A 72089-nucleotide genomic window follows, 5' to 3' on the forward strand; every position below is an offset into this window, starting at 1 on the left:
CCACTGTGCATGCAACAATTGAGCAACAATGAGCTGCAAGAGAGGTATCAAGGGAGGGGATATAAAAATCCCGAGCCAAGGGCTGAGTGGGGCACTTAATCTCTCAAACTGCCTGCTTGGTCCTCTTCCAAGTGTCCTTTGCTTCTTTCAATATACCTTTGTCTCTGCTTTAAAACTTGCCTCAATCTCTCAGGTAAAACATTTCCTCTGAGAAAACAAGGGCTGGGATCACTGCAGTCTCAACACCTTTTTGTGGACGCACCATTTGTAACAGGTGGAGCAGGGATTGTGGAGCTGAAATTTCCATTTATACTTCCATGCAGGAAACCAATAAATTAATGATAAAATAGGTGTTTAGTAGCTCTGTGGCACTGCTTGAAAGAGTTGATGTATACAGATTACATGTTCCTAGGCTGTGTGTGACCAGGGACCCATTATGTTTGTTTTCATTGTTTTGTTTTTAAGTCTTTATATGCTTTATTTACTTGCTCTTTCTGACAATAAGGAGATCAATGGATACTAGGAGTTGAAGCTGGGAAGAAGGAATGAATAGGTGGAACCCAGTACATTTTTAGGGCAATGAAACTATTCTGCATGACACTTTAATGGTGATTATGTCATTATAAATTTATCAAAACCTTTGGAACTGTACAAAACAAAGAGTGAACCCTAATGTAAACAATGGACTTACTTAATCATAATTCAAAGAATAAATTCTATATGTTGCAAATCTCAATAGATACCATGGTATTGGCCCATCCTTTGGGATTGTTGAAAACAAGAGGAGGTGGTATAAGAAGACAGTGTAATATAAGATAAGGAAAAATTATTTGGGGCTCAACTTAACTCTTCCTAATACTAGTTAAGTTATATAACTGTTGACAGCTATATAACTATCATAACTACATGAGCCCTCATTTAATGTTCTTAAGTAAAAGTTTGGTTCCAAATAGCCAATAGAAATGTATATTTACTATATATTGAAATCTAACAGAGTGATTTCATCAACATCACATAGTAGAAACAATGCATATTTAATAATGTATTTAAGATACTATATTTGGAGGTTGGCTAGGAAAAAAAAGATACTATATTTACTATGTAATTTTTTCTACTTTTAAGTAAATACTCAGTAATTTGAAAGGAGATGCTAACAATTTCATTCAGTGGATTTTGATGGAGGCGAGAGAAGAAAAAAACAAAACAAAACTCAAGCCACATCCACTGATGTTTTTAGCCTAACATGTACTACGTTGGATTTTGAAAGAGCCTTATTTATAACACATTCATGAGAGATGCTGCTGAACACTGGAAATCCCAGAAATGTGTCTTAAAAGTGTTCCTGACTCAAACCTAAGTTCCCTATGTTTGAAATAGCTAATTTTAACCCAGAAATGACAACATATCTCACTTTTAAAATCATAGTATTTTATCTCATAAAGTCTAATTGATAGATAATAATTTAATATTTCCTTAACTGTTCCATTTTTTAAAACTTTTAAGTTCATAGATACATGTGCAGGTTCGTTGTATAGTTTTACTTGTTTTATGGGAGTTTCAATGGAAGTAAAAGAAAGAAAAAGGCTCTTTTTTCTTAACCTAGCAACAAGACATACAATCGAAAATGAAGAAATCCAGTATCTCTATCTCAAGGACAATAATAAAAAAAAACCTGCTGTAGAAAATGTCCCCCACAGATTCATCATTCTAAAGTTGAATTGTGAAACTTGTTAAAGCATAGATATGAAAAGCATTGCCAATATGTCAACCACCTTAGTATCATCCAAACTTCTTGCAGTCACTGCATTTTCTTCTGTAAGGGATGTCAAGATTTCATCAAAATGTCTTTTTATTTGGATAGTCTCCATACAGTTGTCTGCCTATTTTCACTCTCTGGTTTGCAACTTCTCGTGTACCAGTTGTCATTTCTGTAACCTTTCCAACAGCAACTGTGCAGTCTTGGGACCAAGATGCAGAATATCTCACTCAACAACCCTCCCACAAACCATCTGTTCTTAGAGACATCAACAACTGTTGGCATTGGGAGATTCGGCATAATGGGGAAGAAATTGTTCAAAATGATAAAGTGAAACTTTCTCAGAAATCTTAAATCCCAAGCACAATAGGAAAATAATTGCCTGACATATATAACCTGCATTATGTGAATTAAATAATTTTTGTATAAAAAACATAAAAAATAAAAACACCAAAACCCTTCCACTCTTCCATCAGATTTATACAAATTATACATGAAAATGTTTAAATTATGGCACCAAATCTGTAAAATCATGCAGTTTGCAAAATAAAATCTCTACCAAAATGAAAACATTCATAATATTGACTCTTCCAAACAAGGCACTATATATTTATATATGTGTATATATTTATCTGTAAATATGTACTATATATATACGTGTATGCATGTGTGTATAAACATATACATGTGTATGTGTGTGTTGTTCTTTGTTTCTCTACTCTCCACTTTCAATCCACAAATCAACTTATTTCCCGTCAAAAATTTCTAAAGTAATTATACTTAAACACAGAGAACAAAATGAAATATTGCTTTCTAATTATAACAGTAATAGTAGTTTTTTTTTTTTTTTTTTTTTTTTTGCCGTATTCTATCCTTTTTGGTATTAAACAGAAAAAAAAAAAATACCTAAATACCTTTCAGAATAAGTACTAGTAGAAAAACTATGCACCAGTCCCAAATGTGTACTATTTCTCCCTGAAAATATTTATAGTCTTTCATTTAAAATGATCCACAGCAATGCTTGAGTAAAAGCATGAATGGGATTTTAATATCTTCCTGCATTTTGAATTGGAAATTCTACCGCTCTTGAATAGTAAATGATCACCAATAACCCTGCACTATTCAACTCACTTTCATGGGGTAACTAAGTTATTTTAGAGAGATTCTATTTTTTAAAATAAAAATGGTTTTATAGTTGATGTGACTTTTAACATTTAATATGATATCAAGAATTTTTAAAATATGTAGGACAATGTTATTATCCCCAATTTACAGAAAAGTATTAGATGAGTTAAAGTCACATACCTTAGAAGTAGCAGAGACAAAACTCAGAAAGCATGTTTTACCACTTCAAAAAGCAGTTCAAATTTTTTACAGAAATTGTCTGAGTTGACTTTTTAAACATAAAATGTCTTTTTCTTTCTTAATTATGTAAGATTACCTATCAACATATTCTTGAATGCACAGGTGATAAATGATTTGAATATGATATAAATTAAAACCACAAATATTTTTATGTATCTATAAAATATAGGTCAGAAACCACATCTAGATTAGTCTCATTCGTTTTATAGAAAATATGACACCAGAATGATACTATAAAGTTTACATCTGATTTTAAAGACTATTTCTAAAGATATAAGTTGCCACACAACATATATTAATTCTGGAAAATAACTCATAGCCAAAATACCTTTCATATCCACTTCCTTCTTTTCTAATGAATTCTTTTGTGTTACTTCATCTTGGCTCCTAGTCTGTTAAATCTCATGCCATTAATGCCTAATAGTTAATGTTCTGGTCATTTAAGGCCTAAAGCTTAAATAATTTCAGTGTGATGATTAGAAAATCTGTAATAGTTCTGTGCCTCTCTTTGAATCTCGGGTCTGTGAACCAGAGTCAGAGCATGTTTTATCTTGTATGTATTATTCATCACTCTCATACTCAGAGAGAATTTTCACGGACATGAAAGTATTTCAATTTTTCTTTTTCTGAGGAAACATTCATGTCCAATTGGACTAATTACCACAGCCAGTTAACTCTCAATTACATGGGCAAAACAAATCATGTCATTTAAAAAGTTACGATTGTCACTACAAGTAGTCTTTTTGTAAATGGATGATTATGTCAGACTGAGGGTTTATTTCAAAAGGCTGAGTAAGTAATTAGAAATCTCCTGCATAACTTCTTCAAAGTGATGACAAACACGAGCATTTTAGACCATTGATTCGCAACTAAAGATGGTTTTGCCTCCCCCACCCTTGCTCCCATGTGATAATTGGCAGTATTTGAGGATATTTTGGGTGTCACACTGGAGAGGGGTACTATTGGCATCTACTGGATACAGGCCAGGGATGCTGCTAAACATCCTACAATGCACAAGATAGCCCTCACACAAATAATTATTTGGCTCAAAATGCTAATAATGGCAAAGTTGAGAACCCCTGGCCTAGACAGTATCATACATAGAGTGACTGCTAAAAACAAAATCTAGCTAATCATAATCCTGGTCACTTTGCTTTAATTTTAAAAGCTGAAGGAATAAGCTCAAAAATTATATATTTTTAATTTTACTTTTTCTATTTATTTTCATATTATATGCAGTTATACATTTCAGGTTGAGCTTCTGCTTTGGTAGTTTTCAATGCATAACAAATTAGAGAAATGTAAACTATCATTTCTCTTATCAGATTGAGAGAGGAGATCCAGAAAGGCATAGTTTAGATTCAGATCTTGTGAATTTCAGTCAACTGTTCTCCCATTCTTCTCTATTCAAGCTGGTTTACAAAGAAACAGAGAAATAAGTAGAAGGATCATAAATACATAATAGATGGATAGAAGACAGATGATAGACAGATGAGAGAGAGAGAGAGAGATATTGAGAGAGAGAGAGAAAGAGAGAGAGAGAGAAAGGATAGGTAAAAAGAGCTTGGACCCTAGAGTCAGACTCCCTAAGTGTGCATTCCGGTTTCGTGAGTTACTAGTTGTGCAGCATTTGACAAACACTTAACAATTTAGAAACCTATGTTTTTAAAAACATATAATTGGGATAATATAATAAACCTACTTCATTAGGGTTGTCCTTAAGATTAAACTCACAGAATCCTTAGAGCCACACCTTACATATAATGTATTCTAAAATATCAACCCTCTATATAGCTACTTATACATTTTTACCTCAAATAATAGTGCTTTAAAAGATAAAGAATCTTATTACCTAAAATTATTTTATCTTTTCTGAAAGTGTAGATATTCTGAAAATTACACAATTATTTTGAAGAGCTTCAAATGATGGACATATATATATAAAACACTGCTTCTCTGTAAAGCTAGTCCAATTGTCATTGCATTACTGATCACCACTGGAAACGAGGAATAAAACGAAATTAGTGTTTTACCAGAAAATAACAAGATTTGCCAATCCTGCTTTTTCATATAAATATATGGTTCATATACATATATCTATGGTTCATATATCTATGGTTCATATATATCTATGGTTCATATATATCTATGGTTCATATATATATGGTTCATATATATCTATGGTTCATATATATATGGTTCATATATATCTATGGTTCATATATCTATGGTTCATCTATATCTATGGTTCATATATCTATGGTTCATATATATGGTTGATATATATATGGTTGATATATATATATGGTTCATATATATATATGGTTCATATATATATATATATGGTTCATATATATATATATATATGGTTCATATATATATATATGGTTCATATATATATATATATATGGTTCATATATATATATATATATGGTTCATATATATATATATATGGTTCATATATATATATATGGTTCATATATATATATATATATATATGGTTCATATATATATATATATATATGTATATATGGTTTTTTAACCATCATTTGAAATGTAGAGTGAAAATGAAATGTCTGCATCATCAGAAAATAGCTGGATTGACCAATGATGCTTTTTCATTTATATGTACATATTGGTGTTTTCATGCTTCTGATCTAAATTGCCTAGGCTTCAATAATTTATTTGCCAGGCTTCTAAACTGCTTTGGGTGGTTTTGATTGAAGTTAACTCATTTTTTCATCACTGTCATTGATCTAAGTCTTCCTACACTTTTCTTCTTCAGTAACTTGTTTCTTAACTTCAGTTTCTTAACAGTAACTTAAAAAAAATGTATCCTTGTCTTCGACTTTCTACTTTAATCTTTCTTATCTTAAAATGTCTCATCTCACCGTCTGTGCTGGCTTGTTCCAAATGACTGTCACCTGAGGATTGACCTCTGTTATTCACTATTAAGTGATTAAATTCAGCAGGCACAGGAGAGCTTATTTTTAGACAGACTAAAGAATTTGACATCATGAATTATTATATGCTCAACCTTTGGCTCTTTAAGGACCACTAAGAACATTTATACCAACATCCTTAATTTATATAATAATAAAGCTACTCATAAACTTTACTATATGGTTGTATAAACATAAATTGTTGCATTTTAAACACGTAGTTATATAAATAATAGTAGAAATGGTTGAGTAAATCTTTAGGTTTTTCATTTATCAATTTTGATGTTTAACACAAAGGATACTAGCATTCTACAGTGGAGGCTTATATGGAGAGAGATTTGGAATTTTCCTCTTTTAAACAAAATATCCTCTAAATCTTTCTCATAAAATTAGTTCACTGTAAAAATCACAATTATCTGGAGATTCACCTTCTAATATTAACTTTGAATGAAAGAGTTGGAGGTAAAGAAATCTGGTGATTTGGGCATTTCAGTAGTATTGGCAGCTCTAACCCATGAAAATGGAAAAATCTCACTATTAAGTTTGCTGGACCACATTATTGATTTTTCAACATAATATCAATAAGAAAATAATACTTTTTTTTGAATGCTCAGATTTGCAGAGAAATAACCAATGACAAGAGAGATAATAAAATCAGATAAAGGAAAGTAAGTCAAATTGCTATTTTCATATATCAATACCAAAACCATACACTTTTCAGAAAGATTTCTTATATAGAACTTTCTATACCATATGCTGAGTAACTGAGGAAGTTTCACAATCTTTTCTTGAAATACCAGATGCTAGGTTTGATGAATTAAGAAAGCTGGGCTTGAAATGTCTAATAATATATCTAGTTCTAAAACAGTATAATGTTATATTAATATGAAATATAAATTCAGGGCTACAAAAGGTAAAAGGGAATTTTGCTTTCTTAGTTTAAACTCTTCCTTATTATCATTTTTATTTTAATCACCATGGTTTAGGAATATATTGTCTGCCATTTATTTCCTGGGTTAATATCTCTCTGATATCTTTTATATACTCCATGCAACCATTTCTCCCAGTATCTTAGGCTAAACTTCAATGGTTTAACTGCATGTCTAAAGAAGATCAGCCTGGTGCCTTGCACAAGTGTCATTGGAACTTGACATGAAAACTCATGTTTGTTTGTTTGTTTTTCATCTTCCTGTCCTCTGCTTCCATATAATCAGCTCAAGTGAACATAGCACAGGAAACAGATCAAGATGTTCTTTCCTTCTCAACACTAACACACTAGTTGGCCTTTGGTAAATAAATCATTTGTCTGGGAGCTGCTTCTTTCCCCTCCAAATTGGTATTTATTTGGAAAATAAACACTTTTTCTTAGACTTACATTTTTGAGATTCCACAAATTAAATGCCTGTAAAAATTTTTTGGGTTTTCTTAGAGAGTAAATAAACCACAACATTATAAATTAGAATTCAATGTGACCTAGCCTATGTTTGATTCATGAAGTTTTGCAGTGGAGCATTTAATACATTCTGGTAATGCTTTGATTTGCATATCTTATATGTGGAACAGCCACTCAAATTTGTGACAGCTTCCTTAAGATTCACCTTGGTCAAGAATTCCTAGAAGATGCAGCAGAGGTTCATAAAATATCTTTGGGAATACCAGAAAGATCAGTCAAAGTGTAGGACAGATTTTGGGAAATACAAGTTTGTTATGACTCTTTTTTTTTAGTTGTTTGTGAGATTAAAATATTATAAAAGAGAAGAATCTTGGACTTAAAGGCATATTAAAAATTAGGACTCTGTAATGTGCCAACCAAGGACTGCTTTTTTCTCCATTTTCAACAGGAACAACAACAACAAATGTCCAGTGACTCTTATAGAACATGATTTCTACTACATTCTTGAGTCAATAATATGAAAGCTATGAGAAGTGTGGTTTGAAAATCCAATTAAAATTAAAAGCTAAATATTCTAAGTCAACTTTTATACATAGAATTAACCTTATATAGACAGTATATTTTTAAAAATTAGCATGGAAAGCTATCATATGACAGGTATTTTAGATTGTGATGTTTAGTTAAAAGTGTGTACAACTGATTCTACCGTGCACTACTCTTAACCTGTCACTGAGATTCCAGGAACCTTGTTCTTCACAGTGGGCTAACTGTTCCATCTTGCCCATTTCCGTTTATATTTTTTCTCCCCCTTTTTCTTTAGCTCATTCTATGTGATTCCCATTCCCATTTTTAAATATTTGAGGGCCCTTAAAATGACACAGCTATTCTCTGAATAATTCTGAATTCATTGAGAGCTGTCTACGGCCATACCACCCTGAATATGCCCAATCTCGTCTGAATTCATTGAGAGATAATTTTTTAAATCTGTTAGAGGAATTTTGGTTTCTGGTAACAGTAAAGTCACCTTGTGCAAACCATCTCTTTCATAAACAGACAAGCAACAACGAAATCTGGACAAAATACAATCAGACAAACAAATAAGCAAATTTTTGTTTGAATGCATCAAAGAATACCGAAGAAACCAGGACTTTTAAGGGTAGAATCCTGAAAAAAAAAAAAAAATGAAGAAAATGCGATACATATACACTATGGAATAGTATGCAGCCATAAAAAGAATGAGATCATATCCTTTGCAGGGAGACCATTATCTTTAACAAACTAACACAGGAACAGAAAACCAATTACCACATGTTCTCACTTATAATTGGAAGCTAAATGATGAGAACACATGGACACATAGAGGGGAAAAATACATACTGGGGCCCGTTGGAAGGTGGAAGGAGGAAGGATGTGGAGAATCAGGAAAGATAACTAATGGGTACTATGTTTAATACCTGGGTGATAATATAATCTGTACAACAAACCCCCATGAGACAAGTTTACCTATGTAACAAACCTGCACTTGTAACCCTGAACTTACAATAAAAGTTTAAAAAAAAAAAAAAGAAAGAAGCTCTTTGAGGTCAGCCTAACCCTACTTCTCCCTAAGGGCAAGATTCTTAAGTGACAACAGTTGAGAAGTTAAGAAGTTGGAGCAGAGAGTGATAGCTAGAAGAGAGGTATTGAGTTCAGCATCAGTCAGTCTCCTGCGGCTTGGTCTCAGTAATTATGACTCAGATTATAGAAAATCATTCCCTTGTTTATAAATATTAGCTGCCTTCAATATTTATAAGACTTTTAGATCTTCACCTTTAGCTTAAATATTTTTGGCCATCCATGAACCAATTCTCTTAACTTCTACCTTCTAACCCAAATACATCTGGGAAGCCCAACTGAAACCCCAGAAGTAGTCATGACATCAGGTAAATATCAAAACTTAAGTTTTTTTGCTTACCTTTCTAATTTATGTCATGTAAGTAAGAGCTATTTTGCCAAATTCCTCTACACTTGATTCAGATTATAATGAACTGAAAGCAAGAAGACAATTCTATTTGAATGTTTTTAGTTTCTATTAATATATTTTTATTTAATCCATGAGAATTTACTTTTAGGTAGTATAAAGCTCTTTCTTTTTTTTACAAGTTATCTAAATATAAATCATTTTATATGCTAAAACTTTATTTTGTATTTTATACATCATTTCTTTTATGCATTATCATGTCCAACTCCAGAATTTAGGTAATTTAATATTTGTTCAGAGTGACTAATTTGTCAATGTGCTGATATTGTTGTCAAAATAGCTGAAAAATAGCAAAACTATGTTTCTACAATCAAAAACTATTTATTAAAAAGTATAGGCTCCTATAGGCATGTCAACATACATATGGGCTTGGCACAGTTTCTGGTACTAATCAATTTAATGGTAAATATGAGTTTTTAATGGATGACATCCATTACAGTTATTTTTATTATTACAGTTTCATTTTATGCAAATAATATAGTTTCCTTTTCTTAAGTCACTGCTGTCTGTTGTGCGGTTCTTGAGTCCTTGGTAACAAAATCAATAGAGGAATAATTAGAATAAAAAAACATAAACTTCTATTTATTTTTGTCAAAAACAAATAAAGGAATTAAGCTTTACTAATATTTAATATACGTCATCAGGACCCTTCGGTCAGATGTCATATCAAATGGAGTAGAGTTAAAATATTTAAAAAGGCCATAATTGTTCAGAATTCATGTGGCCACAGACAGTAAGCACACTTGGGATTAATCAAAGTTGAAAGACACCAGGTATTTAAAATAAATCCAGTTGTAACATTCAGAAATTTGAGGTTTTGTTTTTCTTCTTCTCCCCCCCACACTGGATCAGCTGCTACAGAGATTAGGTTTCTCATTTCTGTATCCATACATAAAAATCTGCATTAAAACTTCTGTTCCTGGAAATAAGGTAGAAACCAGAAAAATCTGCAGAACATCTGATTAGTTTAAAACACAATTAAATGGATGACTAGTGATTGGAATTTAGTCATTTTGGGAATTAAATCCTGTGGAGCACAGCTGCCAAAAGCATCCTATATTTCACAGATTAGACAATGTTTAATTAATAGATTAAAAGTAAGCCAACCAAAACATAAGCGGTATTCACACTTGTATTTTGACTAGCCAAATATAATGTGTGGCAGGAAATTTAGGCTTATTTAATAGGGAGTCACTCAATTTCAAGCTAAAAAGCATTTCCTGGTCTGGCCATACATCACTGCACTTGAGTCATGATCAATTTGATATATATTCACTATTTATTTCGCTCATCATATAATACTATTCATGACACATAATAGAGGACATTATTTTCTACAAAAATTTTCTGCCATGATATTTTTAGAATGTTTATTCAAAAATGATCTTTTCTTTTTTTTTCTTTTTTTTAAATTATACTTAAGTTCTGGGACACTCGTGCAGAACATGCAGGTTTGTTACATAGGTACACCCATCAACCCATCATCTACATTAGGTATTTCTCCTAATATCCCTCCCTTTGCCTGCCACCCCTAGACAGGACCCAGTGTGTGATGTTTTCCTCCCTGTGCCCATATGTTCTCATTATTCAACTCTCACTTATGAGTGAAAACATGCAGTGTTTGATTTTCTGTTCCCGTGTTAGTTTGCTGAGAATGATGGTTTCTAGCTTCATCCATGTCCTTGCAGAGGACATGAACTCATTCTTTTTTATGGTTGTATAGTATTCCATGAGGATGTGGAGAAATAGGAATGCTTTTACACTATTGGTTGGAATGTAAATTAGTTCAACCATTGTGGAAGACCGTGTGGCAATTCCTCAAGGATCTAGAACCAGAAATACCATTTGACCCAGCAATCCCACTACTAGGTATATATCCAAAGGATTATAAATCATTCAACTATAAAGACACATGCACACATGTTTATTGCAGCACTATTCACAATAGCAAAGACTTGGAACCAACCCAAATGTCCATCAATAATAGACTGGATAAAGAAAATGTGACACATATACATCAAAAATATTTCCTCTTTTTTTCTTTTTTTTTTTTTGAGGCAGGGTCTCGCTCAGTCACCCAGGCTGGAGTTCAGTGGCGCGATCTCGGCTCACGGCAAGCTCTGCCTCCTGGGGTCATGCCAATCTCCTGCCTCAGCCTCCCGAGTAGTTGGGACTACAGGCGCCCGCCACCACACCTGGCTAATTTTTTGTATTTTTAGTAGAGATGGGGTTTCACCCTGTTAGCCAGGATGGTCTTGATCTCCTGACCTCGTGATCCGCCCATCTCGGCCCCCCAAAGTGTTGGGATTACAGGCGTGAGCCACCGCGCCCAGCCATCAAAAATATTTTCTAAATTAAAATTACAGAGGATATATTTATGGGTATTTGACAAATATATTTGTCAAAATATGTATTGTGCAGGCATGCACAATATTATGCCTCTTTCTTGTCTCAGCCAGTAGATGATTCCTTTTTTACAAGTGGGTTCTATAGTTCCATATGCTTGCATCCTATTTATTGGAAAATATTGAGAAGTCTTGAGTCCTGAGAACTACATCTCTACATATATTTATGTACACCCAAACAGATGACTGGTAAATGTGTTGCTGTCAGCTCTTTTTCCTGGTCAGAACTTTCTGTCCTCCACAGAGAGTCAGCTCTATTACTGGAGCTTCAGGGTGGTAACCCAGCACAATCTAAAAAAAAAGCCTTAAAATGTGAGCTTTAATATTAAAAGCAACAGTCTCAAAACCATAGTTAATATTCACCATCTTTCTTCTGCTTACCTTCAGCTAACGCTTCAATAGATCTACCTTTCTTTCTGAAAGTTGTCATCAAACCTTCATGAGATGTGAGTCCCGATTACCTTGCCCTTACCAGGACATGGCTAAAGTCATAATCAGCTTATCTTTTTTTTTATTATCTCACATAGAAACGCCAAGAGGTTCCTCTAGGAATCTTCTGAGTTTCAGACATCTTCACTGAGTCTTTTATGTTGCAAAAACCTTCATTTCTCATCATGTTAATGGCCAGTTATCCCCACCCTACTACAGTAACTTCTTTCATGCTTGCTTTTCTATTGGTATGAGGAACTCAAAAATGACAGGATAAGAGTTGTAGCTATAAATTGATTGTAATTTTACTGAGAACCTGATGGAAGCCTGAAGACAAAGAATTCTAATCCTATAAGCCTCGGGTTCTGATAAGAATTACATGGAGATAAGAATTACATAGTCACCTCAGGTGCGGTGGCTCATTCCTGTAATCCCAGCATTTTGGGAGGCCAAGGAGGGCAGATTGCCTGAGGTCAGGAGCTGAGACCACTCTGGCCAAAATGGTGAAACCCTGTCTCTACTAAAAATACAAAAAAATTAGATGGGTGTGGTGGCAGGTGCCTGTAAGCCCAGCTACTCGGGAGGCTGAGGCAGGGGGATTGCTTGAACCAGGAAAGTGGGGGTTGCAGTGAGCTGGGATCGTGCCACTGAACTTCCACTCTTACTTCTATTCCTTGATTCCTGCGCCCATGCCCTCTATCTGTTGGAAACACAGTACGATATAAGTCATTGGTTCAAAGAATACAGCTTTTAAAAATATGTTCTCATGTTTGCTCAGGACAGTAGCTACTCAGTAATGCAGTATCTGACTGGGCTCACGAATCTTATGGTCATGTACTCATTGTCAAATTCTCTTTGATTTAAATGCATCCCTTGGCCATAGACAACGCCAGCTGAAACCTGTGACAGTAAGTCACAGTTCTAAAAGTCTTTATATAGTTTCTTTTGCGTGGAGTAGCTCTTTAGCTTAATTAGATCTCATCTGTCAATTTTGGCTTTTGTTGCAATTGCTTTTAGTGTTTTAGTCATGAAGTATTTTCCTATACCTATGTCCTGAGTGGTATTGCCTAGGTTTTCTTCTAGGGTTTTTATGGTACTAGGTCTTATGTTTTAGTCTTTAATCCATCTGGGTTAATTTTTGTATAAGGTGTAAGGAAGGGGTCCAGTTTCACTTTTCTGCATATGGCTAGCCAGTTTTCCCAAGACCGTTTATTAAACAGGGAATCCTTTCCCCATTGCTTGTTTGTGTCAGGTTTGTCAAAGATCAGATGGTTGTGGATGTGAGGCATTATTTCTGAGGCCTCTGTTCTGTTCCATTGCTCTATATATCTGTTTTGGTACCAGTACCATGCTGTTTTGGTTACTGTAGCCTTGTAGTATAGTTTGAAATCAGGTAGCGTGGTGCCTCCAGCTTTGTTGTTTTTGCTTAGGATTTTCATGGCTATATGAGCTCTTTTTTGGTTCCATATGAAATTTAAAGTAGTTTTTTCTAATTCTGTGAAGAAAGTCAATGGTAGCTTGATGTGGATAGCATTGAATCTATAAATTACTTTGCACTGTTCACAATAGAAAAGACTTGGAACGAACCCAAATGCCCATCAGTGATAGTCTGGATAAAGAAAATGTCGCTCATATACACCATGGAATACTATGAAGCCATAAAAAAGGAGTTCATGTCCTTTGCAGGGACATGGATGAATCTGGAAGCCATCATTCTCAGCAAAGTAACATAGGAACATAAAACCAAACACTGCATGTTTTTACTTGTAAGTGGGAGTTGAACAATGAGAACACATGGACACAGGGAGGAGAAAATCACACACCAGGGCAGTTGGGGGTTGAGGGACTAGGGGAGGGATAACATTGGAAGAAATACCTAATGTAGATGATGGGTTGATGGGTGCAGCAAACCACCATGATATGTGTATACCTATGTAAGTAACCTGCACGTTCTGCACATGTATCCCAGAATTCAAGTTATAATTTTTTAAAAAAAGTATTTATATAGAGGTGAAAAAAAGGCACTGAGGGCGGAGATAACAAACTCATATCCAGAATACAATTTAAATCTCAGGGATGATAAGCAACCCTCCCCTCCATGTAGTAAAGATGTAGACAATCAATCTAAGTAGTACCATATCAAGAGCTTAGTTAGCATCAGTCATACATTCAGCAATGACAGCAGATAAATTAGTCTTGTTGAGAAAAGCCCTATGTTATTGTGCTCATTAATAGGCACTGCATGTATCACCATGTCTATTTCATTCATAGGCCCACTGTACAAGTACTGAAATGGCTGATGACAGAGGATGTTTGACCCAGATGAGTTGTCTTGTTCACTTAGTTTTGAAGTACCTCTTTTGAATGAGGCTTTAACATGACACAAAAACAAACCTGCGTTTGTGTCCACTCCTATACCTCCATCAGCATGCCACTTCTCCTGATCTGTTACTTAGCCGCTGGACCTTCTCTCTTCCTCCTTTCAGACCTCTCACCAACAAACCAAATCATTGCCACTTCTCAAGTTTGCAAGCATACCTTTACCTCTGATGACTTCTTCCATGAAACTAAGGTGATAACAATGTGTATTGTTCACAGTTCAGCTTGTTGGGAAGATTTTCCTCTCATCACTGTCCTCATAGCTATATCTAAATGTGGATGTGGAGCAGTGGTAGTCCATTTTTAGCTTGTAGTAACATATGGAGTGAGTCATCAACAACTGCTGTTCTAGTATGTATCTATGCATGTATTGATTTATTGTGTAAACATTTCTTCTTTATAAATAAAATAAAATATAATTTGAATTAAATGTAGAACTTCGGGTAAAAGAAAAAATAGTAAAAAGAGAAGGCCAGGAATAAAATGTTGCTCATAAAATCAGACTGTGAAGTTTGGCACACTGAAAAGATACAGAAATTGCTGCTGGGATAATAGAGCACATACCATGAATTTCCTTTGTAAAATATGTTTCTCTTCAGTGACAATACATTCGTGAAATATTTCATACCATCTGGTAGAGTTTAAGTATATGTGTGCCTCCCAAATTTATATGTTGGAACTCAAACCCCACAGTGATGGTATTAAGACGTGGGACTTTTAGTAAGTAGTTAGGTTATGAGGGCACAGCCCCCATGAAGGAATTAATGCTCAAGGGAACTAGCTAGTACTTTTTAGTCCTTCCATCCCTTCCACCATGTGAGTACATAATGTTTGCCCCCTCAGGAAGATGCAGCAACAATGTCCCTTCTCAGGAGCAGAGACCAGACCCTCAATAGGTACTGAATCTGCTGGCACTTTAATTTTGTACTCCCAGCCTCAATAACTGTGAGCCATAAGTTTATGCAGTTTATATGTTACTCAGTCTCAGGTATTTTGTTATAGCAGCATAAAAGGACTAAGACACCATCTATTACATAATCAAAAAATATAACAAGAGAAAAAGGAAAAGTAGCAAATTCAACTGAGAAAATAAGGAGATAGCAGAAGGTTGATAAAACTAAAAAGTAAACATACGAACAAAAGCTGATTCTTTGAAAAAATAAACTAAACTCTAGCCAGACTAACCAAGACAAGAACAGAGAAGACAAGAATTACCAGTATCAGAAATGAAATGAAAGTCATCGCTTATTAGCCCAAGGACTATAATAGGATAGTAAAGGAATACTAAGAATGACTATTGCCGTAAATTTGATAACTCACATAAAATGAATCAATTTCTTGAAAGACTCAAACTAATGAAACTCACACAAGGAGAAATAGATTACATGATAGCCCTATACCAATTAAAAATTTTGACTCAATAATTAATAACCTTTGAAAAAATGTAGTACCAGGCCCAGATACTTTTGTATTCTACTAAACACTTCAGAAGAAAATAATACCAATATCCACAATCTTTTCTAGAAAAGTAGAAGCAGAGGGAATACTTCCTAACTCCCTCCCTGAGGCCAGAATTAACCTAATGCAGACCATTATCCTCTTAAACATGGATGCAAAAATCCCTCGTAAAATAATGGCTAATTGAATCCAACAATATATAGAAAGAATTATATACCAATACCAAGTAAGATTTATTTTAGGTAAGCAAGTCTGGTGTAACATTAAAAAGTCAATCAACATAATCCACCATATCAGCAGGATAAAGAAGAAAAATTATATTATCATATCAATTGATGCATGAAAAGCATTGATAAAATCCAATACCTATTCATGACAAAAAAAAGTTTGGAAAACTAGGAATGAAGAATAATTTCCTTAACTTGATGAAAACATTTACTAAAAAAAAACATATATTTGATGGTCAGAGATTGGATGCTTTCCTACTGATGTCCTTGGAAACAAGGCAAAGATTTTTTCTTTCACACTCCTATACAACATGTATTAAAGGACAAACTATTACAGTAGGATAGTTTGATAGTTCCTTACCTTATGAACTACAAATCATGCTTTTAGGTATTTATCTGACTGATTTAAAAAATAGAACACATACAAACCTGCATGTGGATATCTATGGCAGACCTATTCATAATTGTCAAAAACTTGAAGTAACTAATATCTCCCTTAAGAGGTAAGTGGATAAAGACAGATTGGTACATGTATATGATGAAATACCATTCAGCAACAAGGAATGTACTATCAAGCCATGCAAATACATGAATGAATCTTAAATTCATATTTCTATCTGAAAGAAGAGTCTGAAAAGCCATATACTATATGATTCCAATGATATAATGTTCTGGAAAAAGTAAAACAATAGAGGCATTTAAAAACATCAGTGGATTCCAGGAATACAGGGTAGGGGCAGAGGTAAATAGGAAATCACATGGGATCTTTTAGGGTGGTGGAAAACATTCTGCATGAAACTGTAATTGTGGAAACATGGTACCATGAATTTGTCAAAGCCTATAGGGCACAAACACTAAAACTGAACACTATGGCAAAAACCCTTGTGATGGTTAATATTACGTGTCAACTTGATTGGATTGAAGGATGCTTGGATAGCTGGTAAAGTATTGTTTCTGGGTGTGTCTGTAAGGGTGTTGCTGGAGGAGATTAATATTTGAGTCAGTGGACTGGGAAAGGAGGACTCATGCTCAATGTGGGTGGGCACAATTCAATCAGCTGCCAGCATGGCTAGAACAAAGCAGGTGAAAGAAGGTAGGATAAGCTGGCTTACTGAGTCTTCTGGCTTCCATCTTACTCCCATGCTGGATGCTTCCTGCACTTGGACATCAGACTCCAGGTTCTTTGGTCTTTGGACCCTTGGACTTACACCAGTGGTTCGCCAGGGGCTCTCAGGCCTTCAGCCACAGACTGAAGGTTGTACTGTTGGATTCCCTACTTTTGAGGCTTTTGGACTCAGCCTGAGCCACTACTGGCTTCCTTCCTCCTCAGCTTGCAGACAGCCTATCATGGGACACACCTTTGATTGTGTGAGTTAATTCTCTTTAATAAACTCCCTTTCATATATACATATATCCTATTAGTTCTGTCCCTCTGGAGAATCCTGACTAATACAACCCTTAGGTATGGAAAACATTAACATCATTTAGGAGGTCAGGAATTATCAGAATAGAATGAAGAACGAGACAAACTAACCATATAACAAATTTAAAAAAAAAAAAAAAAAAAACCTGGAAGCGCTGAGCTAAGCGATTTTGGAAGGGAGTTTTTGAAACCAAACGTGGTAAGAACCAGATGTAAATATTGTACTCTAGATGATAGATTTCTCCCAACTAGGTACAGGTTAACAATTCTGAAGCCATATATATTCGAATATATATATGAAGGACATATATTCGAATTGAACAATTAAATTAAAGAATGATGAACAGTGGGAATCAGTTTCTCACGTTTAAAGTGGGTCATTACAGACCAGCAAAAGTAGAATTGTAGAATGATCAATGTGGTAATAAATTAGAAATCATCACTATGAACTCATGCTTGGCTTAAAATAGGTACCTATAGTTATATAAAATAGGATAGAGAATTATGTGTGTATGCATATATGCATGAGTCTGTGTATGTATATATATACACATATGATAACACACATAGGAACATATATAGTTACTATATGGTTAACCTATATGTAGTTAACAGCACATATAGAAACATATACAGTTCCTTATTCTCTCAGCTAAGCAGATCCAGAGGCAATGACATACCAGTGGCAACCATGACACCTAGTACCCAGATTTTGGTTTCTAATATCATTTTCAGTAGAAGGAAACAGTGAGTCTCAGAAAAATGTCTCATTCCAGGACTTGAAAGGAAATACATATGATGAGTTTGAAGCATATTATAATGCCAGAAAGTAGAATACTAAAACAAACAAAAGACACCCAAAAAACAAATAGCAGCATTGGAAGTAAATTAAAGGGACACAAGAGCTAACTAAAAAAGCTACTAATGTCCATACCTGCAACAGTTTGGGCAACAGAATAAATAAAGTGGTATTAGATTAAAACCCAAAGTGTAAAATAAATATCCACGAGTCTATATTGATGGAAAATTACTGAATTAAAAAAATAGGTTGAGAAGAAAAAGTAAATCTCTTATGCAGATTAATTCAAGTAATTTATGTAGATATTCTACCCTCAAAAATAGAGAGCATAACTTCCCAAATATTTTTAAGCCACAGTGACTTCCTTCCTAAGTATACAGTATGGACAGGGGAAAAAAGAGTAACTTGAAAGTGGAGAAACTTCAAATAAACAAACAAACAAAAAACAACTACTCTGCCAAATAATCAAAGTCAACATCAACAGTGGTAAGTCCTGTTGATAGTATATATCCTTGGTAATATGTGATGTAACTTTACCTTGTGGTCTTCCTCCCCAAAGCACATAATCGGGCTTGTCATAAAAAAAAAAAGCAAAAAAAAAAAAAAAAAAAAAAAACAAAAACGAAAACAAAACAACAACAAAAAATCTCCCAAAGGAGGGAGAGTCTACAAAATACCTCACCAGTAACACTCAAAACTGTCAAGGTTATCAAAAACAAGCAAAACCTAAGAAATTGTCTCAGTCAAAAGGAGCAACCACTAGATATAATGTGGTACGTTGAAATAGACTGTGGAACAGAAAAAGAATGTAAGGTAAAAAACTAAGAAAATCTGAATAAAGTATGAACTTTAGTTAAAAAAAAAAAGTGCGTATCAATATTAGCTCATTTGTTAGGACAAACGTACCATACTAATGTAAGCTGTCAATAATAGGGAAGACCAGGTATGAAAAATAAGTAAACTCTGTACTCTTTTCACGATTTTTCTCTAAATCTAAAACTCTTTTTGAATAAAAGTTTATATTAAAAACTGAGCATATTAGTTCCAAGATTAAAAGGTAAAAAAGGATATATTTTACAAATAAGAGAATTCAAAATTATAAGTTATTATTATAAGTTAAAATTTAAATTATTTTATTATTATAAGTTAAATTATATTATTAAGTTAACATTTAAAAATAGATATTAAGAATGAATAAATAATTGACTTTATAACAAAGGACAAAATTTGAAAATGAAAAGCCACAACATAAAAATTTGAGCATAATAACTCTGAAGAGACCAGATAGTTTTGTGAAGCTGTGAGAATCTAAAAGTTTGTGAGGTTAAGGATAAGCTTTAGTGAATTTGAAAATGGTGATATCTCACGGTAACAAGAGATACGTTGAAATAGTCATATCCAGAAAACAAAAGAAAAGGAGGGATGATGTATGGATGCGGGGGACGGGGGGGATCTATGTAGAAACAAACCACATTTTCTAGTGACATCAATCTTGCACAATAGGATTGCTGTAAACTTTGGTTCTGGAATATGAAATCCATCAGGGCTGAACCTCAGAACAGAGGACTATTTTTATATTTTTGTTTGCCTTTACTTTATACTTGCTTCTGAAACCACTGGAGACGAGCTAAGCTTTCCAAAGAAGTGATTTGCTTCTAGACCTCAGATAAAGTTGAAAGGTGATAAGAAGCCATGGGTGGTAGTGCCTTAAAAATGATGCATTTCTCTGAACTGTTAAAATGAAAATTAAACTGAAAAAAAGAAAAGAAAAAGAACTTTGATGTGTGAATGTATACTTAAAAGTTTAGATGTGGCATTTCTTGAAAGTAAGATCATATTAAAAATTAAGTGACTACATAAAAATTTCAATCATGCTAGATGCTATTGTCTATCTTGAATATAAAAATTAACTAGAATTATTAAGGGTATACATATCTTCAGTTGAATCATATTATTCCAAATGAATATATATTACAGCATACACATTTCTTATGGTCTCCTAATACTTGAAAACAGAGAGAAATGTTCATGTTGAATAATCTGATTCAGTTTTCAGATTGTTTTTTGTCTTTACTTTTATCCTGTACTGTCTTCAACATGTTTAATACACTTGCAGAGAAGCTAAAAAGTTTTTATAAAACAAGTGCATCTGGCTCTGAGTTTCACCATCAACACAACTTCTTTCCTCAACAAATGCTTTCAAGTCAAAATACTCCCAGAGGCAAAGCTCTAAAAAAAAGGCAAATGGGAATCAAGGTATCTGTTATACATCTAAATACTTTAATAATTCATTAATTTAGAAATTTTTACCCTTTCCTTTATCATATAACACTTGTTTGAGAGAAAGAGGATGAACTAAATATTTTATGCAAATATGAAAATAATATTTAATATAAATGTTTGAAATACTTGGTATATAAAAGTTCAGTTTTATAGTGAATCGTTGAAATTTTTCAAAGTTGTTTTCCATAAAAGGGTAAATTATTCATTTGTGCATAACTCAAAAAGCATATTAATGTTTTCATTTGACAAATTAAATTATTCACGTTGTTTTTTCATGTATTCTACTTTTATTAATATTGACTGTTTTCAGCATTTGGAGTAGAGCTTATGACCAAGAATAGCTTTGAGAAATTAAGACAATTAGGATTTGGAAGGAAATGTGTTGGACACTTTTACATATGAGACATTTATTCATTACAGTTACACGCAAAAATTGCAATAATTGACTAATGGAAAGAACATAAAAACTTGATCTCGAAGTGAATGTCCTTTGTTATTGAACAACGTAAGAGAACTGTAGTTTTCTGCAAATGTCTTACAATTTATTTTAACACAACATATAGAGTGAATTTTTTTCATTCTAGCTAGGTTCTATTTTAATCTGATGACACATTAAAGAATTTGTTAAATCACAAAGTGGTGTTGCTTCAGAGCCATAAGAAACATTCCAGTGTTCACATACATTTCTCTTTTTGCAGAAAAAAAAAAAAAGTTATTAGTCCAATTCCATAAAGCTGACTAGTAACAGAGTCAGAAAAAGATATCTAGATGAGTTACCTTTTAACTACATCAAATCATATATATACTTATATATGTTTTATACATATGATTAATGATTATTTCTAGTTTACAAATATGCATTCTCCTCTAGAATTTTAGGTAACCCCAAAGTCATATTTAGGAAAATATGACTAAAATTGTTTATTAGTTTCTAATACAGTTTGTGCAAAGGGAAAGATAATTATTACACGTTTAACTGTTTATCTGTCTAGTGTGCAGCATATCCTAGTTTTCCTAAACAGGAAAGAGTAAGCATTTCATTAAACAGATTTTTATACAAAAATTCAAAACACAAAGCCCATGGGCATTTGCACACCCAAACACAGCATAAGTATATACAATGTATGTAAACTACATTGCAATTTTAAAAGTATAGTCTACAAATAAACATTAAAGGTATATGAAAAATAGAAAACAGAAAGAGATGAATAAAAATTGTTGAAAATAGATCATAAGATAGTATGTGTTATTAAGGTCCTTTCCCCTTCTTTTTTTAAAAAAAACTTATTTATATTTTCTAATTTTCCTATGATAAATAATGTTTAGTGAAACATTTTTTTAAAAAACTTATATTTTCTAATTTTCCTATGATAAATAATGTTTAGTGAAACATTTTAAAAGTCAACATTATAAAAAATATGAAATCATATTTCTAAGTATATTTAAATATTTATTTGTGAAGACAGGTTTAAGTTATATTTTTCAAAAGCAAAACCTGTATGATTATATATTTTAAAATATTTTTCAAATAATAGAAAATATAATAGAAGATAATTTTAAAAATATCTGTTTTATTAGTGTTAACTTTCCAATCCTCAAAAGTATCCAAACATAGTAGTTCAGTCTGATGCTTTGTTTTTCAATCGTTTTCATAATTTTCACCAGCAGATGCATGAAAATTGGAATAAGTAATAGCACCTATCTCCTAAATGAAAACAATGCATCACATGACTATAACATCCATTTATTTAGGGCTTTCCCAACTCCTGCTACTTTTTAAATCCATTTCTAAAATTCCTTGAATAAGCAAATATTTAATAATGTGAAAATAAATGATGTTACTTTTTCTTTTCAAATTCTTCTCATGTTAGTTTTATTCCAACAGAATCAATGTCTATTAATAAAGTGGCCTGAATTGGGGAATTAGGAGAAAAGTAAGCAAAATTAATGAAAACCAAAACAGTATCTTTCTTACAATAAAATGAAAAATGAAGGAGAGGAAAAAAAGAATTTAAGGGGACGATTTCTTAAGACTATTAAAGGGTATAGTAAAAGGGTATCAACACAAAAGACATGATGGGAGGGTAAGTTATACAATGGATCATATCAAGATAATTAATCAACAGTTTTTACCCTCAAATGCCTGCTTGGGTATATACTTAATTTTTCAAATGCTCAAATTAAAAAAAAAAGTTCAATAATAATTTTGGTGTTATTCCATTTGATTTTGTTCGCAGAATGAGTCAGCAATGTATAATGGAACAAATTGACTCTTGGCTGACTGGGTAAGTCGTTTAGCCTCTCTGAGCCACATTTGCCTTAACTATAAAATGGGGTTTGAAAAAAGAAGTCCACTCTGAAGGCTTGTGATGTGGATAAATGCTTTTAACTTATTACTTGAGCCCATTGAAGGCAGGTACTCTGTCCTATTTGCCTTTTTGTTCCCAGTACCTAGCCCAGAATCTGGTGCAAATAGACACTTCATAAATATCTATTCATTTTCTATTTCTTTCTATATAAATAAAACTTTTCTAGGCAGACCTTTGATTTCGATTCTGAGGCATATTTGGAATGAAAATATTTTAGAATCATACAGACAGGAGTTTGAATTTCAGCTACACGCTTCCTAAATATATGGTATTAAGCACAAAATTTGATCCTCGTTTGCATCGATGGAGATGAATATTTAAAAATAAATAACAAAACTATACATCTTTCTACCTCCAAACATTGTTGAAAATATAAAAAATAACGTTTATTATATGCCTAGCTTTTCTTTTTTACTTGATCAAGTCCAATTTTGCTATTTTTACCTTTGAGTCTGATTACCATGCTGATTTTGTTTCCAAAGGTAAAGCAGCCCATTCCCTCCCCTGAAGAGCCACAGAAGGTGCTTTGGTTACAATAGGTTAATGGGACTAATCCACAATTCACACCTCTCTATGATCTCTCCTGGCTTGTGAAATAGGCTGTAGATTCGAAGTCAGGAAAAGCACAGCCTGTTGTTCAAGAAAAAAATAAAACAGCAACAACAAAAACTGCCCTTTTTATTCCCATGCTAGTTATATTAACTGCTATAGCTCTGCTCTCTATTTTGTCAACCCTATTTACAATTAGCCTTAGGGTCACTTTTGTACATTTGGTAAACATGATTCTCAGTGTATGACCTTATTCCTTCCTCTCTCTGCATTTCTTCAGGTGGGTAAGAGTTTATAAATTTTTTACCTTGGCTCTGGTTTATCAATTACTTGTCTCAAATCTGCATCAGTCTTTCAAACAGCCTTGCCAAAATGTGCTGGAAAACAGGGACTCACTGAGAGTTACTGGCCATTACACGTTTAATCATATCTAAGTCTCTTAACACTTTCATTTTCATTTGAGCAAGTTTGTCCTGCTAGGAACAAAGGAAGCATAGGCTTAGGCTGGTGAATGAAACACATTCGGAGACTTTGGAATGGTGGCTGGCTAATTGCAAGCAACTGAAAGATTCCTTTACACTTGGGATTTTCTTTTCATTTTAAATTATAGCTTTTCTGCTTTTGTATATTTGATCCAAAGGGAGAGCCACAGGAATCTACCCAATAGCTCTGCCTTGGGAAAGGAGTAAGGTGAAAAAATGCTAACCAGTTCTGCAATTCTGATTAGTATAGAGAGGATACAGAGATAATGTGATCGAGATGTAGCTCAGTGAATGTTCTAATCTGAGCATGGCAAGGATCAAACATAAGACATTTAGAGATCCTTTGAAAGAGAAGGAATTAAAGCCATAATTAATGTGGAGAAAATATTATGCTACATGCATTCTCAGAGTAGGAAAGAAAACGGAAATGAATAGATTTTAAAAGTATGTAAAATGCGATTTTATAAAATTTTAGAATAAGTAGATTAGCGGAAGCATACAGTATTAGCAGGCAAAATGTTTCCACTCTTCTTATCATGAATGCCTTAATTATTGCCACAAAATGAAACACAATAGGACTTATTATTACCATGTCCATTTAGCAATGAATTTTATAATAGTATCTTTTTTAGTGGGAGTCTTTCTAGTCATATTGATGGAATGAATAATTATGATGTTCTGCTATGTTATAGATAGAAGGCTATGATAGGACATGTCCCACTGTTTCAAAGTTAGCTATGAGCTTGTTGTGTTTCAACCTCAAAACTATACAGAACATATTGATGTAGAAAACAAAACAATCTTCCACAATGGACACAGAGATTTCTTAGGTGAAAAGAAAATTAAGATTAATGAAGCAATAATGGCTGGCTTAGTGTATAGTCAACAGTTCCCTGTGGGCATTATACACCTCGTTTTGAAGTTTATATATGGCTTTATTTTTTAAAAAAAATTTACCATAAAATCCTTTTCCACACAACCTGTTATTGTTAGCTATAGATCACTGGTAATCTGTTATCTTTTTGTGCGTGTGGTTTTTTTGTTGTTGTTTGTTTGTTTACCCAGACAAATGAACCTAATATGTATATGATTTTGTTTTCCTTTTCTGGTTTAGCCTTATGTCAAGAAAAATAAATACATGTATAGTAAAAGAAAAAAGCTTACTAGGTATGTGGGCTTTTAAAATTATATCCCATCTGAAGTTTAAAATGTTATTTAAACATTTTAAATCATATGAACAAACATTTAGAATATTAGATACAATTACACAAAAATTACATTAAAAACTTGTTTTCCTAAAACATTTCCTAAAAATAGCAAATCATGGCTTTGCTATTCTTAAATGTTTAGTTGAAATTATTTTCTTTATAACAAATTTAAATAAGTCAGATAAGAAAATTATTAAATGTTTGTGGGGAGAGGGGAGGAAAGTGAGTGGAGAAGATATTGTTATCAACAAAACATCAAAACTAAGAATTTGTGGAAATTGAAGATTTTCCTAAAAAATGAATCTGCTTTACTTTTATGGTCTGTTTATGCTTAGTAGTTGAATTTTCAAAATTTCAGAGCAATGATATCATTATATTCTGTTTTAAATTGGCTAAAATTATAAACGTGTATATAAATCACATACTAGTTTCAGACAATTTTCTTCCTAAAACCTTAGATGTCTGCTACAGATTTAGATGAATCATTTAAAACTTGTTAGCTATATAAATATATATAATATATTATATATATAAGATATATAATATATTATATATAAAACATATAATATATAAAATATATAAAATATATAATATATAATATATATAAAATATATTATATATAATATATAATATATATAAAATATATAATATATATGGCTTATTAGCTATATAATAAGCTATATAATAAGCTTATAGTTTATAATACAAGCTTATATAGCTATATATATAGCATATAGCATATATATATATACATATATATACATAAAATGATTACAGGATTCCAAGTGTTGAATCTTCTTACCCTAAGAAACTGAAAAAAAAACATTCCTTGAGTTAGAGAGCAGCAGGATCAAATTACTTCATTGGGATAGGGCACTAAAAAGCTGAAAATATATTATCATTTCTTCTTTCTAAATCTGTGTAGTGGTAGTTGTATATATGGGAAGTAGGAAGAGATCATAAAGACTTCCATTTCTATTCACAGCCTCTCAGACTTTTTTTTTTTTTCATAAACGTCTGGCTCATTTATGCTGTATCATTCCTTCTCATCTCCTTTATAAGAATAAAGGATAATGAATAATGCACATATATACCTATAATAGCTGTCTTTTCATTTTAGGAAAATCATATTGTGTGTGTGTGTGTGCATGTGTTTGTATTTTGTTAGATTATCTTTCAAATTCAGAGAAGTTATCAAGCACTTGCCTTCCATATAAATATTATGATGCCATTCATGTTATTTTCTCAGTTGTCTTAAAAATTCAAATGCATTACTAAAGTTCCGTAACAATCTAATTACTATCCTGTGTCTAAACCATGCCTGTGTTATTCCACCATTTCTTTCTTCATTCCCCAAAGTAATCCCCCTGCTTTGTCTAGGCAAGTTCTCTTCTCGAAGTTTCATGAAAACCCATGCTCACCTCTTGTTTGGCACCTTTTTATATTCTGTTGGCTGATGGCTCCATTGTTCTCATCCTCCTTTAATCAGTATTAAACTCAACTTTTATTTCCTTTAAGCTCTCAAAGAAGTCTGACTTTCTCAACCATTCTATTGACAAGTTCAGAGTTAATCACTAAATTCTTATAGGTCACTTTTTTGACATGTCATTCATAGTATTTTGCATTTTTTTCTCTCTTTTTGTCTTATGTCTACCAAATGCATCTCAATGTCCCTTTGCATGGAAGACATGTCTTCAACAAATGAATCAACAAGTCAAAATTCCTGGCTCTGCTGCTTATTAGTTGAGATACAAGTTAATTAATCATTCTTAGCTTTGATTTTTCCATTGAGAAAATGAAAAAAATAAAATAAAACCCACTTCAGAGCATTATGGTGAGAATAAAATGACTTATGTAAATAGCTTAGCCAACTGTTGCTTGTAGAAAGTTACCAAAATATAATATATAGGTTCCCTTCTCTCTAATTTTAGATGCCCAAAGAGTACCTAGAGAAGTGTCTTCTATGTAACCATGCTTGGAAATTCTTGGTAATAATGAAAAACTACTGTTCTCGTGCCAGATTGATATTTTACATTCATTATTTTTCTCACCCACCATAAGAAGTACAATATTATTAATTTTAGATTTTTAAGTTAATGGCAAGTAATGTTATTAATACCACTCAAAATCAAAGCATGTTTTTGTTAGTTTTGAGTTAATGAAAATTAGAACTGTGTTTTTGTATATGAATAATAGCAAGCTAAAATTTTTCTTGTTAATTTACTATCCTTCAAACAAAATACCAAACCATACTGAAGACACAGTAGGGAGTATTTGAAAGGTAGCAATCTTATAAACCTCAATCTGTTTCTTAAATCCTTCCAACTCAATTTTCACATTAGAAGTAAATAATGTTGCCTCTCATTCTGACATAGGCTACCAGTTAAACAAAGCCATCCTTTTTTACCTTTCAATGTTTGTTGTGGACCTGGTATAAAACCTTGGAAAACAAAGGAAAAAATCTGTTTAAATAAAATGAAACCTTTGACCTTTTTTCCTCCTAGATTATAATTATATTAATAGACTAACAAAAATGGAAGCAGAGAAAGGTGAAGATATAAGGGATAGAAATAAATCTTTACTCTTGAAATTCATATAAACTTATTAAGAGGTATAATCTTAAGCAATACCATAATATCATGATTTAATTTGTGATGATTTCCATACATGACTTATGAGTTCAACACAAGTATATTCATGATATCAACTTGCAGCTCTTTCTGTGAAGCAGTCTTGTTTGAATCCCTTCCCAATATCTAACTCATGAGACATAGACTCTACTATCTAAGCACTGAGTCTTCAGGACTAGTTTACCTAGGGAGAGGATTTCTCCATCAAAATAAGTGAGGTCATCAAGAAGCAGGATGTGCCATAGGACTCAGTGCAGATCATGTAGGACTGCTCAAGCCCATAACGCTCAGAGAAAACAGCAGTGTTGCAAGAGGCATAGACACGATGGAAAGAAGGATATTGGGCTAATAGACTTGGCTTATATTATAAATAGTGAGGACAAGCAAGTCAAGAGTAATACCTTAGAACAACTCTTTTTGAAAAAAAATTAGTTGGTTGAGGCTCTGCACTACATTATGGTTTGGAGAAAGCTAGTTCTAAAAACATATTTTACTTTTTTGAACAACACTTTGTAAGTTTTCCTTCTCTCAACAATAATCAGATATTATCTTTTAGGAACAGATTTAAAAGTGTATTTTACCTGAAGGAATTCTCTATTTTACTTAATTGGGATAAGAAGCAACTAACAGAATTGCTGAACTCATATTAGGTAATAGGAAGAACGATTACATAGTGCTATTCTGAATTCATGAAAAGTTTTTCTTTCATTGTCTGCTTGAGAAACTTCTAGTCATCCTATAAAATGTCATTCAAAAAAAGTTACTGCTTATGGCTTCCATGAGACCTAGTCACCCTTCCAGAAGAATGATCACTCTCTCCTATGAATCATTTCTATGTCTTGCACACCACTTTATTACTACATTTACTGTGGGATACACATTTTTAAAATTATTATTTGTCAGTTTCCTACTCTATAGTTAGATTCAACAGATAAGTGTATTTTTCATCTTTATTATCTCAGTACCAAATACAGAGTTTACTAAATAGTATGTGCCCAATAACTGTTATTTTCACTATATTGAAAATGATAAATCAGGTTGTTGATTATAAAATAATAAGACTCGTTGTAGCATGTAATTAATACAATTTTCCTAAAGTGTTTGAAAAGTATACACCAAAATATTTTAAGAAATAAATATCAGTATTATTAAAAACAAGCTGTGAAAATATCTACTTTGATATAAAATGTTCATTTGGAGGTGTAAGCTATCATTTCCTTTAAGCTTTCAATATGTATCCCTCTTCTTGCTCAAACATATTGGTTATTCCTTCAGAATTCATACCTACTGGTGGCTCCTTTTTCTTACCCCTAACCTGCCTCCTTCAATCTATCATCTTGAATTGCTAAATAAAGCACAGGCCACATTCTTGGGGATAGGTTTGGTCAGCAGATACATTTTGATTGGTCCACTGAGAGTTGAAAAATGCTTGGATTAGTTGCAAGAATTTGAACTAATCCAAGTTGCAAGAAATAAAGATTTGTTTCACACAACACTGGATATCATGCAACTCTTCGACTGTGAGAAGATCAGGCTACGGTGAATCTACTTTCCTGTAGGTCCACAATTAGATGGAGCTGCCACACTTAAGTGAGGTCATCTCTTTGGTTTCTCACAACCCTTACCAATTTCTTTTGCCTTATTTATGCCCCTGCCTTGCCCTTGTAGATATTTTATTTATAATCCTTGGATCAGACCTTTTAATTTTTTAACTTTTTCTCCCCAAGCGTTGCCTTCTGCCAAACACACAAATGGTACTCACACTCCACTATATTTCTACTCCTTGTTTCCTCACTCATCTAGAAAACATTTTGAGTAAAATTAACTTTTATATTGTTTTGTTAATTTTATTAAAGGAAGTTTTAAGATGAGTATTTTGTGTTTTGAATTGCAAACACTTAAATGTTTGCAGGTTTCATAACATGAGACACAAATACATACACAAAGAACAATAAAGTACATAGAAGGGTTAAATTTTATAATTCAAGGTCAATGTACTTTATAAAACTTCAAATGTTAAATTGAGACTGATAGCTCTAAATGATGAGAAAACATGGACACATGAGGGGGAACAACACACATTTGGGCCTGTCGGAGGGCAGGAGGTGAGAGGAGGGAGAGGATTAGGAGAATAGCTCAAGGATGCTGGGCTTAATACCTGGGTGATGGGATGATCTGTGCAGCAAACCACCATGGCACATGTTTACCTGTGCAACAAACCTCCACATCCTGTATACGTACCCCTGAACTTAGAATAAAAGTTGGAAAAAGACCCACAAAACCTGTTAGCTCTGAGGAAGTTACAGTTGACACAAGCAGAAAGGTTATCTTTTTCATAGATGGTAGAGAACCATCATCTTGAACTTTAAAATATATGAATGACTCCAGAGAAAATTTTAAAGAAGAAAAACAAAAGGTAGTAGAAGAGATTTGGGAGATAAATTTCTCAAAGTATTTTTTTTTTTAAATTAAGAAAAGAAAACTAGGTGATGGCCTTAAATATCCAAAAATGACTGATTGAAGATGTCAGCAACAATTGTCCCTGAAAAGTTATTTTGGTGTCATGCTTCTGAAGGGGTTTCCTTACCGTCTAACTTGTTATAATAAAAATAGGTGAACTTGTAGTTTGGAACTTTGTAGTGAAAGCTATGATGCTCTAACATATTAAAGATGATTGCAAGCAAGATTGTCCAGTTGGGCTATTAAAATGAGTCACTTTAGAAAACTGACATTTTCAAAATTTCCTCCCACAGTTAAATTGTTCCAGAAGAAATTTAGAAACAGCACTGCTTATGGATTGAAATTTTAGATGGGTAATTTGCCTACATAGATTCAAAAGTCTAAATTCTTAATTTTTTTTCTGGAAATAATAAGATTAACTTAGTAAATATGGTGTTCTTATATTAAAGAGCTGAGCATTACAAGTATAACTATGATTCTATTATTGTTATGTGAAAAAAACAGATTTTATTTGATTTTTATTTCTAACACATTTAAAAGGGCCGAATCCTATTTAAAAAATAACCATGAAATTATTTCAGGGCATCTAGAATTCTGCCTGCCTGAGAGGAGGTGATACCAGCCAGTTATATGAGGATGCGGGAGGAGGCGGTGTTTGATGGGTTGGTTTTTTACCAATGGGTTAGTTAAAAAAAAAAAAAAAAAAAAAAAATGAAGCTTTTTATTGCTTCAGTTTCTTCATCTGTAAACTAAGAATAATAATAGTGCCAAGGACCTTGGACATAAAAATTACATAAGCTAATGCATGCAAAACACTGAGATTAGTGTAGGCTCATATAAGTATTAAATAATTGTTAGCTGGCATTATTATTTCAAAAGACCTTAGTAAGTTTAGACTGAGTCCAAATAGTATAGCAGTCATAAATGATGTCCATAAAATCTGTGTACAGTTTGAATATGTCATCAGTTCACTTCTGTGTAATATGTGACAATCTGCAAATTACAACAGAGAAAAAATCTACTCAAAAAATAAATAAAATTGTTAATGATTTCTTCGTTCTAATTGTTTATTTTTCCAAATAATATATTGACTTTATAATAGCTGAATTCAAATGCATCCAAAATTATGTGACTATTTTAAAATATAAATTTCTACAATTAAATGTTGAAAAACATCCTGCTCATCTCAACATGGAAAGGTAGGACTTTGGCTGGAACTCAGGTATTATGGTTGAGTTGAAGAAGAGGAAAGCACATAAAATAGCATTTGGCCGATTATTTTCTCCTAATACAGAAATAAATTGAGGAGGCTGTGAATACACTGTATAACAAAGACACTATATAAGAAATATCAGTGTGCTAGCACTAAAATCGTTCATTATTTATGTGCATTAGAATAAGGGCATTTGATAAACTTTTTTGATTTACTGTTTCATGTAAAGATACATTACAGTTTATGTGCATTAGCATAATTTCAAGGCCCCAAAGGTAAATGTTATGGGAAGATAATTTATTTTGTTCATATTGTTTCTCCATTTATTTTTTTGTTTATATCTCGATAATATATGAATATTTAAATTTCATGATGGCAACTATATTTACAGATAATTGAAGCCCGGATATTTTTAATTTAAAAAAAGATATTTGCATGGTCACTCTTCTAGCAAGTAAAATGATTTTGCATTGGTTATTTATGCGCTAAAATTTCCACAAATATATTCTAAATAACAATTACTGTTCTAGCAGAATATAGTGGACTAAAAAAAACTACATTATAGTTTGCAGAAAAAGATGAGACAATTATTCATGATCAAGTAGAGTTTTCAAGACAATGAGCTCATCTCAGTAGTACATAAAAACAATACATTCAAATATAATTCAATAAATGGGCTAAAACCTATTTAAACCTTGAAACCTGTTATTTTTTCTCCAGAAAATGACAAACTTTAGAGAGAATTGGAAACTTAAAATAAGTAATCAGAGATTTCTTTCTAAAATATGGCTTAAATATTGACTTTGTTAGAGAAGAGTGTGTGTGTGTGTGTGTGTTTGTCTCTACAGTAAGCAAAACAGAATTCTAGACATTGGAGATCCAAGTGGATTGAATACACCTGATCTCTGGGAGCATATGCTAGATGAGGTAGGTAAGTACACTGTCAAGCTCAAGCCCATGTGGTAAACAATAATCAAATGATTTGGGAGTGCCATCGAAGGGAACCAATCTGCTTTCAGGATGTCAGGAAAAGGGACCTAGAGTTAGGCAGACATTGGAGAAAGGCAAAAGAGTTCAGCAAATAAGGAACAATATATATATAGTGGTCCCTAGATCAGTACAAGGATAGTGGTGGCAACAGCAAAAGTAATAGAGTTAGGGAGGAGATGGATAGACAGATAGGAGAGATATGTGTTCTTAAATAATGACTTAAGAAAAATAGCATAGATTGAAGGAAAATACTCAGGCTTCTGGTAAAGATGAAGATTACAATCACATAGATGAACAATACTGTTGTTAGAACAGGTTTGTGAAGGTTATGCCTGACATAACTGAAAAGTAATAAAGGTCAGTAGGTATTAAGTAAATAAAGAGGGTGTCTATCATATTGATACTTTCTCTGTACTTTATATATATATATATACATATATTATACCTGCCACTTTATAGAATACACATACCTATTTGGGAGACCATCTTTTAGCCATACAGTGATGCTATGTCATACATGACTAAATGATCCATTTTAATTATGTCTTCATTTATAAAAAGAAAAAAAAAGTTTTAAAAATTTGTACTCTATATTTTTTCCACATCCTGTTTTAAAAAAAGCATCTTCAACGTAGGATATTCTCAAGTTTATTCCTTACATTTTTGAGAATCTTTACTCTGCTTAAAAGGAGAGTTTTACCCCAGCTTTCTCTTCTTCTCAAGTCATTTTTCAGACGTATAAGTATAAAAACCAATTTATTATATAAGAAATGAGATAAAGGGCATAGAATTTAGGAATTGAGATTGATGACATTCTGTATATTATTCTTCTGAGCTGAGGTAACCAAGGTCAAGCAGAAGTAAGATTAAATTGTTATCCCTTGGATTCTCAAAGTCTTTCCCCAAAATATGTAGGAATGAGACATGGAGAAATTGTAATTCAAATGTCAACAGAGACTTAGTAATTTATCTGAAATGCCCAGACACAGAAAAAGATCAACAGTTAAATGCAACATGCTACACGCAATTGAGATAATATTCCCGTAACTAAAGACCATATTTGTATTAATAGTAAAGAATATATTTGTTTAGTTGGAATTTAAAACAATACATTATCTAAAGCAAGAAGTTTTATTTAGAAGTATGACTGGTACACAGCAGGCTTAGTAAAATTTTAAAACATAGAAAAATAGGAGATACAGTACATTATTATAATGGTTTTGAAGGTCTATCTCTAAAATAATTTGTGAATTAACAGTAAAATATATTATTAAAAATGAAATCTTTGATATTTTAAAGTGACTTTGGTATTCTTTTACTCAATTTCTTTCATTTTAAAGATAAGGGAAATAAGACCAAAAAGGCTATGATTTGATAGAGTTCAGAAGGCAAGTAAAAGTCAGAACTGAAACTGGAACCTAGGTCTCATGAGGCTTTGTGTGCATGTGTGTTTTGTTAAACCATATCAGTTATGGATTTGATTTTTATTTTCTGGATAACCTATTTAATCTAAATTTCTATTAATTTAGTAGATAGTCTAGTTTTAAAAATACCAATTAACATAGGAAGTTTCTAAAAGATATAAAAGAAAACTATTTTAAACAGCATTTTTTTGCATTTTTTGTGCTTAAAACAGCCATTAATTTCACATACTAAACCCTAGTGATGTTTTATTGTCATTTTTAAGTGAAAAGCTCAGCAAATTATTTTACTTGCATTTTTTACACAGTAATGGCAGAAATAATGCAATAATTGCCATGCTAGTGAACAGTTCACTCATCTGCCTGGATAAATTATTTAATATTTGCTGCTTCAATCTTAATATTTTCCAATAAGTTTGTTAATTATGACACTTCATTATGCTTACTAAGGCAAATTATGAATTTGGGCACTGTGGTTCTGGTCTATTTCTGAATAGTTTGTATAAAACACTCGTGTATACACACAAAAAAATAGAATGCTAAATTGCAAAATGTTGGCCCTATTTCTTCTATTTTAGTTCATTCTGTGATTTGACATCTATAAATACCTGTCTTCTCTATTTTTTATTCATAGTGCCCAAAATGCAATGTTAAATAGTTTGTCTATGACTCATTGACTTACTTTACAGATGCAGAAAATGCTCACAAATTTCATAGTGATTTACTGAACGGAAAATTTGATTTTAAACCATGATTGCATAGGTTGAGGGATACTGTAGTGGTGACAGAGGAGGTGAAAGTCAGGAAATCTGGTAATCTATATGGTGGCTGTGGTTAGGCTATTATTTAACTCAAATTGATACCTCATTTTAAGTTTAGAATACTTTGTCTATTTCACCAAATTAATGATTTTCAGTGACTGCAAATGCACACACTAAATCCAAAGTGATCAATAGCTCCTAAAGAAACTATATTAATGATGGAGGTGATACCATTATGGCAATTTCATGAACTATATTTTATGACCTATAAAGGCGTTAGATGTTTGTATCTTCTGATTGTTTCTCTAATCTTATATACCATTTAAGTTTACTTCAGGAAAGGCATGTCTAATAAAGTAATTTAAAGTGCAAAATTAAAAACTATGTTTCAAAATGGGAACCAAATTTATAAGATAAGTTCATTGGCATGAAAAAGAGATACCATATTCCATTATTCAGATGATTATGCTTATTAGAGCAAAAATCACTTGATATGTATGATAAGAAGGTTTCTAGCAGATGTCTCTTTGATGTAAGATATAAAACAGCACATACCTCATTAAACAACACATCAAAAGCATAAAAATACAACCATTAATCTATATTTCATAATTTCCCTGTTATAACTCTAAGTGAAACTCATAGAACACAAATGAAAGAGCTATAGAAGAAAGTAATATTAAAATTTATATATGATTTAGTCCTTGTTCCTTTGAATTATATTAAATAGCTGTTGGTCCAATTTGACTATAAAGAATTTTTAATGATAACTTAGGAATTTTTTTCCAATAGGAAAGATGGCCCTTTTCATTCATTTGTCAAAAAATGTATGCTATCAAGAAATGTTAGACTTGAATGGGATACTAAGTACCATCAAGCCTAATTCCTGCATTTTACAGATGAGTATATTGAGGCACACAGTAGTTAACTAACTCTATCACCCCCATAATTAATTTAGAATATTGATGAAAATCGAAATTTTTAGACTAATATTTCAATGCTCTTTCTATACTCTGCTGTGCTATCTTAGAAGCATACTTTCTATCTCAGAGAATCTTAAATCCTTAGAGTTGGAAAATGCCTTACATTAGAGATGTTTGTAATTCAACAGCATAAACACAAACCTATAAAAATACCTATAAAATATTAATGTTATAGGTATGCAATAAAAACAACTGATAATGTGGGAAGCTCCATAAGAAAAAGAACCCACTTTATGAAGAAAAACATTGCAATGAGGGAAAGCTACCCAATGAATTAAGATATAATGAACGGAGAGGTCAACCAAATGCAATGTGTGAATCTTATTTGGATCCTGACTTAAATAAACCAACTTCAATTTTTAAAAAAATTATATATCAATCAAGGGAAAGTGACCATTCACTGGACATTTAATGATACTCAGTATTCTTGAAAAATGACAATAATTTTAAAAACCTGTAGGTCTGATCTGTTTCATCAGACACTTTCAGGACCAGTAATTTATCTATTGACGCATTGCCTAACAGTAGACACACAATAAGCTTGTGTTGAATTTGTTGTTTTTTCATTTATTAAAATTATAATATATGGAATAAAAGTAAACATTTTTAAGTTGTAAATTGCAAGTATATAAAAATTTTTAAAATCATATGCAATTTAAGAGTCATGAGAGTTTCAGAACACATTAATTTACTCAAATTTGTATTCTACATCAAAATAATTTAATTTTCCTCTCAGACCTTGTAGTTGATGCTGAAGGCCAAAGGTTTAAATTTATATGCTCATCTCTCTTTTTGGATTCCAACATAGTCCTAATTGAAATTTGACATATATGACTATTAGTTGAAATTATTCCTTTTCCATGCTTCATTAACAATACACTTTACTATACTACAATGATAATGCTCATAATAAAAGTCTCCTATGCAATGTGGATTACACTGAAATATGATTGATTATCTCAAATGTAACATAGAATTTGTATTATAAAATTTAACATGCTGAAATTGAGTCTGTGACTGGAATTTAAATATATACTGAAAGAAGCAAAATCAGTTTTCGTTATTAAAAAAGAGCAAAATTTTGAGAAACAATTTTCTTTTGCTTAGTTATGTTTTAATTAGGGATAAATATGATATTCAGCCTTTTTTGTGAAAACATTTTCTTTGAACATTAATTTATTGTTATAAATTATACATAGTTTTAGTTTGTATGTTGTTTCTAAAGTGTGCATGTTCCTGTGTTATTATTACTTTGTATTTAGTTCCAAGTACAGTGTTTTATAAAAATATGGCTATTTATAAAGTCTAATTCTGCAAAGTACGTTTAACAAAACAGCTATAGAATGAATACCTGCTGATTTCCGCTACAGCATCAATGTCCTTTCTCTTCTGCCAAAGGTAACCTGGCTTTCCTTTAGTAGAATTTGACTTTTCCCTGTATAGTAACAGTCCTGAAGTCCCCACCCAGTTTAAGCCAATTACAAAATGTTCGGTCACCATATCTGGTTTAAAGACAACATGAACAATATATTTGCTGAGACTTTCTGAGAAAGAAATTTTCTGATTCTTCTGAAAACAAAACAAACAAACAAAAAAGCTTTCTAAAGAAATGCTCTCTTTTCCTTTCATAGGTAGAGTATGAGAGTATGAGTGAGCCCTATGAGTGCTGAAGGCATTTTTCTACCTAATGATGACTCTAGTACTGGAGGAAGCAAAATTGGAAAAATCTTAGAAAAAATGGATATTTAACCTTGACCAAACATGACTGAAGGCTTTCTTTCCTACCTGGATTATAATATATTTTTCTATACATAAAAATAATGTAATTTTTAAAGTTAATCCTTTGAAAGCTCAGATTTTTTACAACAGCTTTAACAAGGCAATAGTTTTACTGTGTGCTGTGAACTGATTGGGAACTTTCAACCACTTACACTATGCCTAAGGAATTCAAATCTCTGGAGAAAGATTAGGAACTTGCATTTACACAAGTGCTGTTATCTCATTCTGATGTAGATGGTCATCTACCAGACAATTTGAGTTTAAGTTTTACCTGGGAGCTTTTAAAAAATGCAGATGCCTAGCCCCCACAGACCTCACATCCAAAGATTTTGTTCCACTGGAATGGGGTACAGGTAACAGTGTTTAGAGCTCCATAGCTTGTTTATGTGCAGCCATGGTGCCAAGACTTCTCAAACTTTAACGTGCAGACAAATCATTGATCAATATAGTAAAATGCAAGTTCTGATTTAGTAGGTCTGAGATGAGGCCTGAGATCTTGCATTTCTAATGAGTGTCCCAACTCTAAAAAACAAAAATCAGTTAATCAGACTAGGCATTGACAGGCATATTACAAGTGAAGTAGATAAAGAAAGATTGGTACTAGAAATTATCCACTGTACTGGGGCAAGTGTAAAGAGCACAGATCCAGTTAGAAGCTAATAGCTTTGTTTGCATCACTAATTTTTTAAAGGCTAGGAAAGTCCATTTTAATATTATGCATTTAAGAGAGAAACTAGGTATTAAAGAAATTAACATTTAGCAGTTGGAAAATATTGACTTGGTAGCAGGGAGTCTGTTATCCTTGCTGTTACCCTGAACATTTCAATTTCAGAAAGTTGCATGACTTTTGAATCTCCTCCATGTAAGACATTCTGCTTGACATAAGGATTTATTTCTGACTTTCCATCAGTTTCTAATTAATAGCACCACCGTGTGCTACATGATGTGAGAATTGAAAATCTCTAAACAGTACCACAGGAGCACCACATTGCACTTCTACTTGAAAAAACACCTGATCAGTTATCCAGCTGTTTCCTCCAGATGTTTTCTGCAAACTCAAAGGTCATTGTTTCACTAAAATTGAGATTAATTTGGCTTAAACATATCTTGCTCACTATAATAAAGTAGAGCTATTAAAATCAAGTTTTTAAATAGCCACAGGTATATACAATCAAAGGTTGTAGAACTTATCAAATATATGTTTCTAAAAGTGCTTTCTCTCCACCTTTGTAAATCTAAATGCAAAATCATATAGTTTGTATGTTTTGCAATAAAATGTGTAGGACACATTCTTTCCTCTGAGTAAGTATCTCATGACGAACAGGAACATATCATTATTAGTACAGAGTAATAACAGAATTCACTATAAGATGAAAAGCTCAGCAAATGGTGACTGCTCTTGCAATGTCAAATAAAATATAATATCTTCCCCTAAGCTAATCTGGAAGCAAAATAGTAAGACATGACCTAAAGGATACAGTGTATGTGTCTGTATGCTTTACTTTATAGCATTTTTGTAAAATAATATGATTTTATTGGATTGCGTGAGATTGTGTTATAACCAGATACTATTAGAGTCATAGGCTTGAAAAGTTGTCCTTCATAAGGGGTATTATGGCGTTTAATTACAAGTATTCTTTTTCATAATGAAATTAGAATGCAAACACCAACCCTACAATAACTCTGCACTTGAATAGCAAACCAAATATTCCTCAGAGGTCATAATTTTATAAGTTTGAGATTAAAAATAACATCTAATCTTTACTACTGCTGTCTTTCCATCCCTAGGATTATTACTTATTTTCATTAATTACTTATTTTATCTATTTGATCACCAAGTTAAATCAAAATCTCAGAGAAGACTACAGCAATAACATTTATCAAGCTCCATTGTGTATCTGTCATTGGGTGTATACTATTCTGTGAACTATGGCCTTCCATGGACTATTAATAATGAGACATATTTACATATCAATATTTATTTCTATGATGTATGTCCCCTATGACAAAAATATACCTTGGTCTATGATTAAATGTCCTTTGTTTACAAAAACCATTATTATGTACTTAATTATTAGTCCTTTTTCCTTTCAAAGAAGAAAAAAGCTGTTGAAATATGAAATGAAGCTTTGAGTGTCCCAATGTTCACAGCCAGATTTAAATTACCAAACTAATAGCCAAAAAACCCAAGAAAAAAGCAAAAGAGTGGGAGATTGAAAGACATAATTGTTTAAAAAAGAAACAAAATGATAGAATGGAAACATTTGGTCTTAGCATGAATATAACAATAATAGCAAAAGGAGTAGAAGTGGCACAAGAACACACGCATTGTGTGGGTTGCTGTGTGTTGAGCGCCAGGTTAAGTCCTATTTATTTGTTATATAGTTCTTCTAATCCTATTATATAGGTATTTCATCATCCCCGCATTATATCTGGGGAAATTGAGGCTTGAAAAACTCTAATTAATCTGTCAAATCTCAGATCATTATTAAGAGGTAAAACCAGGGACTCAAACCTAAATCTGACTTCAAAGCCTGTTGTCTTAACCAATCTACACTTGGCAGCCAGAAAGCAGTACACAGAAAGTATGTATTTTTAACTAAATAAAATTACTCTGAAATAATTTTCTACTCAAAAGAAATTATCTTAAGATAAAAAGTATTGCTAAAATCATGCTGACTGGCATCCAGGAAAAAATAGGAATGACAAAGAACAGTTAATTAATATGGCGGGCACGCTGTGATCACTTATTTATTTATTTATTTATTTATTTATTTATTTATTTGAGACAGAGTCTCACACTGTTGCCCAGGCTGGAGTGGAAGGGTGCAATCTCTGGTCACTGCGAGCTCCGCCTCCCAGGTTCCTGTGATTCTCCTGACTCAGCCTACCAAGCAGCTAGAACTACAGGCGCTCAACACCATGCCCAGCTAACTGTTTGTGTTTTTAGTAGAGACGGGGTTTCACTGTGTTACCCAGGTTGGTCTCGATTTCCTGACCTCGTGATCTGCCTGCTTCAGCCTCCCAAAGTGCTGGGATAACAGGCGTGAGCCACCGCGCCCAGCAGTGACCACTTTTACCTACACCAAACAAAAATATTATAAATAAGATATATTAAAATATAAAAACACATTCTAATGCAAAGAAAAAACTCTTTAGATCAGAAATAGAACAGGAAACTAAGAGGTGACCAGTGACTTACGTCGTAAGGTTGTAACAGAAGAATCTAAGGATCATAATCACTAGTGAAGTCCAGCATTTGCTCCTGTGTGAAAATGAAACTGATTACACTCCACATGAGATGAGGGACTAGAACCAAGTCCCCTCTATAAAACTAGGAATTAGGACACTTCTCACCCTCATATTGGGGCTCAGGACACTTTAAAGTAGGGCACTTTTACAGGCTGAGTACTTTGAACTAAAGAAGTAGCTTCAGATTGACTTGGTGATGCGGGCTCTTTTTTGGTTCCATATGAACTTTAAAGTAGTTTTTTCCAATTCTGTGAAGAAAGTCATTGGTAGCTTGATGGGGATGGCATTGAATCTATAAATTACCTTGGGCAGTATGGCCATTTTCATGATATTGATTCTTCCCACCCATGAGCATGGAATGTTCTTCCATTTGTTTGTATCTTCTTTTATTTCATTGAGCAGTGGTTTGTAGTTCTCCTTGAAGAGGTCCTTCACATCCCTTGTAAGTTGGATTCCTAGGTATTTTATTCCCTTTGCAGCAATTGTGAATGGGAGTTCACTCATGATTTGGCTCTCTGTTTGTCTATGATTGGTGTACAAGAATGCTTGTGATTTTTGTACATTGATTTTCTATCCTGAGACTTTGCTGAAGTTGCTTATCAGCTTAAGGAGATTTTGGGCTGAGACAATGGGGTTTTCTAGATATACAATCATGTCATCTGCAAACAGGGACAATTTGACTTCCTCTTTTCCTAATTGAATACCCTTTATTTCCTTCTCCTGCCTGATTGCCCTGGCCAGAACTTCCAACACTATGTTGAATAGGAGTGGTGAGAGAGGGCATCCCTGTCTTGTGCCAGTTTTCAAAGGGAATGCTTCCAGTTTTTGCCCATTCAGTATGATATTGGCTGTGGGTTTGTCATAGATAGCTTTTATTATTTTGAGATACATCCCATCAATACCTAATTTATTGAAAGTTTTTAGCATGAAGGTTTGTTGAATTTTGTCAAAGGCCTTTTCTGCATCTATTGAGATAATCATGTGGTTTTTGTCTTTGGTTCTGTTTATATGCTGGATTACATTTATTGATTTGCATATGTTGAACCAGCCTTGCATCCCAGGGATGAAGCCCACTTGATCATGGTGTATAAGCTTTTTGATGTGCTGCTGGATTCAAGCTGGAGGCATCACACTACCTGACTTCAAACTATACTACAAGGCTACAGTAACCAAAACAGCATGGTACTGGTACCACAACAGAGACATAGATCAATGGAACAGAGCAGAGCCCTCAGAAATAATGCTGCATATCTACAACTATCTGATCTTTGACAAACCTGACAAAAACAAGCAATGGGACAAGGATTCCCTATTTAATAAATGGTGCTGGGAAAATGGGCTAGCCATATGTAGAAAGCTGAAACTGGATCCCTTCCTTACACCTTATACAAAAATTAATTCAAGATGGATTAAAGACTTACATGTTAGACCTAAAACCATAAAAACCCTAGAAGAAAACCTAGGCAATACCATTCAGGACATAGGCATGGGCAAGGACTTCGTGTGTAAAACACCAAAAGCAATGGCAACAAAAGCCAAAACTGACAAATGGGATCTAATTAAACTAAAGAGCTTCTGCACAGCAAAAGAAACTACCATCAGAGTGAACAGGCAACCTACAAAATGGGAGAAAATTTTCGCAACCTACTCATCTGACAAAGGGCCAATATCCAGAATCTACAATGAAGTCAAACAAATTTACGAGAAAAAAACAAACAACCCCATCACAAAGTGGGCAAAGGACAGACACTTCTCAAAAAAAGACATTTATGCAGCCAAAAAACACATGAAAAAATGCTCATCATAACTGGCCATCAGAGGAATGCAAATCAAAACCACAATGAGATACCATCTCACACCAGTTAGAATGGCCATCATTAAAAAGTCAGGAAACAACAGGTGCTGGAGAGGATGTGGAGAAATAGGAACACTTTTACACTGTTGGTGGGAATGTAAACTAGTTCAACCATTGTGGAAGTCAGTGTGGCCATTCCTCAGGGATCTAGAACTAGAAATACCATTTGACCCAGCCATCCCATTACTGGGTATATACCCAAAGGACTATAAATCATGCTGCTATAAAGACAAATGCACACGTATGTTTATTGCGGCACTATTCACAATAGCAAAGACTTGGAACCAACCCAAATGTCCAACAACGATAGACTGGATTAAGAAAATGTGGCACATGTACACCATGGAATACTATGCAGCTATAAAAAGTGATGAGTTCATGTCCTTTGTACGGACGTGGATGAAACTGGAAACCATCATTCTCAGTAAACTATCGCAAGGACAAAAAACCAAACACCACATGGTCTCACTCGTGGGTGGGAATTGAACAATGAGCATGGACACAGGAAGGGGAACATCACACTCTGGGGACTGTTGTGGGGTGGGAGGAGGGGGGAGGGACAGCATTAGGAGATATACCTAATGCTAAATGAGGAGTTAATGGGTGCAGCACACCAACATGGCACATGGATACATATGTAACAAACCTGCACATTGTGCACATGTACCCTAAAACCTAAAGTATAATAATAATAATAATAATAATAAAAGAATTTCATAAAAAAAAAAAAGTAGCTTCAGAACCAAGGTCTCTCTGACCTTGCCCCACTCCCCTTTCTGTCAATCCTATTTCTCTCCCAGACACAGGAGGAGCTTTCTCTGAAGTTTCCCTTATCTGATTAAGGGAAGTTCCTACAAAAGGAATGCAATTGTTTTCAGGTACTTTCTAGAATCTACATTAAGTGAAGAAGATTAACTGAGATAGCAAGGTAAGAGACCAAGATCTCCAGCCATCCATGCCCAGGACACCATGCCCATGCAGACTTTTTGTTTTTTTTTTTTTTTTGAGAAACAGAACCTCACTCTCTCCCCCAGGCTGGATTGCAATGGCATGATCTCAGCTCACTGTAACCTCCACCTCCCAGGTTCAAGTGATTCTCCTGTCTCAGCCTCCCAAGTAGCTGGGATTACAGGAGCATGCCACCACGCTCAGGTAATTTGTGTATTTGTTAGTGAAGACAGAGTTTCACTACATGTTGGACAGGCTGGTCTCAAACTCCTGACCTCAGGTGATCCACCCGCTTTGGCCTCCCAAAGTGCTGCAATTACAGGTGTGAGCCACGATGCCCAGCTAGACTTTTTTTTACCTCATTCTTCTGAGGGTTGCTATTCAGAAAAGACTTTATCTGCAAAACAAGGTAACTTTTGTTCCCAGTGTAGTTCCTCCCCTCATCCTCCCATAGCTTTTGTCACCTCCTCCTGCTGAGAAGTCCATATTTCCTTCTGCAGCTCAAAATGCTATTCAAGCTTTTAACCATTTGGTCTTTGAGTCTCATATTTTGTGGTATTACTATGCATGTAATACATTTGTAATACTTTTGTTAATCTGTCTTCTGTCATAGTTATTCCAGAGACTCAAATTATCAAAACTTCAGACAATAGAGGGAAAGTGTAAAGTCCCCTACACTCTCATCAATGAATATGGGAAAACTACTAAGTACTTACTCAGTGTATTCTTGGCAGAAAGCAGTAACTGGGAACTCAGAAGTGGATTGTTGTGTATGTGAAGTTGATGGTATTGTAGTGGAATATTATGATAGAGTGAAGGTCTGAGCTACTAATATAAGACATATCTTTGAAATCTGGATGTATCTGAATGAGATAATCATGGACACACAGAACAAGAGGGAGAAAAGAGATGAAAATAAAAGTTATCTCAAGAGATGTTCTCTCAAATTCCATTCCCACAATGAATAAAGAAACCTGATATTAATACACTCATTCAGTAAACCTGAAAGATGGAAGAATGTATGCCCAAAGAACTAGAAATAATATACCAATCTGAAACTGCATTAAAATACAAGTTTGAAGTCCTCAAAAATGTAGAGTAGATATGAGCATCGACAAAATGAAATCCATACAACAGACAAGGACTATCAGCAGGTGAGAATCAAGTATAGGTATGACAAGAAACCAACCGGAATTCAAGAAAATGGAAACCATAGTGCTTAAAATGAAAATTTAAAAACACTAAATAAATGGAGGTAAACAGATTGAACAAAGGCAGAATGAATTAAAGATTTGAGTATCAGAGCATACATACAGCTTTGATATGAAATGAAAGGTTAATAAATGGGGCTTTACAAGAATAGAATGCATGTTACTTTGTGTTGAATTGAAGGGTAAGTCTGTCCAGTTGAGAAAGAAGGAGAGAGAGAATGCAAATCTTTGTCACTGCCTTGAAGAGATTTTTATTTTCATTTTGTTAAACTGCTTCCCATAAAGTAGTCCCATGATATTCCAGTGTGGAAGTAAATGAAGACCAACCAAATGAGAACAAGCAATGGATATTTATTAGAGCTTACTGCAGCAAGGGAATCAGCCACCACCACTTCTGTTTTGGCAGAGACTCAAAGATTGGCAGAGAGAATATGAAAGCTTTATATTGGGGAGGGGAAAAACAAGAGAGCTTCAGGTGTACTCTCATTGTAGGCTGTTGGCATGGAGAAGCTGTAAGCACATTAACTACAAGTGGGACACCTTGTGATTGACTAGGAGTGCATCCTTGCTTTCTCCAGTTGGTCCTAAGTTAGAAGCAAAGACCAAAATTAGGGAAGCTGTCAGTTATTAATCAAGTCCTGGCCACTTTAGGGCAATTATTACAGGAGTTATTGTTTGGCTACCTGGAAAGTTGGTAGAGATACCAGTCTGACTTCCTACAGGTCTTACTTGGAGCAGGCTGGCCTCCTGGGCTGGTTGCCATAGATAAGGGATGGGTTTCCTGGGCAGGATGCTGCAAGTTGTGAGTTCTATTCTTATATATGGTCTGGCCATTGTCCATTTGCACAGTGTCTCTCACTAGAAAAGTTTTCCAGCAGAAACTGAAGAATTATTTTCTTTTTTCTTTTGATACGCTATTAATGCTAAGCTATCAGTACAATGGTGTAGGTAGGCTGCCAATTATGGATGATCACTGTATTTCACAGTCTAGGAAAAATTATACAGTTCAAAATTTGTTCAAAATGTTTTACAATTTTTTGTAAAACATCCCTGATTATAGCACTTGTTTCTTCATTTGTACTTTCTCCTAAGCAGAATCAACTGCAGGCCATCAGTTTATGCTGATGTATCAGTTAAGTGGTGGAATAATTAGTGAGAACCATCCCATTTTTATAACAGAAAGTATTTGTAAGTTAGCATTTTATAAAATAGTTACTTAAGAGAGTAATGTATGTCAGTCATATACAGCTGACTCCAAAAGAATCCTAATTGCTCTCTGGCAATTATGATAATTTTCCTGGCAGGAAAATCCAAGAGGAGTATCTGCAAACATAAATCTCTGATGAGAGAATACACCCTCATGTTCAACAGCTTTTAACAGTATAGCATATGAAGGTGAGTAGCCCCATGAACTTTCTGTCTCACTCAAAATGAGAGGGTATCTCCCCACTTCTTTCACAGTGAGTGGAGTGGGTGATATTACCAGGATCAGAAGTCTCCAATTCCACCCCCTATTTTCCACAACCTTTATTTTAGGATTCTGATTTCTAGCCTCTTGACAAAATAGAGCTGCCAGTTCCCCTCGTAAGTGCCTTTATGAACACATTTGGCTGCCTGTCTTTAGAATATCCTTAATCCCAGCAGGAATGCTTTTAAATGTATTCCCAGAGCAGGTGCCCTCTATTTCTCTCCTCTTGACTGCCATCATCCCCATCCTCCATCCCTTCTGCCTCTTCAGTTCATAGCAGAAGCTGCAGGCACAAGCAGCATGCCCTGGCTCCAGTCCTGGCTGGAGCTGCCTTGGCAGTAAGCACACAAATATCCACCAAATAGCATGTCTTACATTCAAACTGTGGAGGAGGAGATTGTAATGAATTCAATCAAAATTTAAAGTTAACATAGACGATCAAATGTAAAGGTAACTCAAAATACAAGGACCGAGGTAAAGGAACTATTGAGTCACCTAAATATTTATTGACTGAAAGTCCCACTCTGTGTCTCATAGTCATGCAGATGCTTAAATTATTGTCTGCTATTTCTTACATCTTGTGTCTTCTTAAATTTGCAGTTTTGGAGGAAAACGGTCCAACTTTTGAAATATTTTGGGTTACTTTTTGCAGACTTCAATGAGTTGGATTCTATCATTAGTTTCTTAGAAAGGAAATATAAGATGAATAATCTGCCTATGGCAAATAACCCAGGACCATACAGAATCAAACAGGCACCCTGCCAAATTGCAAATGGCCCAAATTTCAAAATCACATTAAATAACACTATATAGTGAGAATGGGCAATGAATCACAAAATCACGTTATAATGGGAATGGGCAATGAATGAGGAGCTAAGAGTAAGAAAAGTAGATTCTGAATTCCCTGATCCCTCCCAAGCAGTTTTTCAAGGATAGATTTTCCTTAGAATTGTGAGTAATGAAGCCTGGGTGCTTGTGGACAGATCACCTGTGTTTACCAGAACAGCCTATTATTTCCTTTTGTTTCAAAAGGAAGTCTAGAGAAATGCCATTAGTAAGTGATTTAAGGAGGGAGGAAGAGACAGAATCTTCAATATTCAAGTCTAACTTGAATATTGCTACAATTTGACTTAATTTCAAACTTTTTTCTGTTTACTTCCTCACTGTCACTTAGGAAGAATTAAACAGCAACTAACAAGCATTACTTTAAAAGGTTTGGTTTGTTTTCCAGATAAATCCAAAGCTTATAAATAGGAACCGATCTACTGCTCAATTTCTAAGTCAATACCAAGATCCCCGTAATTACAACAGAAAGCGGATGGCTAAACTGGTCCAGCTACCCATAAGGGATCCCTCCCCTCTCTCAGCACCAGGGATGGAGGAGAATAGGCAGGCAATGTACCCAGTGCTTAACGTATGAAAATATGGTTTAGTCACATCAGCAGAATAAGAAACTTACTCAAGCTCTGAAGAAATGTATTCTTAATATCCAGGAAATAAAGTATGTAGATAAGAGGTCACAGTATGTTCTGTTTCCTTTTCTTATTTTCAAAGTGGGAATTTTTATAATGGCTATCTTGTTTGCCTTTCACCATTATAAACACGGTTATAACTAGAGAATGACTATTTAGATCATATGTTGGGACATTAAGAAGAGTCACACCCCAAAACAATTAAGTATGAAATCCATGAGAAAACCTGGACTTGGAAATGAATTTAACACTGGTTTTGGTTTTGGTTTCTTTTTGTTGTTGCTGTTATTGTTCTATGAGTAAACTGGTTTGTTCACTAATAGAACAAGAGATATACTTGCATTACGTTTATTTAGGGCATTTTTGCCACTGCAAGGTTGGCAGAAAGATAGGTAAATGTGCTACAACTAATAAAAGAACAGAATTTTGTAGGAACAAAGAGCTACTGTAGTATTTTTCTTTTTGGCTTGCATAAACTACCAAATCCATGTTTTGCTTTAAGTTAATCTGTATTTTATATTTGCAATTGAAACAGCCATGGTTAATAGGGGAAAAGGTATAAGAAATGGGATTGTTGGTGGTAAAATTTCATGCATAACTCCTAGTAGCTTTTTTCTCCACTTTCCTACATCTGATTAATGTCTGGTCTTTCTTGCAACTTTTCTTCTCTTTCTCTGAATTTTTTCAGTTTCCTTTCCCGGATTTCTCCCACAGGGTCAATCTCCCAAGGCAGTTATGTGAAGGAAAGTTTATTGGGAGTTTTGTGATAAAGTGATAAGCATTTAAAGGTTATAATTTTCCTCTAAGCACTGCTTAGATGTAATGCACAAATTTTGATATGTTGTGTTTTTATTTTTATTTACTTTAAAATATTTTCTAATTTCCTTGCTTTTATTAATGAGTTATTTAGAAGATGGTTGTCTAATTTTTAAATATCTGAACACTTTTCATGAATTTTCAGTTATTGTTTTCTGTATTTCTTCTGTTTTGGTAAGGGAAGGTACTCTATGATTTCCATTTAATTTATTAAAAGGAATTGCTTTATGACCCAGAATATGGTCAGTATTTGTGAATACTTCATGTGAACTTTCTATGTGAACTGTCTTACAGTTGTTGGTTAAAAGAATTTTTAGTTGTTTAGCCAAAATAATTTTGGACAAGTAGAAGAAAATTGGAGTACTTAATACTACCAGCTTTCAAGGTTTTTATAAAGCTATAATAACTAGAACATCTTCCTCTCAATTTGTGACAATCAAATATATCTCCAGACATTACCAAACTTATGGGATACAAACTTAAAACTGGTTTAAAACCACTGATTTACCTACACCTTTTCTTTTTCTTATTTAGAACTTATATACTGTATCTTTTAACAAAAATTTATTTTACTTTTTAGTTTTGTTTGACTATATCTGTTCATGTAACATAATGATAATTTTCTTCTTTTAATTTGTATTACTGATATTTTTGAATGTATCATTTTTATATTATTTTCTATGACATTCTTGACTCTTTTTGTTATTTCTTTCATCTTGTACCTGATCAATTTTAAAAAAATCTCTTTATTCAAGTCACTGATTTTAGTGACATATATTGCATTTTTACCATGCCTAGATACTTGATTTACCAATGCTTAAAGCTAATTATTATCTTTCATCTCTCCTCCAAGAATACAAGCAAGCATTTCAAGATATTTGAGATCAGATGCACCCACGCATTTTACTTGTATAGTTTGGATTTTAATGCTTCTTGCAATAAGTAGAATAAGCCCCTCTTCTCCCAAAGATGTTCATATATTCTAATTCCCAGAACCTGTAAATATGTTAGCTTACATGGCCAGAGACACTTTGTAGATGTTATTAAGGATCTTGAGAAGATGAGATAATCCTGGATGGTCTGAGTGAGCCCAATGTAATCACAAAGATTCTTACAACTGAGAGGGTGGCAGGAGAGTGAGAGGAGTTGTAATGATGAAGCAGAGATGCGGGTGATGGGATTGCTGGAAGAAGAGCAGGAGTCAAGAAATTTAGGCCACTTCTAGAAGAAGAAAGGAAGTAAATTCTTCCTTAGAGCCTGCAGATGTAAGCCCTACTGATGATGTCATCCCAGTAACACCCATTTCAAATATCTGACCTGCAGTCCCTTCTTAAAACAAGTTATCCATTTGAAAACTGCTGATGTCTTTGAGATATCATTCCCATAATGTGTTTTTCCATAGATTATTGGTGAACAGGTGGGTTTTCATTACATGAGTAAGTTGTTTAGTGGTGATTTGTGAGATTTTGGTACTCCCATCACCAGAGCAGTACACACTGCACCCAATTTGTAGTCTTTTATCTCTCACCCGCTTCCCACCCTTTCCCCAAGTCCCAAAGTCCATTGCATCATCCTTATGCCTTTGTATCCTTATGGCTTAGCTTCCACTTACGAGTGAGAACACGATATTTGGTTTTCCTTTGCTGAGTTACTTCACTTAGAATAATAGTCTCCAATCTCAGCCAGATTGCTGCAAATCATTCCTCTTTATGGCTGAGTATTATTGTATCATATGTATTTACCACAATTTCTTTATCCACTAGTGGAATGATGGACATTTGGGTTGGTTCCACATTTTTGAAACTGCTAATTGTGCTGCTATAAACACGTGTGTGCAAGTATCTTTTTCATATAACTTTTTTTCCTCTGGGTAGATACCCAGTAGTGGGATTGCTGGATCAAATGATAGTTCTATTTTTAATTCTTTAAGTAATCTCCACACTGTTTTCCATAGTGGTTGTACTAGTTTACATTCCCACCAGCAGTGTAGAAGTGTTCCCTGTTCATCACATCCATACCAACATCTTTTTTTTTTTTATTAGTATTTTCTGATTATGGCCATTCTTTCAGGAATAAGATAGTATCACATTGTGGTTTTTATTTGCATTTCCCTGATCATAAGTGATGTTGAGCATTTTTTCATATGTTTGTGGGCCATTTATATATCTTCCTTTGAGCATTGTCTATTCATGGCCTTAGCTCACTTTTTGATGGGATTGTTTGTTTTCTCTTGCTAATATATGAGTTCATTGTAGATTCTGGATACTAGTCCTTTGTCAGATGTATAGATTGTGAAGATTTTCTCCCACTCTGTGGGTTGTCTGTTTACTCTGCTTACTGTTCCTTTTGCTGTGCAAAACTAGTTTAATTAAGTCCCAGCTATGTTTCTTTGTTTTTGTTGCATTTGCTTTTGGGTTCTTGGTCATTAAGTCCTTGCCTAATCCAATGTCTAGAAGGGTTTTTCCAATGTTATCTTCTAGAATTTTTGTAGTTTCAGGTCTTAGATTTAAGTCCTTGATCCATCTTGAGTTGATTTTTGTATAAAGTGAGAGATGAGGATCCAGTTTCATTCTCCTACCTGTGGCTTGCCAATTAACCCAGCACCATTTGTTAAATAGAGTGTCTTTTTTCCATTTTATGTTTTTGTTTGCTTTGTCGAAGATCAATTGGCTATAAGTATTTGGCTTTATTTCTGGATTCTGGATTCTCTTCCATTGGTCTATGTGCCTATTTTTATACCAGTATCATGCTGTTTTGGTGACTGTGGCCTTATATTAGAGTTCAAAATCAGGTAATGTGATGCCTCCAGATTTGTTCTTCTTGCTTAGTCTTGCTTTGGCTATACAGGCTCTTTTTTGGTTCCATATGAATTTTAGGATTGTTTTTTCTAGTTCTGTGAAGAATGTTGGTGGGAATATTTTAATGGGAATTGAGTTGAATTTGTAGATTGCTTTTGGCAGTATAGTCATTTTCACAATATTGATTCTACCCATCCATGAGCATGTGATGTGTTTCTATTTTTTGTGTCATCTATGATTTCTTTCATCAGTGTTTTGTTGTTTTTGTTGTAGAGGTCTTTCACCTCCTTGGTTAGGTATATTCCTAAGTCTTTTTTTTAATTTTTTTTTGCAGCTATTGTAAAAGGGGTTGAGTTCTTTATTTGATTCTCAGTTTGGTCACTGTTTTTGTATAGAAGAGCTACTGATTTGTGTATATTAATCTTGTATCTGGAAACTTTGCTGAATTATTTTATCAGTTCTGGAAGCTTTCTGGAAGTCTTTAGGGTTTTCTCAGTAAACGATCATATCATCAGCAAACAGTGACAGTTTGACTTCCTTTTTACCAACTTGGATGCCCTTTATTTCTTTCTCTTGTCTGATTCTTCTAGCTAGGATTTCCAGTACTATGATGAAGAAGAATGGTGAGAGTGGACAACCTTGTCTTGTTCTATGTCTCAAAGGGAATGCTTTCAACTTTTCCCCATTCAGTATTATGTTGGCTGTGGGTTTGTCATAGATGGCTTTTATTACATTGAGGCATGTCCCTTGAATGCCAATTTTGCTGAGGGTTTTAATTATAAAGCGATGCTGGATTTTGTCAAATGCTTTTTCTGCATCTATTGAGATGATCATGTGATTTTTGTTTTTGATTCTGTTTATGTGGTGTATCATATTTGTTGACTTGTGTATGTTAAACCATCTCTGCATTCCTGGTATGAAACCCACTGGATCATGGTAGATTATCTTTTTGATACGTTGTTGGATTCCGTTAGCTAGTATTTTATTAAGGATTTCAGCATCTTGTTCATCTGGGATATTGGTCTGTAGTTTTCTTTTTTGGTTATGTCCTCTCCCGGTTTTGGTCTTAGGGTGATATTGGCTTCATAGAATGATTTAGGAAGGATTCCCAGTTTCTCTATCTTGTGCAATAGTGTCAATAGGATGAGTACCAATTCTTTTTTCAAAGTCTGGTAGAATTCTGCTGGGAATCTGTCTGGTCCTGTACATTTTTTTCATTGGTAATTTTTTAATTACCATTTCAATCTTGTTGCTTGTTATTGGTCTGTTCGGAGTATCTGATTATTCCTAATTTAAGCTAGAAAGTCTGTATCTTTCCACAAATTTATCCATCTCTTCTAGGTTTTCTAGTTTATGCACACAAAAGTGTTCATAGTAGCCTTGAATGATCTTGTGTATCTCTGTGGTGTCAGTTGTCATATTTCCCATGTCATTTCTAATTGAGTTTATGAAGCTCACTGCAGCAGATCATTCCAATCAATTTGTGAGGAAAAAAATAATCTTGTTCATGCCCTAATTGAAGAAGCCTGAAAATTTGCAGCAGAACCATTAGCTAACACTGTAGACATCTTGATTGGTTCAGTTTACATAGTTCTGACTGAAAAATTAAAGTTGAGCAAAATTCCACTGGAAGGATGCCCAAACCATTGTACCCAGATCAGCTGCAGACAAGAGCAGAACTTCTAATGGAAATTTTAAACAAGTGACATCAATATCCTGAAGCATTTCTTCAAATAATTGTAACAGATGAAACATGGCTTTGCCAGTACCATCCTGAAGACAAAGCACAATGAAAGCAATGGCTACCAAGAAAGGGAAGTGATCCTGTCAAAGCAAACATGGATCAGGCAAAGGTCATGGCAACAGTTTATTGGGAAGCTCAGAACATTTTGCTTGGTAACTTTCTGGAGGGCCAAAGAATAAGAACATCTGCTTATTATGAAGTGTCGTAAGAAAGTTAGCTAAAGCTTTAGCAGAAGAATGGCCAGGAAGCTTCACCAAAGGGTCCTTCTCCACTTTAACAATGCTCCTGCTCATTCCTCTCATCAAACAAAGGTGATTTTGTGAGAATTTTGATAGGAAATTGTTAGGCATTCACCTTATAATTCTGATTTGATTCTCTCTAACTTGTTGTTTGCTGATCTTAAAAAGAATCTTTAAAGGGCACCCCATTTTCTTCAGCTAATAATGTGAAAAAAAAAAAACCTGCATTTACTTGGTTAAATTCCCAGGCCCTTAGTTCTTTAAGAATAGACTAAATGGCTGTTATAATTACTCACAAAAGTATCTTGAGCTTGATGGAAATTATGCTGAGAAGTAAAATTTAGTTTTTAATTTTATCTTTTAATTCCATTTTTCCACAAACTTTTTGAAATCCCCTCATGTGTAAAACCTACAGCAATTATCATACTTAATAGTAATTCAAAAATCTGACCTCCTGATTTATAATAAATTTGTGCTGTTTAAGCTACTAAGATTTTAGTAACTTGTTACAGCAGCCATAGGAAGATAATAAACGACACCGAGTCTGTATCAATTCCCATTCCAAACCCAGTACTTACCATTTTTACTTTGTCAATTTAAGTTTAGTGTTGTTCATGCTTACACAATTGTATTTTGCATCACACTACAACATTTTGGATTCAGTTTCATTTGTCACTAAGAACAGCCTCATGTAGTACTTTGAGTGAAGGTCTTTGTGTGGTGCCGTTCTATTCATTTTTTGTGTGTAAAATCATTATTTATTATGCCTTAAACCCAAGTGAGAGATTTATCTGGGTATAGAATTCTGTTTTCTCCAGTGCTATCAATATATTACTCCTTGTCTTCTTGCTTATAACGCGGCTTTTGGGAGATAATTAGTCATAGTGTAGCTTTTACTTTTGTTCTCCTATAAATTGCTTCTTTCTACCTTTTTTACTTAATTAGCTACTAATTCAACTATTTCCTTTTATAGTTAATTAGCTACTAGGGAAGCTAATTAATATAATTGTTTTAAAAAAAGAGTACCCTTGGAGTAGAATCACTTAACACTGATTTTAAAAATTCTATTGACAGCTAGTGCCTCAGGCACAAGTTTGGGTTTTTTTTGTTTGTTTTTTGTTTTGGCTTCTTTAATTCTTTATTCAGCTATAGTACACATTTCCATATTACTGCTTATTTCTAGTGTCATTCTAAACTTAATTATTGTAGCTCATTTAGTTGGTAAACATATTTTATTCTCTATTTACATCCATAAATTTGAAGCATTAAAATATATAGCATGTTTTGTCTATAATATTAATTTAGGTATTCTTGAATTTTTTCCTGATTATTCTGGCTAAAAGTTAATAAATTTGACCTTTTCATGTAACTACCTTTTGATTTCATTGATTTTCTGTATTGTTTTTCTGTTTTATCTATTTTTACCCTGATCTTTATCATTGTCTTTTTTTCTATTTCCTTTGGGTTTAATTTGTTCTTCTATATCTATTTTCTCAAGGTAGATGGTGAGGACTTTCATTTGAAATTGTTCATCTTTTCTAATACAGATGTTTATTGCTATAAATCTTCCATTAATTACTGCTATCTTTTAAATATATTTTCATACCTCTTTCTAACTTTATGAACATGGGGAACACAGTCGAAATTGTTTTAATAGCCTTGGCTGCTAAGGTTGATTTTGTGTCAGTTCTAAGTCAGTTTCAATTGATTAAATTTTCTTCTCATTATGGTGAGAATGCTCGGTAACTTTTGCTACTTTGTATGCTTGGCAATTTTTGATTGAATGTCAGACATTGCAGATTTTAACTTCTTAGCTGCAGAGTATTTCTGTTTCCCTATAAATATTCTTGAGATATGTTTTGGGCTATGGTTAAATTACTTAGGTACAATTTGATTTGTGTGTGGGGATGGGGTCTAACTTAATATTTGTTACATAGAACTAGAACAGTACTGGACTGGAGCTCATTATTCTATAAGACTAACATAAGACAGTTCTGTGTACTCTGCTCAATGCCTATGTTCAGTCTGTCTGAAATTTTATTTTCGGCCTTATTAGAAGCATATTACCACTAAACCTTTTAGATTTTCTCTCTACCCTTGAGTAGTTTGCTCACATACCTATCAATACTGATCAATACTTAACTGAACTATCCAAAGGGTCCATTTGTCCATCTTCAGAGTTGTAGCTTTGTGCAACACTCTACTTTGCAGTACTGTTTTGTGGACGGTAGCCGCTTTGCTATCCTTGGACACTAAACTCTGTCTTCTCAACTCATGGTGTCCACTAGGCTCTGATTGGATTCTCCCTTCTTCTATTGAAGGCTCAAAATTCTCTCAAGGCTACAAACTATAGTGTCATAGGGATCACTTCATTAGCTTTTTGTTGTTGTTGATGTTCATTTGTTTTAATAGGAGGCTAAATTTAGTCCCTATTCATCTTAGCTGAAAGGAGAAGTTCCACTTTTAATAAATGTTAAGATGTTTTAATTAAGTGCCAAATTTGATTTCCTGTACGTATGTAAAATAATCTTTGTACTTTTTATTATAATATAAATCTAGTACATGTTGCTTTATTTTTAAATACTTTCTTGGGATTTTAAAGCTCTAAGAAAATATTTTGCCATTTAAAATGACCGAGAAAGGTATACAAGGGCAATTCATTATTTAATAACTACAATTACACTTTATGTGTAAATACCTCTGTTCATATAGTCACCCACTATAATTTACAGGAAAAAGTGCAGAGTTAATAGTAGGAGAAAGAAAAGATAAAACCCAACTCAAAAAATTTTATTCTATAATAAATAATGTTAATTCATAAGAGTATATTAACCTGCTATCTGATCATTAAAGTTGTTGTTTGTATGAAACTGTTTTCTTTAAAAATACACAAATGCAGGGTCAGAGACCTATAGGACTTCATCTCTCCTTCTTCTTTCATAAGATCTGAATTCCAACATGATAGATTTTTTTGGACCATAAAAAGATTCTTGTTCTTAAAAAATTACTATTAAACATGTAAACTCCACTTGAAGGTTTAAATTTTGAGTCTTTATTGGTTCACACTTAACAGTGATGATAAGGCCTTGCAGCAACAGGATACCAGTTACCAAAGGTCAAAGGAGTCAGTTATAAACAAAAGAAACTAGGTAGTGTTGGAAAATAGTAAACCAAATTATTTTCATAGCAACTTATAAAGTCAGTTTAGTTTATCTTTTAATTAACAACTGTACTGCAGAACTATTTTATTTTGTTGGTGTGCAACTATTATTCAATTTGATATAGTCATTCCTCAGTATATTTGGGGAATTGGTTCCAGGCCCCTCATTGATACCAAAATCAGCAGATGCTAAAGTCTCTTACGTGAAATGGCATAGTATTTGCATATAACCTATGCAATCCTCCCGTATACTTTAATTATCTCTGGATTACATATAATACCTAATGCAATGTAAATAGATGTTATATTCGTTTATATTCTTATTAATTTTTATTTTTGTCTTTTTTTCGGATATTTTCTATTTGTGGTTGGTTGAGTCTGCAAATGAGGAATCTGTGGATATGATGACTGACTGTACTTTTAAGGTTTGAGGCTATTTTAGCCTCAGTACCTGCAGTACAAGGGTATTTATCATCAAATTTTACTATGAGAAGAAAATTATCTGCTCATTTTCTGACACCTTTCTCTAAGAGGCTTCAGCTGTCAGAGAGATGTTTGCTTTAGATAGGTTCTATCTAAAATGCAGTATCTCATTCACTGTGATAAACCTGCTACTTCCACACCAATGTCTTTTCAGTGGAAAATAACAGTAAAATCCTTATCTGGCCCAACTCATAGTGTCTTTCTAACATAGCCAGTAATTAAAGTTAACTTAAATAAAATGAGAAAAATACAATTACAAATGAATATAATTGGTCGCACAAATTTAGAGCAGAAAGTGCTGCCTAGCAAACAGGTATATGAAAAAGTGATTGACATCATTCATCAGCAGAGAAATACAAATCAAAACTACAATGAGATATCATCTCACTGCAGTGAAAATGGCTTTTATCCAAAAGACAGATAATAACAAATGCTGGTGAGGATGTGGAGAAAAGGGAACCCTTGTATACTGTCAGTGGGAATATAAATTAGTACAATCATTATAGAGAACAGCTTGGAGGCTCCTCAAAAAAGTAAAAATAGAGCCACCATTTGATCCAGCAATCCTACTACTATGTATATACCCAAGAGAAAGGAAATCAGGATATCAAAGACATGTCTGCACTCTCATGTTTATTGCAGCACTATTCAAAATAGCCAAGATTTGGAAGCAACCTAAGTGTCCATCGATAGATGGATGGATAAAGAAAAGGTGGTACATATACACAATGGGGTACTATTCAGCAATAAAACATTATATCTTTTCATTTGCAACAACATGGATGAAATTGGAGGTCATCATGTTAAGTGAAATAAGCCAGATACAGAAAGACAAACATCACATGTGGATGCTAAACATCATTTGTGGATGCTAAAAATTAAAATAATTGAATTCATGGGAATAGAGAGTAGAAGGATTGTTACCAGGAGCTAGAAAGGGTAGTAGGGGCTTAGGGGGTGATAAGAATGATTAATGGATAAAAAAAAATAGAAAAAATAAATAAGATCAAGTATTTGAAGCACGACAGGGTGACTATAGTCAACAATAACTACATTTTAAAATAAGCAAAAGAATATAATTAGCTTGTTTGTCACACAAAGGACAAATGCTTAAGGTGATGGATATTTCGTTGACCCTGATGTGATTATTACATATTGTATGCCACTATGAAAATATTCCATATACTCCATAAATACATACACCTACTATGTACCCACAAAAATTAAAAATTAAAAAAGAAATACTACCTGGATTAGCGTTCCAATTCTCCAGCAGTACATGATATTTCTAAATGTATTTCATCAGTGAATATAAATGATGAGAGTCTTTCCTTACAGTTTATGATTAAGTAAGAGCTCCACTAAAATCAGATTTTCTGATAACATCAAATTTGAATGAATTTTTCTTCATGTCGGATTCAGGTAGTTATTTACTTTCTCCATTTAATATTGCTCTTATACTTTGTACTGCTAAAATGTCATGTGTTTTATCAACAAAGAAAAATTTGAAGGGCCTTAAAATGCACTTTCTTATTTTTTATGTAAATATTTCTCTTTTATCTTTTGCATGACATATTCTCTCTACTCAGAATCTCTAAAAAAAAATGGATGACATGGAGAAATCATCAGTACATACAAAATATGATGGTCATCATTTAAAATTCAAAATCTCTTCAATCTTCCTTTTTAACGTAAGGATCAAGCAAATTGGTATCACAGCACGTTAAAGTTGTACTTTAATTCATATTAAATTAAATAAAAACACTGGAGGGTGGATTTAAAAGACGGAGTGTTGTAAAGGAAAAGATAAAAAGCTTATGATAGCGGGTCCCTTTCCACTGTTCACTACCCACAGTCACCCCCATCATTATGGCCAAAGCTTTGTAGACATGGTTCTCAAAAGCAACTAGTAACCAAGAACCTAGCACTATTTTTTTCGGCTCCTTACTCAGTTACCTCCACTTCACTCCATGTTCACTAGGAGTGCAAATAATAGTAAGTGTCTTTTAGTGAATATTAATATTAATATTAATTTAATGAGTATGATTTTCTAAATCATAAATTATAGAAAATAATAAAAGCAAGTGTGATAATAAGACTATAGGTAAAAATACCTATGTCTCTCTCTATATATGTATATATGCTTACATATATAAGAATATGCTTATATATGTAAGCATTCATATGTAGCAGATAGATTATATTCTATAAACTATTATGACATAGAACTTTTAGATTAGGCTGACAGAAAGATAAGTAGGATATTGTTTATATATAAAATCTAAGTACTTTCTTTACGTATCTTTGAAGAAATCTTCAGTAGTAAGGCTCGATATTATTCTTTGACAAGAAGAATTTCCTCTAAACAACCATTTATTACCTATTCTGCAAATAAAATTTCCCAAAGAAGGAAAATTGAAAAGCAATTTAAAATTATCATCCTTATCTTAAGGTGATTCAAAAATTAACTGAAGATATTTACATGATTTTTATTCTGTATTCACTATCTGCCTAAATGATGTGTGGTAAATAGCATTATCTAGTTACATAATTCCAAGCACCCTGTCTATACTAATTTCACCCACATCACACCATAAGCTATGACATCTCTAATGAATTCTGAGGTACATATGATTCACATATCCCTGTGGCTATTGCTTTGATTTTAAATGAGCATGGTCATTTAAAATTCTTCCAAATGAGGATGTGTTGAATGATTGGTGAAGAATATAGACTCTGGAGTCAAACTGCCCAGGTTCAAAGACTAACAACTTTATCATTAGTTACTGTGAAGATTATTTGAGATGATATTCATAAAGTTCTTAGAATTGTGCCTACATAAGTGTTACCTATTTATTTTGTTGACTGACAACATGCTACCAAGGAAAATGTCAAAGTCATTCATCTCCTACATTCCCACAACCAATCAGTCACCAACTTATTAATTCTGCCACTGTAACAGTTCTTCAATTTATCTTTTTTTCATTAAAAACATCTGAGTTCAGGATTTTATAATCTCTTCTCTAGAAATCTACAAATTGCTAACTGATCTCCAGTTTTCTAACAGCCACATCCTCAAATATATCATTAACACTTTCATCAGATTCCTCTTCCAAAGTCATGAATAACAACGTGAGACTCCTCTTCAGTGCTCTCTTAATGGTTCCCTATCGCTTACAAAAAAAAAGTGTGGCATTCAAAGCCTAATCTCACTCTATATTCTTTTAAACAACAATTTACTCTTCGCTATATTTTAAATTCTACTGTTTTCCCTAAGCCTCTTCAAACTTTTCAGACATTATCCTCAGATATTCTTTTTTCAGAACAACCTCCATTTAAAATTTGCAAATGTTTTTTAAGGTCCAGCATAAATGCCATTCAGTACAGAAATTCCTACCTCCCATAGTAGACACTAAGCATTGCCTCATTCTAAGTCAAACAATTATGTTACCTGCATCTCTATTATGAAGCTTAATTGATTACATATAGCTTCTCCTAATAGAGCATAAAACCCCTGGAAAGCCATTTTATCATCTTCATTTTTGCTTATGCCACAGCGTTTCGCACATAATGAATATATAATTTCCTCTCTTTAGCCATTAATTTTTACTCATTAAGAGAGGAGAAGACCATACATTAAAGTGACATTTTTAAAAAGTCATAAGAAACTACATTTTCTGTGTCTTTCAATAAAAATGTATCCTTTTATTAAATGTTTAGATACAACTTTTCCTTTCAAAATCATTCTTCATTCATTTCCTTCATTCTTATCTGTCAGTGTTCCTCAGAAATTGGAAGCCAGCTTAGTATTTTTACTTATTAGGTAAGTTTTTTCATATTTTTAATTTGTTTTGTGTTTTAGTTTTAAAATTCCATTTAAAATTTATATAATACTTTTTGCATCCATTTAATAATTAAAGAATGAAAGGACTAAAATGGCCGTGAATCTCTTTTTCATAATTTCCTTTGCACTCCAAAAAAGCCCTTTCATTTTGCATACTAAGATCTGCTTTTTTTTTCTGCAGAAAGTTTTCTTTTGATTAACATTTTTATCCAAATCATTCCTTTTTCTTTTTCATGAATGCCTGTAATTCTAAGGTATAATCTTCATTATCACTTCTCCGCATTTCTCCGATAATGTACATTCATATTCCTTGCCTGATCTCTTTGATCTGCATCCTGAGAATGTTATTCAGATCTTTACTCTGTAACACTGATTCAGTTTTTATCAATGTCACTTTTGCTTTCAACCTGTTGTATAGAGATTTCACTTCTACAGTTACCACTAATATTTTTTGGTTAGTTGTTGTTTTGCAATTCTATATTATCTTTTTCCACAATTTAAAAATGTCATAGCTTTTTGTCTTTATTATTTTCCATTTCTTATTCTGTCATTTTTTTCCGTTCATGTTACATAAACATTCTTAAATAATATTGTTAGGGTGACCATACATCTTGATTTATGCAGTAAATCCTGCTTTCTTACTATTGTCCTAGCGTAAATAGTACTCATTTTTATTTTCAAAGGTGTCCCACTTGATATGATAAATTATGTGATCATCTGATGAATGTCAAACATGTATTTTCTAAAAGTTTCATCTTTTCACTAATAAGTGTCAATTTTTTTTGTTTTTGTGAATATTAATTAGGTTGGTGTTTCCTTTCTCACTGTTTATTTTTCTTGTTCTTCAGTATTGTTTGAAAGATCTATTTGTCTTAATGTTTACTCATTCATGAATGACAAGAGATCTATAGAGAATATTTGTGCACAGAATGTGTATTTGACCTCAGCTCTGTTCAAATAATTTATCTCTTTGTTATTTTAACTATTTCTGTACCTGCTGACTATACCCAAATTGTTGAAATGATTGCCCTCCGTTTTGCAAATGCAAGTGCATTCTGTAATACGTGTTTTGTCAGAATATGCTTCCACCTTTGTACAATTGTAAATGTGAATTCTTTCTGAAAAACCCTAAGAAAGAATAATTGCTCCTTTAATGGGAGAAATCTCCCAACTTGTCTTACTTTCAGGTGGTAGATATATTTCATACAGAAATATGTATTGTACCCATACATATATACTCCTATATCCAGAATCAGATTCTCCTTCTTGTTATTCCCATGCATTATACATGTGAATTATCTTCAGTTATATCTCATGGTTTAGCTATACACTTTAAGAAATTAAGAAAGTCAGAAAAATAATGAAATAATCATCAGGAAAAGGAAGGAAAATTGCCTCAAAGAATTTTCTATTTCTTCTTAGCTTCCAAGACTTTATCATTATCTGTTCCAGTGTAATAAAATGCTCTCTGACTTCAGATTTCTCTGAGATCTTTCATTCTCAGGAAGGAGGAAGAAGCATTTAAAGACAACAAAGAGAAAGAATGAGCACAATATGAGCACAATAAAATGTTCATGAAATGGACATATGGAGTAAGAACCTTACTCGACAAAGAATATTTCAGATTTTTCCTCCCAAATAATCTCTGGTATCTAGTTCCTAGCACTTCACTTTTTCCAAGTTGATTGCCCCCATGTATCAATGGACCTTCAAGGACTTTTCTCCTTCTCTTGTTTATTACTGAGACATTTTCTGTTGTATCCCCTGATAACCAAAACTTTTTGTCCCCTCTAAAGAAGTTCTACAATAAAATGTCAATGAAAATGTTAGAATCTCTGAATGTTCCCAACAAAACAGGATCCTTCTTTTCCTCTCAAGTTCTCGAAAAGTTAAGATGAAAGAGTTAACGTGAAGCCAAAATATTACCTTTCTTTTTTTTTTTTTTTTTTTTTTTTTTGAGACGGAGTCTCGCTCTTTCACCCAGGCCGGAGTGCAGTGGCGCGATCTCGGCTCACTGCAAGCTCCGCCTCCCGGGTTCACGCCATTCTCCTGCCTCAGCCTCTCCGAGTAGCTGAGACTACAGGCGCCCGCCACCACGCCCGGCTAATTTTTTGTATTTTTAGTAGAGACGGGGTTTCACCGTGGTCTCGATCTCCTGACCTCGTGATCCGCCCGCCTCGGCCTCCCAAAGTGCTGGGATTACAAGCGTGAGCCACCGCGCCCGGCAAATATTACCTTTCTTGCTATGGAGTGCAGTCTGAAGGAATGCAGCTTTAAGCATGTTGGCTGAGAAGGCCTAATAATACTTGTGGTATTATTGAAATACGCCCCCCAAAAAATGCCCTCCAAAATATACTCATCCTAATTCCCAGAACCTGTGAATATGTTACATTATATGGCAAAAGGGACATTGTAGGTGTGATTAACATTACACATCCTAAAGATTATTCTGAATTATCCATATAAAACCAATCTAATCACATGAGTTCATGGAAGCAGAGGGCTTTCTCCAGTAGGGTATGAAAGATGCAGCAGAATAAATAGTTGGATTTACCGAAACTTAAGAGAGAACTGGCCCACTGATGGGTTCCGGAACACATGAGAAGGAATGTGGGCACCTCTAGGAGCAAAGACTATCCTTGACTGACAGCCAGCAAAGAAACAGATGTTTCAGACCCACAACTACAGGAAATTGGGATTCTACAAATTACCGGTTTATAAGTAGATTCATTCCAGATAAGAGCCTAACACTGTAATTTTGGCCTTGAACAGTCTGGAGCAGAGAAACCAGCCAAACTAACACAGATTTCTGAAACTGAAAAAATATATATTTTTTGTTTTAAGCTACCACTGTTTGTAGTAATTTGTTACAGAAGCAATAGAAAACCAATACATTATGCCCTAAATAAGCAGACTTATCTGCCCAATTCCAGCAAATGATGAGAAAGGGAAAGATCCTAAAGAGTGGACAGTTTTGTGGCGGACAGAGTATCCTGCAATCAGACAACTGCGAAAGGAAAGAAGAGGCGAGGAGAGCACAAGTCTTGTTTTTCTCCCCACTTTACCTATCGTCAGTGAATAATTATTCTGTTAGGTAGAGAAGTAACTCCAAAAGACTAGGATAATGTTGGCCAAGTTCTCATTCTAGGAAAAAAACATCAGAGGCAGAAAAGAATTATATGTCCTCATTGAGATATAAATTAATTGACATTCAGATATAATTTTTGAGTCTAAAATATACTAATAAACAATTTTATTAGTGAACATAGACTATATATCTATCTGAAAAGGACTTTGTTATTGACTATAAGTAGAAAGATCATTTTGTAGTCAAGTTTGGATTTCTTCATACCTGTCATTTATGCAGCATATTTTCCAAAAACATAATATTAAGAAAAATAAAATTAAAAACTAAGATAAATTATATAATTAGATATATAATGTGAACACTATTGCCACATTGAATTTTTAAAACTTTAAAAATTATATTTACTGAAATATTTTTAAAGTTGTATGAAATATTTACTATATATATGACTATTCAAAATTTATGTCAACCCTAAAACTGTGTATATTATTGATATCAGTTACAAATGAATATAATTAATTTTATAATTAACCTTAATAACATGACAAAAAATTTGTGACTTCTATTAAATTTTTTTATTATTTAGTTTCAGATTACAAAAGAATTTCTTTTAATTAGTAAGACCTTTAGGCCCAAATGTTAAAGGTATAAAATAGTAATTAATTATATTCAAATGAAATGCATTGACATAATATAATACTGCAACTCAAAACTTTTGCTTACTATACAAGGTTTTATTTTATGTGCAAAATGTAGACCAGTATTTTACAATTTTTTTCAAATAGGTATAATAAATATTGTAAATAGTAAATAATTTATTCTAAGTATACTTTTTGTTCTGAAAGAAAATTTCAGGATAATACATTTGTGGGTTTTTTTGTTTGTTTTATTCTTTTTGATAATGAGGGGTGAGATAAGGGAAAACCCAGATATATGAGTTTTAGTTCACTTACAAATTTAAATAAAATGTAAAATTTCTTTAGCAGGCACCACTACTAATGCCATATGATAAAAATATAAATAAAATAATGTATTTAATTATAAAAATGGGAGTGAATTTCCCTCACTATTGCTGATCACTTATTAAGAGAGTATCACATATGAAACATTAGTCTATATCTGTACTGTCCAAGATGGTAGCCATTGGTCTATAGGCTATTTCAATTTAGGTTAATAAAAATTAAACAAAATTTAAAAATTAGCTTGTCATTTAAAATAGCCACATTTTGAGTGTTCAATAACAACTTGTGGTGAGTAGCTACCATATTGGAGAGCACAGGTGTAGAATATTTCCATTACTACAGAAAATTCTATTGAACAGTGCTGATCAATATGCCGAAGATCCAAACTATATGATAGAGTGTTTTCATTCAAGGATTTAAAGTTTCAAATGAATTCTAGAGATATCAAGTGCTAGTCTAAATGTCTTTATGAACCAAAATAACAGCATGGAAGCTGATGAGTTGAGGGATTAAAGGGTAACAAAATCTTATCCTTGTTACACCAAGGAAAATCCTCGCCATCTCCTTTTTCTGCATTCAGTCCCTCCCCTCTAATCCTTGCTCATTAGGACACTTAACACGATGTCTTCAATTATTTTAGGATTGAAAGAGGTGACAGAGAAAAGGAGAGACAAAGGGAGGAAGGGCTGAAGAATATGCAGTTTCAGCTTTCAAGCTGCACTCCGCAGAACTTCCACATAACGAAGCAGCACTAAGATAAATTACCTGCTTGTAATAGGGAGAAGGAAAAATACAAGAAGAACAAATGCAAATAAATATCTCAATAAAGTATTCTTCTACAAAAAAAAAATCAAAGATGTTTCTTTACTGTATGTATTCTCACCCTTAGCTTCCAATGCCTTTTTTATAGTGAAGAACTTTTTCTAGAAATAATGAAAATAGTAGCATTTGTATTATTCTAAATAATATTTTCAGAGAAATGATGAAAAAGGATGATAGGAACAGTAACAATAAATTAGTGAAAATGTGAAACCGCATAAACTAGGCTAGCATACAAGTAGAAGGTCTCCCAACTGTTTAACCTTTATTCTCAAAAGGAAAAAGAAAAAGCGATTGCAATCACATTACGAGTGCCTGGCCTAGGTTTTCAACATGATTAGGAGATTTCATGCATGGTGTCCTGAAGAGAAGGCAATCAAGAAAATAATTTTGCATGCTGTATATTAATGAATCTTACCATATTAATAGTAGTAAAGGCACGAACTGCAATTACTTTTTCCTTTTCCAACTCTTCATGTCTTTAGTATTTATTTCTTAATAAAACAAGCCAAAAAAATTTTTTAAGTGATATAATGACCTACGAAAATTCAGTAAAAGTTTGGATCCTAATATACACATTAAAATGATAAAGTTTACATAGACATTTAAAAAGAAAATGCTAAGAATCTATTTGGAGTTAGTAAAACGTTATACAAACAAAGAAAAATATTTGTCATTGTGGGAGGATTCATGATAGAGAATGATAAGTAATTTAATGATGTGTAAGGATCTTCAGTGTGAATGTCTTTAAACCAATGCAGAAAACAGAAAAATTCTTGGAATAAAGATTAAAAGATATAAAATCAAATCCCAACAGATTTAATCAAATAATAAATGCAAGAAAACACAACTTCAATAATGAAAAATTACAAAATATATTTTTTAACAAAAATAAAAACTAATGGCAATAGCAGTCTATTTTTACTTGCTTATGCTTTTGTGTCTTTCTCAGCAATGTAAGGCAGAGAAATAAGTAATTGTATTTTGTGGCATAATAGTCATAAAAATAATAGGCTTTGTGTGGTAGAATTGACTTTAGGAAAGTAAAAAAAATCATGTACTTTGAATAAAATTAATAATAGATTATTAAATTTATTTAGAAGATTAAAAAGAATGTTTCATAACTATTTTATATGTCCTATGATAATTTTGAATAATACCATTTAATAAGTAGCTGAACAAGACTAAAGAAAGACAATGGGAAAAGATAGTCTTGTGTAGTCTTAAATAACTTTGACATCTGAGAGGATTTCTGATTGTTTAGTTCATTTGAGTTACAAAGAACAGATACAAGTAGCTGTTTCCTAAACCAATTGTGAGTTATTGTAAGGACCAATAAAAAATGTAAAGAAGTATGAGAGAGTATCCAGAAGAGGACCAGCCTGGATTTCAGTGAAGTGGATGGGTTTTCAAGATACAAATAAGTAATCTCATTGTCCTATCTTCCCAACAGCAGCAGATGTCTTTTTATTTATTTATTTATTTTGAGACGGAGTCTTGCTCTGTTGCCCAGGCTGGAGTGCGGTGGCGCCATCTCAGCTCACTGCAAGCTCCACCTCCCGGGTTCACGCTATTCTCCTGCCTCAGCCTCCCGAGTAGCTGGGACTACAAGCGCCCGCCACCACGCCCGGCTAATTTTTTTGTATTTTTAGTAGAGACAGGGTTTCACTGTGTTAGCCAGGATGGTCTCGATCTCACATAACAGTCTATTTTGCCATCACAGAATCTATTTTGATGCATGTGTATGTTGTGTATATCTATCTATGACATTTAATTTTTGTTAATTGTAAGTATACAAACCAAAATTTTTATTGTGGTTAGCTCCAGGAAGTAAAATCTTTGGTGATAATGAAGAAATACTCTTATTTAACTTTATAACATTTCCTACTATGAGTTATTTTATTTACAATTAGCATCTGTCATTTTGTAAAAAATAATCCTATCTGCAAAAGTATAAATTAAAAAATCATGAAATAGTGCAGAGAAATGATAAGGGATTTGTAATTAATATTTAAATATCTATTTTAAGTTGTCATGATTATCTTCTCATTCAGTAAAATATACAAGCAAAACACTATTCACAGATCAAACTAGTAGTCAACCTACTAAACTTTGGAATTATCATGTTACTACTAGATATCCTGTTAATTGAAAAGTTCTTCTTTACTTCAGTGTAAATTTCCAGAATGACTATTCTTTCCTCTTTACCAGTATCCAAGCAATATAGAAATGTTCAAAGGGAAGACTTTAAGGCTTACTTCATTTTCAGACTTGACAATCAGCCATCAGAGGATCAGATTTCACAGGAGCTATAATTCCCTAAGGCATTTGGGTCAAACTAAAGGGCCCTTTCTATCTCTGATAATATCGAAATGCCGACTACCTGCCTACTTTAAACCAGACTTATCTATGTGAAGTTACACCTTGACAGCCCAGTTCAGATATGTCCCCCCTCACCAACAACTGAATTTCAAACTGCCAAGAAGTATTTCTCACTGTACTCTGACACACAACATGTTGATTCTTCTGCTTCACTAGCAAATGAAAATGAAATTACCCACAGGGTTTCCCAGTCCGAATGGCATTCTGTCATTCCTGACACCAGAAATTCTGTTTTCCTCTTGCAAAGTACTATAGGGATATTCTGTGTGAGCTCCCTAGTAGCATACAAAATGGTTTGAAATTAGAAGCAAAAATCTTTGCCTTAGTTTAGGATTTGGTCATCTTAAGAATAATGCCATATTCAAATTTTAAGTATTAGAAAAGAAGAAGTACTGGCATCCCAGTCACCTAGTTATTTGTAGTCATTCTATGTAATTTAAGGGAAAATAAAAATTCAAGGCAGTACAAATGCCAGCTGACAACAATCTCCTCTTGCTGAAAGGCTAATAGGTCTCTTGTTAAAGCATCATCAGAATTTACTTTTTTTTTCCTTTCACACACTTAGTATTTTGAATGCTACATTTTTACCTTGTGAGAGATTTACTTTTCTATACCATTTATTTGGTATCCAGTTATAATATTAGAAAATGTTGTCTATTATATAAGGAGAAGGAGCATATAACAGAAAATGACTATAATTACGAAGTTCTTCCAGTATGTCAGATAATATTTTAAGTGCTTTGAAAGTGTTATCTAAGGCTTTTCTAATGGAAGCCTCAAAACAGTTCTACATGAACAGTCGGAACTATTTTGAATTGAGGTACGGATAGATTCAATGACCTTCCCAAAGTCACTCAGCTTTGAAAGTGACTAAGTGGAACCAGGATTTGAACTTAAGCAATCTGATTTTAGAACTCAACACTCTTAACATGAATGTACACCTAATATACAAAGTGCTGCCACTGGAATTCTTGAAGTGGAGCCACTGACGTAAAGGAATACAAAAATTCTGACAGACTGTCCGTAGAAGTGAGGACACCTAGAAGCAACCTAGCAAATGTGAAATTTTACTGAAGAGTTTTGTAAGAATCTGCAGATTCTTAAAACAGAAGGTATTTCTACACCATAACTGAAAATCTCATTCCCTAGAGCTTATTGCAAGTGACTTCCATTCATATATCTAGGGATATAATTTTCTGTAAGTATTAGAGTTTATAATAACATATTATATAGAAATTTTAATAAAAGATGTTTTTACCAAGTAACTAAATGAAATATCAGGACCTCCCTTTATCATCTTTTACATATTGAATAATCATTGTAATAACCAATTTCAGAATACGCATTGCTTTCCTTAATCCACTGACAATATATCATAAAGAAAAGAAAAGCTACACAAGAGCTGATAAATATTTCTATATCTAAAATATACATAATTTTCTTGGAAAGAATACTTAGGAAATTCTCATTATCTGAAGCACAGAGTCTTAGAATTATCCTTTAGGTGTTTAAACTACTTTAAATGATCTACCTACACCAACAGCTGGTTCCCAATGTTCCTGCCAGTTTCGATGAAAACTCTCATCAACAGCCTGCCATACCTGGTAAGCCTATTGCTTTTACATTCAAATTTCTTGAAAAAGAAAAAAAAAGTCATTTCAAAGCTTATGACTATAAATGGGTGTGTAAATATGCTGGGGTATTTATAACCATCCAAGCCCCTAATTCTGTCTCTGCTTTCTCTAAGGACTTCCTTTTTATATTTTTTTGAAAAAATCAATTATATCTCCTCTTCTACAAATGTAACTCCATTCTCTTCTATTTCATGCTTTTACCTCTTAATGACTATCTTTCCTTCTCCTTCCGTCTATTTCCAAGCTCCTTGCTTTCATTGACCCTGTAACATGATTTTTATTCATACCACTAAATTGAAATAACACTAAAAATTTCATAAATAATCTCCTAGTTGCAAATGTAATGGTTGATATTAAAAACTGTAGTCGGTATATGGTTTTATCAATTATTCTATTGAACCATTTATTCTTTGAGTTCCAGAGAAACTATGACAATTTGATTGTCTTCCTATATATCTGATAATTTTTCTCAATTTCTCTTGCTATTTTCCTTTCTGATATGGTTTGGCTCTGCCCCCACCCAAATCTCATCCTCAATTGTAGCTCCAATAATCCCTACAAAATCATTCCAAATGAGGATCTATTGAAAAATTGGTGGAGAATATAGACCTGGTGGGTGGTGATTGAATCATGGGGCAGGTTCTACTGTGCTATTCTTGTGATAGTTAGTAATTCTCACAAGATCTGATGGTTTTATAAAGGGCAGTTCCCCTGCACATGCTCTCTCTTGCCTGCCACCAGGTAAGATTTGCCTCTGCCCCTCCTTCACTTTCTGCCATGATTGTGAGGCCTCCCCAGCGATGTGGAAGTGCGAATCCATTACACCTCTTTTTCTTTGTAAATTGCCCAATCTTGGGTATTTCTTTATAGCAGTATGAAAATGGACTAATACAGTAAATTGGTACTGGTAGAGTTTGGGTCCTGTTATTAAGATACCCAAAAATGTGGAAGTGACTTTGGAACTGTGTAACAGGCAGAGGTTGGAAGAGTTTGGCAGGCTCAGAAGAAGACAGGAAGATGTGGGAAAGTGTGGAGCTCCCTAGAGACTTGTTTACTAGTTTTGACCAAAATGCTGATAGTGATATGGACAATAAAGTCCAGGCTGAGGTGGTCTTAGATGGAGAAACTTATTGGGAACTGGAGAAAAGATTATTCTTGCTATGCATTAGCAAAGAGACTGGTAGCCCCTGCCCTAGAGATCTGTGGAACTTTGAACTTGAGAGAGATGATTTGGAGTATCTGGTGAAAGAAATTTCTAAGCAGCAAAGCATTCAAGATGTGATGTGTGTGCTCTTAAAAGCATTCAGTTTTATTCATTCACAAAGATACGGTTTGGTATTGGAACTTACATTTAAAAGGGAAGCAGAGAATAAAAGTTTAGAAAATTTGCAGCTAACTGCAATAGAAAAGAAAAACCCACTTTCTGAGGAGAAATTCAAGCTGGCAGTAGAAATTTCCATAAGTAACAAGGAGCCAAATGTTAGTCACTAAGACAATGGGGAAAGTATCTCCAGGGCATGTCAGAGGTCCTCATGGCAGCCCCTCCCATCACAAGCCAAGAGGCCTAGAAAGAAAAAAATTGTTTTATGGGCTGAGCCCAGACTCTTGCTGCTTTCTGCAGTCTCTGGACCTGGTGCCCTGCATCCCAGCCATGGCTAAAAGGGGCCAACGTACAGCTCAGGCCATTGCTTCAGATGGTGCAAACACCAAGTCTTGGCGGCTTACATGTGACGTTTGGCCTGTGAGTGCACAGAAGTCAAGAACTGAGATTTGGGAACCTCCCCCTAGATTTCAGAGGATGTACACAAATGCCTGGATGTCCAGGCAGAGGTGTGCTACGGGGGCAGAGCCCTCATGGATAACGTCTGCTAGGGCAGTGAAGAAGAGAAATGTGGGATAGGATCCCCCACACAGAGTCCATGCTGGGGCACTGTGTAGTGGAGCTGTGAGAAGAGGGTCACTGTCCTGCGACCTTAGAATGGTAGATCCACTTATGGCTTGCACCATGCACCTGGAAAAGCCACAGACATTCAAAGCCTGCCCATGAAAGCAGCCAGGAGGGTGGTTATACCAAGCATGGCCACAGGGTTGGAGCTGCCCAAGACCATGGGAACCCACATTTTGCATCAGCGTGAACTGGATGTGAGACATGGAGGCAAAGGAGGTCATTAGTTTGACTGCCCTGCTGGA

Source organism: Symphalangus syndactylus, chromosome 8 (assembly GCF_028878055.3).
Source record: "Symphalangus syndactylus isolate Jambi chromosome 8, NHGRI_mSymSyn1-v2.1_pri, whole genome shotgun sequence".
Lineage (NCBI taxonomy): Eukaryota > Metazoa > Chordata > Mammalia > Primates > Hylobatidae > Symphalangus > Symphalangus syndactylus.